Source organism: Gossypium hirsutum, chromosome D03 (genome assembly GCF_007990345.1).
Source record: "Gossypium hirsutum isolate 1008001.06 chromosome D03, Gossypium_hirsutum_v2.1, whole genome shotgun sequence".
NCBI lineage: Eukaryota > Viridiplantae > Streptophyta > Magnoliopsida > Malvales > Malvaceae > Gossypium > Gossypium hirsutum.
In genome coordinates, this window is record NC_053439.1 from 3,520,488 (window position 1) to 3,577,998 (window position 57,511).

The 57,511-nt window shown below is 33.6% G+C and overlaps 3 protein-coding genes and 1 long non-coding RNA gene across 5 annotated transcripts; 1 reads left to right on the forward strand and 3 right to left on the reverse strand.

Annotated features, from left to right (window-relative positions):
• Positions 1–2,611: 2,611 nt before the first annotated feature.
• LOC121215301 (uncharacterized) lies at positions 2,612–3,867 on the forward strand. Its single transcript, XR_005911032.1, has 3 exons — positions 2,612–2,650; positions 3,118–3,209; positions 3,807–3,867. It is a non-coding gene; the product is annotated as an uncharacterized lncRNA (long non-coding RNA).
• Positions 3,868–9,711: 5,844 nt separating this feature from the next.
• On the reverse strand, positions 9,712–10,788 carry LOC107950513 (uncharacterized). The gene has a single exon (XM_016885372.2). The coding sequence runs from the start codon at positions 10,786–10,788 to the stop codon at positions 9,712–9,714; it is 1,077 nt and encodes a 358-aa protein (XP_016740861.2).
• A 34,075-nt stretch (positions 10,789–44,863) lies between these two features.
• LOC107950512 (LRR receptor-like serine/threonine-protein kinase HSL2) lies at positions 44,864–52,394 on the reverse strand. 2 transcript variants are annotated; one of them, XM_041089454.1, is made up of 3 exons: positions 49,509–52,394; positions 48,917–49,326; positions 44,864–44,984 (listed from the first exon to the last, which is right to left on the reverse strand). In XM_041089454.1, the coding sequence occupies exons 1-2, from the start codon at positions 52,081–52,083 to the stop codon at positions 48,935–48,937; spliced, it is 2,967 nt and encodes a 988-aa protein (XP_040945388.1). In that variant the 5' UTR covers positions 52,084–52,394; the 3' UTR covers positions 44,864–44,984; positions 48,917–48,934.
• LOC121215302 (uncharacterized) lies at positions 45,964–48,720 on the reverse strand. The gene is made up of 2 exons (XM_041089629.1): positions 48,114–48,720; positions 45,964–47,925 (listed from the first exon to the last, which is right to left on the reverse strand). Exons 1-2 carry the CDS (start codon positions 48,718–48,720, stop codon positions 47,912–47,914), a joined length of 621 nt encoding a protein of 206 aa, XP_040945563.1. The 3' UTR covers positions 45,964–47,911.
• Positions 52,395–57,511: the final 5,117 nt, after the last annotated feature.

Here is a 57,511-nt window from a genome sequence, read left to right on the forward strand (position 1 = left end):
AAACAAAAGATGTGAGTTTATGAAAACTCAGTGTGTAATCCCACAGAAAACAAACAATAGCAAATCACAGTGCATAGTTAATGCAGTCCTGGACCTAAGCCCTTTTTCAGTATCAGTAACAGTTTGGGCCTTAGCCCATCTCAGTATAGTATCAAATATGCAGTAGGGCCTTAGCCCATCACAGTATCAGTAGCAGTCATGCAGTATTCAGTAACAAAGTCCTACCCAACCAGCCTCTACACACCATCTCCGTCCAACCCTACACTCCATGTGGGGATCAAATCAACCCACCCATCCCTACACTCCAGGTAGTACCGAATGCGGCACAAAACAGTAATTTCCAGCTGAGCTGCCAGTATCTTAGGCTTAAGAGTCTTTCAGTACACTTCCTCCAAATATAATCAACGCAACCCCATGCAATGCAACATACAAGTCATGACATGCTATCTCAGGACATCAGTACATATAACCAATTCAGTATACAAGCATACTATCATCATGCTTAACACATATATAAATCAAACAATCAGTTCATATAATTAAAGGTCTAAGTGATGCTTACTGACCCTACAGTAGGTTCACAGTCGACTTGGGCGACCAGTGCAACCTTAGCAATCAATTCAGTGATAATGGGCTCACATGCCCATGTGGTCTGCCCGTGTAGGCCCACACGCTCGTGTGGCCTACTCGGCCCAAATTGGCCTTGGCCGCGCGGTCCATTTTTAATATAACCCGTGCTAGCTAAATATTTATATATGTTTTCACTATTTACTTATATGTTCCTTCAAAGCTATCTACCTGAGTCACTGTTACTAAATTATTTATATCTTGAGCTACAGAATTTCAAATTAAGGTCTTCTTGATGTCTTTGAAACTAGACTCAAATACTTTCATACCATAAAATTTTTAGAATTTTTGGTTTAGCCAATAAGTACAGTAAAATCTTCAATCTTACCCTTGTTCTGCTGTCTGATAACTTCGACCTTTCTTTGCTAAAAATTAATTATCTCTTAGTAAAAGATTTGGATGATGTTACCATTTGTTTCTATTGAAAATAGACTCATTAATAATTTAAACATGTAAATTTTAACCCTTAATTATTTTTATCCAATTTTTGATGATTTTCTAAAGTCAGAACAGGGGAACCATAATTCATTCTGTTCTTATCTCAGAAAACTTATTATATCTCATGATTTACAATTCCATTACTTACACAATTTCTTCTATAAGAAACTAGACTCAATAAGATTTAATTACATATTTTTTTCATCCTCTAATTAAATTTCCACAATTTATGGTGATTTTTCAAAGTTAGCCTACTGCTGCTGTCCAAACAGCAAACAATTTTAGTTTTTTGCCGAATCCCATTTTCTGCATTTCGGGTACACACCTAGTTTTGTTTGATGCTAAAACAGTCCCCGAGCACTACAAAACCTATAATTGAAAAAATAACACTAGTTTAATCTCACATAACATGATCCCAAATTGAACTCGTATCGAGATTTTAACCCATAAGCAACTAAACCTTACCTTCAATCGATGAACAGTAATTCCCACACAAAATAAGACTTTGATTGGTGATTACAAGCCTTTGAATCCTCCCCTAATTGGCATAAATAAAACACTTTAGAAGAAATTTAACAAACAAAGAAAAATCACTTATCTAAAACTTACGGAATGATCGTAGAAAAACATGGAGTGACATGAGGCAGAGTGGGAAAAGAAAAATCAAGAAGATGAAGGGTGAAAGAGAGCAGAAATTTGGCAACAATGAAGACAAAAACGGCCAGAGGGTGGAGGGATTTTGGGGAAAGTAAAAAAAAAGTGAAAAAAAAAGATAAACAAAATATTTGATAACAACCCCAATCCCTTATTTCTCTCCATCAAACTCCCTAGTAAATCTATTACTCTTCTGGACGCACGAGCAAAAATAATGTCCATGCCAAGATTCAAACATAGGACCTCCTTCACACCAACACTCCACTTATCCACCAAACCAAGAGGCTTTCCCTGTTTATTATTTGCCAACTTTTACTTAAAAGCCTACTGACCAAAGATAGAGATTATTCATAAAAATACCAAAATTTGCCCAAGTCCTGGCTTGAACTTGAGACCTCCCAAATACACCAAGAACACATAGCCACTAAAGCAGACAAATATTTTGTCACACATTCACAATACCCAAAAATAAAATTTTGGGGCGTTAGAATGTTTAGCAATTATTTATTTTTGATTCACCTAATTGTTTGATGTGTGCTTGATAGAGGTGCTCATGGGCCGGGCGGCCCGGCCCGGCCCTACGTCGGCCCACCCGAAATATGGGAGGGTTCGGGTAAAAATATAGACCCGAAATATGAGTTTGGGTAAGAAATTAGGCCCGTTTTAAAAACGGGCCGGGCCTCGGGTAAAATTTTTTTAGCCCGGGCCCGGCCCGGCCCGGCCTGAATTTAATTAATATAATTTTTTTATTTTGTCATTAATACATTTCCCATTTCCAATTTCCCTTTCCTTTTCCATTTCCCCCCGTCCCCAGTTAAATCCCTAACCCCTTCCCTCCCTTTTTTTCCCCCAAATCGGATCCAACTCCACCTCCACCGATTCACGACTCCACGGTGCTTCACTGCTTCTAGCCTTCTTCGTCTTCTCAAAGGTGAGTTTGCTGTTAACCTTTGAATTTGTTTTTTGCTTTGTGCTTTTTTATTTTCATTTTTATTCGAATCAGTTCCCTCACTTGCTTGTGACCGTAGATGTATAATTTCATTTGATGTATCCGTTCTTTTCTTGCTTGTGACCTGTTGAGAGATTGTGTTGCTTAAATCTCCCTTGCAAATTTTAATACTGTTTACATTGTGCAAATTTCCATCTGTTCTGCTGGCACCTAGATGATTAAAAATGGGACTCTGTTTTAACGTCCTGGTTTTGTGAACAGCCTAGACATAGGTTGGGCTAAACATAGAAATCAGCTGTTTCTTTGGGTTATTGACTCTAGTACCTCCCTCATTTGTGTTGTTCGTTCTAGTTATTTGTTGGATATGTCCTGTTTAGATGAGTTACAATTCAGAGAAGTTAGGTTATCTAAATTTTAGTTCTGACAAAATTCTTTTATTTTTCTTTCAGCTCATGGTGACAATTTTGCTGTGAAAAGAATGAGAAAGCTGACCCAAAGGAGAGCTGTTGATTATACTAGTACTGTTGTGCGATATATGCAGGTATTTTTTTCATGTTTAGTTGTTTTCATAAGCATTTTTTTTTCTATATCTTTCTATAAGTTGTTGCATGGTCTTGGTGAATCTGATTAACATGGATGCTTATGTTTGTTCTTAGATGGCTTAAATGTCTCTTCATTATTGTGGTTATTGGCCTTCTCTTTATCAATATGGGCATTGATTATTCAATGTACTTGGCTGCTGTATTTTAAAGTTTGCTTTTTTCTTCTGTAGCCTTTTGCTCAAGATTATTATTCAATGTACTTGGCTGCTGTATTTTAAAGTTTATAAAGCTCTGTAGCACTATTATAGCCATAATTGTATCTTTATAATAGCTTAACTTATGGAGTTGTGTTTCAGAATGCTGCTGGAAAATCCATTAATATAGAGGCAAAATGACTTGGTCTTGCTTGCCATTGATGTATCGTGTTAAGATGTTCTTTTTTTGCTTCATGGAAAAATATTAAGTTGATGTCTTTTTATATCATATTTTTCCTAGTTGCTAAGAGTAGCTCCTCTTTATCATAGTTTGGACCAGTGTCAATTGACTTTGTGTTCATCACTATTTAGTTATTGCCTACTTTATCTTAGCTAATTCAGGTATTGCCTACTTTATCTTGGCTTAAGACTGAATTACGTTTGCCTAAGCCTTGGATTACTATGCAGACGCAAGCAACTGGTCATAAAATCAATGTTCTTTTTCTTTTATGCAAGGTTTGCCAGAATTGTTTGTAATTACTTGTGCATTATAATCATTTTTTATTTTTAAGATTTGATTGTTTGTAATTAAATTCAAATTAATTGTTTGTAATTACTTGTATATTATAATCATTTTTTATTTTTAAGATTTGATTGTTTGTAATTAAATTCAAATAAGTAATCTTTTTTTATTTTTTTTGTTCATTATATACAAAAAAATTACAATTTGATATTTGATATAAATTCAATAACAATTAATTTAAATAACAATTAGTTTTAACTTTTAAGTAAAAAAAATAAAAAAAACGGGCCGGACCGGGCCCGGGCTTCATATTTTTTTCACAGGCCGGGCCTGGGCAAAATATCAGGCCCATATTTTGGGTCGGGCCCGGGCCTAGTAAATGGGCAAAAATTTTTTATGGGCCTGGCCCGAACCCGGCCCGGCCCGGCCCATGAGCACCTCTAGTGCTTGACTAGGAAAGGGGGTTTTGATTTTGAAAGGGATTGACAAATTATTTTTAGTGGATATCATGCTTGAGGACAAGCATCGGTTAAGTAGGGGGAATTTGATAGCAAGATAAATTCGTATTTTTAATATATTTATTTTTGGCTAATTGTCAAATAAAACGCTATTAAATTTAGATTTTTCTTATCAGGAATGAAGTTGGTGTGTTGAATTCAAACTCTTACAAAAAAAAATGTTAAATTGGAACAAAAAGCAAAGAGGAGGGCTTGATTGAAAGATTGAAGATCCAAATATGATTGGATAAAGATTGAAGGGTTGAAGATTTTTTTTAAGTGGCTGGATAAAGATTGAAAGATTTTTTTGGTATTGTTATAACTCTGTAATTAGTTTAAATTCTAGTTTAAATTTGATTTTTAATTTTTGAATTATTTAGCTATAATATTTAGTGATAATATTTAGGAAAAATCTAGCTAAATTTTAGCACTAAAAGTGTGTATAAATACCTAATGACTACAACCAATTGAACACACTTTGCTTTGGTATTTAATAAATTCTCTATTTTTTTCCTCTCCTGCGTCTTTGCCATTCAATTTTGCAGTTTCAATTTTTTTTTCTTTTGATTTCAACCTTTTGGTTTAATTGCCTTCTAAAGTCTTGCCCCTTTCTACTTTTCAAAATTCCACTTAAACCATTTATTTTCAAGCATGATTTTTTCCATGATTAACTAAACCCTTTTTAGCTTTAGCCCAGAAATTGCTCCAACAAAACAATCGTGAGATACGAACCCGCTCAAAAAAATCTCTCAATTCAGTTTTCGCTATCTCTCTAGTATATGGGATAGTAAAAATTCGTCCCTCAAAGTTGATTCAATTTCAACTCAAAAAACGCGCGTTGGGTTGGAATTGTTTGGCGTACAGACGGGAAGTTGAGTCGGTGGTGTTGTATTCAAAATCCCGCAAACAAATTGGTGTGTTCAATTGGAAAAAGCTAGTTGAATTTTGTCAATGGAGATAATGATCGGATTTAAAACCACACGGTTGAGGCCGTTAATTCGAGTTGGGCTTTTTAGATTGCAAGGCTGTCGAAGTCTTAAATTACAGGTACGTGCCACGTGGTTGGAAATTTGACAAGGGTCGATTTGCAGGTGATAACTGGATCGACTACGAAAGGAAAAGTTGGTGGTTTGAGGAATCCTCGATTGCTATAACCAGTTTATCGCTTGGAAAGGAAATTTTGTTTCAATGATTGATTCAAGATTGGAGTACACTGAGGTTAAGGCTAATCTTAAAAAATATTTTATTTATCCATTTATTTTATTTTCTTAAATTTATTTTTGTATTTTTGAATATATTTTTGAATATATTTTTATTTTATTTTTTGTATTTCCTTATTTTATTATCTTAATCAATTTAAAATCCTTATTTTTATTTTCCATCGTTGGAACGCACTAGTCGTGGACACGTCCACGACTATTACCGTGACAACAATTCTGGTCACGAGAAAAGATGAAATTAGACAACCAGTTCTTGTGGATTCGACCCTACTACTCTATATTTTAATTTATTATTATTTTATCGTAAGAATTTATATTTGGTGATTTCGACGGCCATCTATATATATTAATAATTATAAAAGAAAAAAATTTAACAATGACATACTTAAATGTACAATACATTCAAGCTTGAACATGTAGTTGAGTTACCTGACAAAAATAATAACGTGTACGTATCAATGAGTTTAGATTTTCCATTCAATTAAACTAGTACAAATTTCACGCCTCATATAGGGTTGATAGTTTATTTGTGTTAAATTATGATGTCTAAATTTGAAAGCTAAAATATACTTTAATCTTACTTTTATCTTCAGAAATTTAAATTATTTACCTTTTAGATTTAAAAAAATTAGGTCCAAATGTTACCATTGTTATAATTTTTCTATTAAATTCACTAATCTAATATTTTGAAATTAAAAAAAATCACTTGGTAGTCGTGTAATAATATAAAAGTGTAACCGTTAAACTCCTTATTAGAACCCAAAAATCAAAATTTAGTCCATGTTAACAATGAAGTTGGGAGTTCAATTCTTATCCACGAGAATGAAGTACATTTCATTACCTGTTATTTACTTCATTGAAAAAACCCTATAACAAGAAGATTAATCATTGCTACAGACAATAAATACCTTAATTTCAATAAAAAAAATCCATATTATGATATTGTTGACTTGTTGTATTTAATGCACCATTAGGGTCAAGCCGTAGTAGTTGGGTCGGGTATAGAAGAAAGGCCACGGAGACCAAGCCACCACTGCCGATTCCCCCCCTGCCTTTACTCACATAGTCACACTCAAACACTAAATTATGGATTGACCTTGAAGCCTTCATGGAAGGGGCCAAGTCTATGGCACTTTGATGACAATGGTTTTTTTGTAATGGAGTTCACAAGCCATTGAAAATGAAAGGGGTTGGGTTGGGTTGTGTTTTTCTTAACGGCATTAAATTTATTAGCTTCATTCACACCAAACTCTTAGTTTACAATTTGGAATAGACTTGTACATGGGTCAGGCTACTTACCTAGGCTCAAAGGCCTACTCAATATTTAAGAGAGTTTCAACAAATATGTTAGGCTCGAAAAATGAATTTGAATAAAAAAATTAGGCTTGTTTAAAATATGAGTTTAATTCAAACTTGAACATTCAAGACCTAAATCCGACTCGACCCATGAGTACCTGGGAATATGAAGATTTTGATTTTTACTCTGAATTGTTCAAATATATTTTGTTGATAGGTTTAATAGTGCCCCTGGTCATTTTACTTTTTAAGCTTTTAAAATTTAGTCTTTTTTTTTTTACTTTTAATTGCAAAATTTCAGTCTCTCGACTTGTATAAATTAAAATCTAATTCATAACACTGGAAATGAACTTCCCTTAAAATTGAATGTGTAACAATTTAATATTAGAAAGTTTGATTTAAGAATTAAAATTATAACACCCCAAAAAAGAATGAATTAAAGTTTTAATTGATAAAATATATACAAAATTTCACAAAAAGTTAATCAATACTGTAATTTTTAAATTAAGGAAATAAAAGGACTAAATTTCAAAAGTATGAAGAATACATACCCGTAGCATAATTATACCTTTATTGATACAACATATCACAACTATATATTAACATGTAAAATACACGGAATTATGAAAGCGATGTGGCTGGCTTGGGTTTTCCAACGGCGTTGAATTTATTGGCTTCAGTCTGCATTCAGCTCAAAGCTCTTAGTTGGCAAGTAGAACTTTCTATGAATCACACTTTGATTTTATATGTGAGCTGTAATAATTATTAAAATATATATTTGACATCGTTTTAGATTTATTTATAGGTGTTCTTTTTTTACTGTATTTAAAGAGTTAACTATCACTTTTTTATTGTCAATTGAGTTTTATCTTGATTGATATAGGTATTGTTGTTAATGCAGGAAACCGTGGATTCGAGTGCGCAGAAGCGCATTATCCTCCTATTTATGAGTTGGAGATGAGCTATGGGTAGTTCTAAACATTGTGTTAAAAAAAGCAGATATGATTATAAGATTATTATATAAAAAAAAACTATCAACAAGCGTAAAATTATCGGAAACTCATTCTTTTTTTTTTGGTACAAAAAGAAGGAAACAAGAGAACTAAATTCGAATTACCTTCTCTCCACAAGCATCGCTATAGAAAGGGTTCAAGGCTCGCCGACGGCGACTCAAGATGAACCAGACCTCTCTCAAAGTTCTGAGCTAAATTTGTCAAGTGGTCTATGCAACTATTTCCTTCACGATGAATGTGTCAAACCTCAGTCACCCATCCTTCATTTATCGAGTTAAGGCAATCTTTATCCAAAGTACCTAGCAGATGATTATTCTCAAAATGTTGTCGGAGGAATTGTACCACTAGTAGCACATCTAACTCCACCACGACCTGACGAATTCCCAAGGATTTTGCAAGACAAAAATCGGCTCAAACCCCCATAACTCTACCTGTATAGGCTGTTTGTTATCCCTATATTCACCATAAATCCTCCAATCCAATGAGCCTCGCTATCTCTGATAAGACCTTCGATTGAAGCTAAGCATGAGCGAGATTTTACAGTTCCATCTGAGTTGAGTATGTAACTTCCTTAAGGTGGTTTTGTCCATTTAATCCAAAATGGTCTTCGAACTAACCTTGGCATAACAACACTCATGGCAACAAAGATGTATGTAGCAAACTTCTAAGCATATTGACACTCGCAAACCTATTGACCATCTCTTATTCTCCTTTTGCAGCCAGATTTGATAACGGGTTACGTCCTTAAAATCCCACGCCAAGTAGAAGAAGCATTCGACTTTTGTTCCACCTCCATAAAGGATGCAGCAAGCAGATATTTCTTCCAGAAAACATCGCACCACAAGGGATTCTGCTTGTTAAAGAGACTCCAAGCAGCCTTTGATAACATATGGCTAGATTATTTAGTAAATAACAAGCATTACTATCAGGATATTTCTATCATTTTATATTTAACTCTAGAAAAATACACATTATGAGATTTGAAACTAAAATACCATGGTGTTTAATATCTTAAGTTTACCATTTCAACTAAAGTCTCATTTATTTGTTTTGTTAAGTTTTTATAAATATATTTGTTATAAAAAAATTTATACCCACATTATGAGTGTGTCGTAATTAATTTTTATGACCGTAAAATATATATTAAAGATACATTAATTTCACATAAAAATTAACTATATGATGAGATAAAGTTAAAAAAAATTAATTATGATATAAAAATTAAAGAAACATGATCGAATAATCAGAACTTAATTCAAAACAAAATCTTATTTATAATGTTATTAATCGCATTGAAACCCTCTATCATAACAAAATTAGGAGGGGATTTAAAACTATTTCCTTTCCATCACTTCCTTATAAATATTATAACGTGTGACAAAAAAAAAATTTAACCTATCACATTAAAGGCAAATAAGTTAAACTTATCGCACTAAAGGCATATACGTATTTAAACGAACCTTAGCCTATTATATTTAAATACACAGCTTGAAATTAAAAAGGAACCATTGACCAAAATATTAAACTAAATTTATATTAGACCATGATTATTGACAAATTTTTTTTTTATTTACAATAAAAATGCTAGATTTTTATATATGTATCACCTGTGAAAAAAAATAATTTACAAAAATAATTAATTTTTTGTATAATGAAAGTAGTATTGCATTACACGTATTGTGAGGTGAGGTCCATTATAGTTACAGTGTCGGCACCTTAATCCACCGTTTGGTTCTGCATTTCTGATGATCATCATGCCTAATCAATGCAACAGCTATTGGGCGATTGAAGTTCCAAATACAGGCTTTCATCACCGTCGATATCGTCAATATCAAGCGAGTATACGACATCTTCCCTACTCCAACCCCCACGCAATAACACAACCGACAAAACCCGCGTATGCCACGCGGCGTCATCTCCGTCGATCAAGGGCCGGGTCCCATTTTTTGGTTTAATCTGTGATTGATCACAGCCGTCCATCATCATCAGGTCCTTCACCTCCTCTTCTCTCCACCCTCCATCTCTCAACCTCCAGAACACTTCCTCCAAACACCCGCCTAACCTGAACTCCTCCTCCTCCTTCCTCCACCACCACCCCGTCGTCACCCCACGCGCCACCACCCTCCTCCCTTTCTCCGCCACGTCCGTCCAAAACTCGATCCTCCGAGCCACTGTCGCCGCCCAAGCCGGCACTTTGTTATCAACGCCATTCCTTTTCTTCCTCTTGAAAGGCTTGAAAACCCCACCTCTCCTCAAAAACTCAACCTCTTGAAAAAACCTATTAACATCAAAGCTCAATATCCTAACCTCCTCATCGTCGACGTAAAAAACAGGGTTTCCCGCCATGTTCGGCGTCGAAGGGATATAACAATTCCGATATATAGGAATTAAAACAGGCGCTGTTATAAACAATCTTTTAACCAAACCCAAAGCTTCATTGGGATTCGAAGGTTTAGTACCCCAAGACGGAGACCAAAAGTTATGCAACGTAATGTTCTTTGATAAAGACAATAAAGGAAGATTGAGGAGAACGTTGAGTTGCTGAGGTGATGATGATCGCCAATTTGGGAACGAAGGGTCGACGGGGAGACCTTCTTGAAGTATAGAACGGAGGTCGGGTGGGAAAGTGAAGTGAAAAGCCGATTCGATGGAGGTGAATTCGTGGTCGGTTAAACCAGGCAGGATGGGGATGTCGAGGGTTTGAAGATGGTGGATAAGGGTTTTGGAATATGCAGCGAAAGAGAAACAAGCGAGCTTTGATCTTGGCGGTGGAGCTTTGAGTAAAGGGTTTGGACGGTGGGTTTGGGCTGTCGTTGCTGTTGCTGTTGCAGCCATTGGAGATTCAGCTGAAGAAATTGAGAGCTTTTTTTTTCTGCAATGGCAGCTGCCGGTAGGTTTAAAAGGAGATTCAAGATTGATAAGTGGGAACCGAAAGAAGAAGAGATTGAGGAAGAAATATGTAAGAGTAATCGATGGAGGAGAACGGGGAAGCTCACATGGAAGCCTCTTCTTACGTTGACAATGTCGTTTCTTCTGCTTATATGCATTTCTACAGGGTTAATTCCATAATACATCCTTAAACTACAACCAAAATTTTATATTGGTCCTCAAATTTTAAAAACATTTAAATTGAGTTTCAAAGCATCAATATCTTATTGATGCTTAAAATATTTAAAACAGGTAGATTAAATAATACATAAGTGTATACTTGTATAAATAACTTGGATCTGGCATGTTAAATAAAAAAGAAATAGTGTTTTTAAATTTTATTGCCATTGTCTGTTTTTTAACATGTCATTTTCAAGGTGTCTATGTGATAGATACACGCATGTTTACAATTTGATCTTTATGTTTAAAATATACTCCATATCATACCAAAACTAATATTTAACGTCTAAACTGACAAAATGACATATTTGATATAATGTTGATGCTTTAAGGATTCAATTAGAACATATGTAGACAGCTTAGACCTAACGTGTTAAGAAAAAGAAATAGTGCTCCTAAATTTATTTTTATTGGCATTGTCTTTGTTTTAGCGCGTGAAATCCAGATTATCCATATAATAAGTATCCACATATTTACAAATTGATACGTATGTTTTGAATATACTCCAAATCAAACCAAAGTTAGTATTTAACATCTAAATTGACAAAAGGTTATGCTTGTTATAATATTTGATACTTTGAAGATTCAATCAGAACATTTTCAAGTTTTAGGACCAAATTAAAATTTAGGCTATAACTTGAGGATGTTTAGTGAAATTAACCCTATATACAGAATATATGAAATCACTATCATGAGCCTGCAATGTATTTGTTTGCATCTGCTTCCTTGTTACTTACTTCAATAAAAGGGTAAAGCCAAAGAGAAAAATGGAAATCCAAGGCTGGAATTGTGAAGTTTCTCCAAATCCATTACCCTATTCCTTCATTTGGGATAATATTTTTGGCACCTCCATCAACAATAAAAACTAAAAGAAGGCATTTACACACTATTTTGCTCATCTTACTTCAACAAACCAATGAGTCCAAAACATTGCTTGTCAATGAGATGTAAATTAAATTAGAGTTTACAAGTAGAATCACAATTATAAATAATAAGTGTTGGATTAATTATAATTAAAACTAATTCAATTATTTTATAAAATAATTGAGTCTTAGTTCGATTGGTATGGATATTATTATCAATATAGGAGGACGTGAGTTTAAGTGCGCTGAAGCTTATTATCCTTCTATCTATGGGTTGGGAAGGGGTTATAGGTAGTTTTAAGCATTGAGTCAAAAAGTGTAAATACAATCAAAACTTATAATAAAATTATTAAGAAAATAGACTTGAGTTTAGTTTTTTCAACCTTGATCCAACTCCTTCCATTGTTCAAAAATAAAAATATATAATAATTTTATATTAATATTTATATATATTTTATAATTAAATTTAAATAAAAATATTTTTATTATTTTCAAACAATGGGTTATTTAGGAACCAAATTTAAATCTGACTCATGAATACCTTTAAACATACTCAAAGCATAATTGGCATAAACCACGACGTTTTAAGTCTAATAAATTTTTGTACAATTGAAATTACTTATATTAATTATTAAAAATATTAGTTCAGACAAATAAATGTTAGGTGTAATGATAAGACATGTTGCATTCTTTAAAAAAACATAAGTTTAAATCTTGAAAACGACATTATTGGAAGAATCAATCATGAATGCTAAACATAGACGATTAATATAAGAAAAAAAAAATTGATTCACACCAATCACAAATTAAGGGTCTGTTTGATTGCCAGTAAAATATTTTCCGTAAAATGATTTCGGGAAAATGTTTTACTTTTCTGTAAAATGATTTACTGGAAAATATTTTCTGGTGTTTGATTGAATCTGTGTAAAATGTTTTCGGCTGTTTGGCAGATTTCCTGGAAATATTTTTCGAAAAAATTGTTTTTACATATATTGATATATATTAATAAATTTTTATATTTTAAATTATTTTTACATATATTGCAATGATTTATTTATAATAATACTCAATTATTAAGCCACATATTAATCGTTATAAATTGAAAAAATTAATATCAAATAATTATTTGTAATTGTGTTAAAAAAACAAGTATTGAATAATTAAAAAACAAGTTACTGGAAAATCGATAAATAGAAGCAATTTTCTACCGGAAACGAAGAAAGGAATGAAGGAGGCGATAGAGAGGAGAGAACGGAAAATGTCTTACGGAAATTGAAAGGGTAAGACATTTTCCTTAAAATGTAACCCATTTTCCCTTGTTTTGGAGTTCATTTTCCAAATGGAAAATGTTTTCCACCAATCAAACGCTGGAAAAGTTGGAAATGAATTTCTGGAAAATCAATTCCTTCAATTAAACAGACCCTAACTACAAAACTACAAAAGAGGAGAGGCAATTCCTATTAGGGCAAGAAGAGGCCTTAGCTACCTTTAGTTACTTCAAATTATTTAAAAAATGATAAAATTATATTTTTATTCAAAAAATTTATAATTTAATTCTTTCCTTTCAAAATAAATTTTTTAATTTACCCCTTTGAGTGTAGGCTTAACTAATTTTCAACAATATTTGAAATCTAATGATCTAAAAAAATACCTTGTTAAAATTAATGTTGATAATGGTAATACAGAACAGTTGTAAAGCAATAAGAAAAAAATAAAACATACAGATTTTACGTGAAAATTCCTTTCGGGAAAAACCACGAGCAGAAGAGAAGAAAATTCACTAATGTTGAAAATCGAATGATATAAAATGAGTTTTGACTACATCTATTTAAATGTTGAAAAACCCTATTCTAATCAATGTTAAATATAAGAAGTATAGTTCTGTACGGATTCTACTTGTGCAACATAGTCTGTACACAGATCTTTTTATTTTACTACTATATTTTATTTCTTTAATAAGAATTCGGATCACCCAACTTTAACAAACATATTAGATTAAATTGCAATGATAAAGAGAATTTATTAAAAAAAAGATAAAGAATAGAATCAAAAGATTAATGTGAAGCATATGATTGATTTGAGACAGTGAAATGGAAACCAGCTTATTTATGATAGTTACTTAAAGCTATAAGAATTTTTAAATGATATTTTTTAATTTTCCAATCAAATTATCAAGTAAATTGACTATGTTTACCCACAAATGACACAAATTTCTTCTTCATCACCTAAAACAAAATTTTAATAGCCCACCTAGAAAGAGAGCAGAAATGGTCTCATCACAACATGACATACTTTTCCATTCATTTTCAACATCTATTAAAGTGATCCAATTAAATAATATTGTAGGCAAAATCAGTTTAAAAAGTTAAATAAAAAAAAGAGAGGAAGGCAAAGTTCATCAAAATCTTGAATCTTTTTCCTTTGCTTTGATTATTATGATTCCCAAGGACCCACAATTTTGTACTTATAATGTTTGAAGAGTGAAGACAAAATTGGCTATGGGATTCTGGAATTGAAGAAAATATTGCCACATGGCATGAAATTTTTTAGGCTAAAGATTTCAAAATGGGGATTGTTAAAGGAGGGGCTGATATTTATACATTTTGGTTGCACAACATTGGAATCCAATGATTTTTCCCTTCTTTAAACTTATGTAGGATTCGGTAAAATGTAGCATTCACTTTTGAAGGACTAATGAAAAGGAAGTGGGTTTCAGCTCCTTTTAAGCGAGTTTAAAGAATTTAGCGAAATAAGTCAATTTTAAAGAGAGAAAACGAGAATGTGTCATATAGCATGTATTTTTCGACTTTTCTTTTTTATACATTAGCTCATTTAGTCAGATGGTTAAATGTTAATAGTTTTGTTCTTAAGTCTCGAGTTTGATTCCTTTAGTTAGATGGTTAAATAATAGTGATTTTATCCTTGAGTCCCATTTCAAGTTTTTTTTAATTTTTAATTAATTTATTAAATTAATAAATATATTATTTTCAAGTTTTTTTATTTTTAATTCATCTATTTAATTAATAACTCTTTTACTTATACAATCAAATAATTATTGCAAATTATATAATAAAAATATATTTTTTTATAAAATTGATATTTATTATCATATTAAATATTTTTTATTTTTTTAAAAACATCAACTAATCTTTTTTTATATATATTTTTGATATATAATATTTATATGTCAAATATTTATTTTATCCACCTATATTATATTGTGGGTATGGTGATTTCTAATATTATAAAATCAAATAATTATTTCAAATGTCATTCTTATTTTTATATGTAAAATAATTCAAATATCATTGTTTTTTCATATGCATTGTGGGTGCGATATTTCAAATATTTTTATATGTGAAATATTTCAATTAATTATTTAAAATATAATTATTTTTATATGTGAAATATTTTAAATATACATACAAAAATATATAATACTAAAATTTACTACATTTATGAAATGGATTGAAAAATAAATATTACACATATATAAATTATATTTACTAAAAATAATGATATTTCGCAATAATTATTTGATTTTATAAATAAAAGAGTTATTAATTAAAAATGAATTAAAATTAATAGAACTTGAAAATAATATATTTATTAATTAAAAATAAAAAAGAAGAAGCTTAAAACAACATGAAATAAAAAACTACAAATGTGCTTGAAAAAGGAATTGAACCTATGACTCAAGAATAAAATCAATATTATTTAATCATTTAACCAAAGGAGTGACATATTAGGCTATTATATATACAAAGCCAGTTAAGTGGCATGTTCAAAGTTGATATGTACTTAGAATCTTTCAATTGGGGATAAATGTAATAAGTTAGGGTTTCAAATCAGAAACTTTTAAACCTCGTTGTCATGTATTGAAATTGTATTTACTTATGCATTTTGTTTGTCATGTATTGTAATTGATTGTAATTTGTATAAGTGGATTTGGTTTTGTCTGTATTAGTGATGTAATACATAAGATCCAGATCTGGTTAATCAGATCGGGTTAAGGGCATTACAAGTTAGATATTAGAGCCCCGATTTAGTCAATTCTTGGACTATGAATGTGAAGAAACCCTGTATGCATAATAGGTTGAACCTGGTAGAGTTCTTCAAGTATGTTGAAAATTTTCTTACCATGAGATGGATGTATTGGTAATAGTTTAATAAAGATAAATAATGATGAAATAAAAAAAAACAAAAGAAAGGTAAAGAATCGATTCATTAATGTAAATAAAAATAGATGTTACATGATTTAGAGGACAACAGAAAGGAAATATCGAATAAAAAGAAATTTAGTCCTCTCCCTCAGTATGATGCTCAGTAGATTCGGCAAGAACCTTATCAGCTAAGGGGACCTCCTCTGTTTGCTCTATTTCACTTTTAGATTGCTCTAAGTCATTGAGCTTCTCAAGACTCTCTTTACCCTCTATTTCGGGCGAGTTAATGATGAAAAAACTAGCTTTTTGTTTCCATTTTAACTGGAATTCTTCCCACACTTTACCCTTGGGATTGTAAACATTGAAATCAAATGAATCAGTCGAAATGTCTTTTAGGAAGTCGAAGTCTACTTGACTTAAAGCCATGGGACCAGCGGCCATTTGAGTGTGGAGAACCAAGTTAGCCTTTAACCCTGGCATTACTTCGGTCAAGTTCTTGGGTGTGTCATATTGGTATTTTCTAAAGGTTTCATCATTAGATTGGTGAAAACTATCCAATTTAACCTCATAGTGCAACTTCTAGGTATAGAGTTGCTTCTTTAATGAGGACTCGCTCTCCTCCAATGACTTAACCTTTCTCTCCAACAATTTACATTGACCATCCGGGTCTATGTTTTTGAGGTTTCAAGTCATGGTACATGAGTCAAAATGTTCAACTTCGCTTTTAAGAACTTGTTCATTATAGCGTAGCTCCTCTATCATCTTAATTTTTGACTTATTTGACTTCTCCAAGCTTGCAACCTTGCCTTTATGGTAATTGTTGAACTCCTAAAGAGTTCCACTTAATAGCCCATATTCCACAGATAGAGCCTGGACAAATTTAGCCAACTGTGAGATAGGAGAAGAATCCAAATTAGAGTCCAGGTAAAATCGGAATCCCTCTATTAACTCGAGAGGTATCAAGTTGTATTGATTCTGAAATATGGAGCTCAAAGAAATAGATGATAAACCTGAGGCATAAAAGCTTTGCCATAGAAAGAATTCGTCACTCTCAGTAGAGGAAGAAAGTTGTGATTTAAGATTTATGGGGATTATAGGTGGATTTAATGATAAATTTTCTGTTAGGATATTATCATAAGAAGAGCCCGTGTTTTGAGCAGGTGAGTTTGTAGTTTGGGCGGGCTCCACTAGGACTGATGGCACAGTAGACAATAATAAAACTGAAGGATAAAGAACCTTTGGGTCTGGAAGTCCCTTCTTAAGTCTACGCCACGTTTTCTATGGAGGCTCACTCTTCTTAGCATCTAAAATATCTTCACTTGCTCTAGGCCTCTTTTGGTACTTCTTTCTAACTGGTTTCTTAGAAAGAACAGCTAAAGCACTTTCCTTAACACAAGACTTTTCCAAGATAGCTTTGATATCCATATTCGGTGTTAAATGATTGAAGTGTGGGATTTTGGATTGGGTTTTGCACCATCAATGTAAGTGTTAGCTTCGCTTGAAGAAAAAGAAGTAAGAGGATGAATACCAGTAGTAATAATCTAATTGCAGGAACGAATCTCATAGAATTCATAAATTTAGAATGGAGGTTCTTCCGCACGCCCGATTAAGATTTGTGCAAATACAATATTGGCATTAAATGGCTAAGCTTCTAAAGCTAAGGGTGCATTATAGTTGTCTAGCCAACTGATGTGGGTAGTGCTGCCGACCATTGGGACTTTGAATTCCTAAGTAGTATTGAAAAACGTTTCTAACTGTAACTAATTCTACCAACTCAAGAATACCCCCCATGTTTAGATGTTTGAACCGCTTATTGGCACTGTTCGAGTCCAGAGGTTGACTTTGAGAACAAATAGATTTCTTGAGAAGTGACCGGCAAGTAGAAAAACCAAATCCATCCTCAAGCTTGCAAATGACCCTTATAAAATTTTCCTTTTTCCAATGTAGATTGGAGAGACTATTTTGAATGATTGGGTTAACCTTGACGAACACTGAAGTAGGTAGAACCAACACCAGCCCTTTGTTTGGTAATCTTTAGTTGATAATTTTTTAAAAAAACTCCTAAGAGGGGTGGTTCATTTCGTTGGAAACGATCGATAAAATAAGCTACTAGAGTCCACCAAGGTAACGCTGACAGTTGTCTCAATGTGATACCATACTCAGTCAAAATTGAGCAAAAGTTGGGGTGTAAGGGTAAGTAGAATCCAGCCTTTAATAGAATAAAAATAAGGATAAAACCTTGGGTGTTGTCACTTAGACTACACCCTGGTTGTATTTCAACATTGTAAGCAAAGTTTGGATGACAGAAGCCTCAGGCTACTAAGAGTCGGTCTGCTTCTTCTTTGGTGGAATATCATAGAAGAGTATTTTCAAGTTCATGGGGTCTCATAATGGTATGATTTTTAGAGGTTAGGTTTTGACTACTTTGGTCACAACTTTTATCGGGAGCATTCATTCTTGGCATCTTTAAATGAAAATAAGAAGTATGAAAAGGAAAAGGAGATAGGATTACCTTTAAGGGATCTAGAATCATAGAAGATGAAAGCAGAAAGACAAATCAGAAAAGCTAATAGGAAGTTTGAAGAGTTTAGCAAAAGCATTAAAAAAAGCTTTTGGGGGCCCTATTTTATAAATACAAATGTGCTCAAGAAGTCACTCTGTGAAAATTGCTTGAATTCTCCAATGCAGGTTTGACATCTGTCAAAAGGGTAAGAGTGTGATGTTCAAGTTCGAGTGTTTAACCGCCAAAATTTTGATTTTATCCAAAGAAGTAGTTTAATGACATCTCATTAATAAGACTTTTGAAGAGTATGCCAATAGAAAGAAACTTTGAAGTGTATGTAAGGGAATTCGTGTCGTCGCTGACATGTGTTTGTCATGTATAGAAAATGATATCTAGGTAATTGAATTCTAAAATGGATGAAAATTTCGAGAACGATATTTTTGTTAAGGGGAGGAGAGTTGTAACACACTAGTTCTATTGGGCTTGAGGTTTGGTGTAAAGTCCTAAAGTGGCAAAGTAGTTTTCGCCTAAATGCACATTTTGGCGTATAGAGTGGGAGTATATAGTTATATGTTTAAGTTAATAAAGGTTACGTGTCAGGTGGCTATGTTAGTTGGAATAAGACCAACGGCCAAGTAAAATAGTATTGTGAGTATGAGTTCACGTCAGAGGTATAGTGCACCCATAACTATAGTATTATGCAAGTTAATATGCAAGGTATGCTGGTTAGGAACCAACTGAATGTGAACCAGGAAAGTTAAAAGGTAAGGGGATATTGAATTAGGTTTATTGAAAGTTGTAGACTTTTGGGCAAGACAATTCAGTAAGGATCTGACATTTTTCAAGTTCCAATAAAGACTTAGATTATATTAATAGATATTCAAGTTTGGAAAATAGGAGTTCACTTCTTATTTTTCTAAAATATTATTATCCGAGCTTTGAGGAACATGGAGTATTTCTTTAAGTTGAGGTTGAAAATCTTAGATTTTATTAATGGTTACTCTATGCCAAGGTAAGTTTTATGATTCTGCATGTTATGTTATGAAAGAATAAGTCTGTAATAGTGCATGAACAATAAGGTGAATAGTTAGAGCTTAGTATAGGAGTTATCTTGGTTTAAGAGGACGATAAAATTTATTCGAATGAGTTTTAAATGTTGTTCTTTTGTTTTATAAGCAGTGGTTGTTGCAGTTCCTTATTGAATATTGAATCTAGAGTTCAAGTTGTTATTTATGGTTGTTAGGTGGGTCTCTATATTGACTCTTGCATGTCTACTGCTCATGCAAGATATTTCTATGGTAATTGATCGAACTATGAAATAGAAACAAAAAATGTATAGTCTAAATGTTTGTTGGGGTTTACATGTATAGTTTGTACGAATTTAACAAGTTAAGTATGTAAAGTATAATTATGGCTTTATGGCACATCTGAAATGAATACGATGAAGTGTATGATTAGTGACTTAAGTGTTGAGCCTTAAGCGATGTCAGTGCAAGAAGAGTCTGTCAAGTAAGTCTATATCTGTTCACTGCAGTAGAGTCTAAAAGGGTCTGTCAGAACTAAAAACACGATATTTGATATGAATATTGAAGAAAAAGCTAATGGCCACGACACTTTCCGAAAATAACTAAAGGACAGTGATTATCCAATGAAGTTCTTTACGTGTCCCAAAACGATGATGGGAAAACCTCACATAACGTGAGTCTAGGCAAATCCATATTGTAAACACGTGTGGAAATGAAAGCCATTGTGGCGAAGTATGAAAAGAATAGCATCTGTGGCAATCTCTAAAATGAATGCCCATGTGGTGCACACTAACAGAACAATTTTTGTGGCAAACTCTGAAAGGAAACACTCTTGGAGTGTAAAGATAAGACTCTCAATGGTTTACTGTAAAAAATGTCCTTTGTGACGGATTTTGTAACAAATTGTTTTGGCATATTTAGTATGGTTCATAATTTGTGATTAGTAAGATCAATAAGGCATAGTGTCTCTATAGACTACAGTAAAGTATTATACCAAATTGAAGAAATTTAGAAAAGTGCCTTTTGAACATGTAATGCCCCGATTCTCTCTTTTTTTTTGTTTTTGTGAAACTTGACATAAATATGTATCTGTTTTAATGGTTAAGTGATTTGAGGGTATGTTTGAGGTCTTGGGTTCAAGTCTCACTTTTGGAAATTCTGTTATTTTTTCTCCTAGCCTTATCCATGTTGGATAGGCTTATGTAATATTATTTCTAAACCCATATTAGAATGAGTTAGCTGGTTCCAGTGGTAAGGAGTTAACTTACTGGAGGTTCTGTGTTCGAATCCCTGCGTGAGCGAGGGTGATAATTTTTGTTTTCGGTTGGCTGAGAGAGTTTGGATGGACTTGAAATTATGAGTTGGTTGGGTTGTTAGTGGATGTAGTGGGATTATGTTCAAATTAATCAATTTTATTTTTATCTTATTTTTATTTTATTCTTCTCTCTCTTCCCAAATACCTTTTGACGTTTCTTCTCCAAACTCCTCTTCCAAACGTTTTCTTTTTTGATTTCTTCTTTCTTTGATTTCTGTTTGCTATACTGTCGTTCAATCACTGTGTTTTGGGTTTCGTAATCCCTACTTAGACTGTGGTAGCTAAGTATTCTTGAAGTTTTGTACAATTGGAAATCGTTTTTAGATGTGTTAATGTGGTGAATTCTTGTGTAGGTGTTAGTCAAGAGGATCGAAATTCATCTTCTATCATGTAGTATGTTTGGGATATCGTAACTATTTTGGTAAGTGATCGAGCCTTTTGATTAAGTACAATTTTCATGTCAAGTGAGGTTTTGATTCATTGGTGTTTCGGTACTTGGAATTGATTGATTGAATGGTGTTTTTTAGGTTTGAACGGCTCAGGATTGCTTACACGTCAAAATCAAACCAGATGTGTACTCCTAACGCGAGAAAATGATGTTCGACGAAAGCCAAAAACTGGGTCTGTCAAAGGTATATAGGCGTGTGGCTGGCCGTGTGTGAGACATGGCCGTGTGACTGTCGTAGGTGTGGCTGTGTGCGAGACACGATCGTGTGACTGTCGTAGGTGTGGCCGTGTGACGGAATGTAGCCGGACTGGGCGTGTAGTTTTTGGGCCAGCTTATGTGAGCCACACGGGCAAGGCCAATTTGGGCGTGTGGGCCCAAAATTTTAAATTTTTCCCTAGGGTCGCACGGGTCATTTCCATCAACTGTTTACTTACCGTAAGGTCGGTAATGGCTAACCAAACCCTATTTCATGTGATTTGATATTCTGATAACCTGATCTGAGTAGGATACTAATATGTATGTTTGACTGTACTCCTTAAGTATGTATTTATTTGTATACGAGCATATGAAGTATGCTTATTCTGATACTTCAGCATCCGTATTTTGTATTTGTGTTTAAGGTGGGATTGTTATATGTAGAGGAAGCGATCTGTACAGTGACTTTTTACCTATATTTTGGGAGCTTAACTGCATATTATCTGATAAGGGTCACATCGACACCATATGGTGTGTAGGGATGGGTGGGTGTTTTTAACCCCACATGGTGTGATGGGATAGATGGAGATGGTGTATAAAGGATGGGGTAGGATTCTATATGTCTAATATGTTTATCTGATATCTGTTTTTGTTAAGCACTGTGATTTGAATCTGTATCTGATTACTTATGACATTCGGTGTGTGTGTGTGCATGACTGTCTCTGTTGGGGTACACACTAAGTTTATGAAAACTCACATCTGTTTGTCTGATCTGTAAAAGTAACCCTCAGTCATAGGCTGGTCGATGCGACGAAGGCTCAGCAGTGACCACTCGTGGGGAAACTGTTCCTTCTATTTTCATTAGTTATCGGTATTTTAAATTCTGGATTCATTTGAAAGTTTCTAATTTTTGGAACTCTTTAGACTGTATGGCTTTAGCCGTTGTTTTGATTTTTGCTTTTGGTTGTTTCTATACTACAAAGATTAACGGAAATAATTTACAAAAACTAAGTTTTTTTTTGAAAATAAGAATTGGATTAAAAAATATAATGATGTTTGTAAGACTTTCACTGCAAATTATGTTTTGGCAAATGAATTAATTAGTGACGGTTTGGGTAATAAATTGGTAAATGAATATGTTTTGTAATTTTGAAGACTTTCTAACAAGTAACTTTATAAGGTTTTTGTCAAAATAAAAATAGTTTCAAAACCCTTCCTCATAACACTCTCAAATTTGGCCATAACGTCTAGACCGGGTTTGGGGTATTACATTTAGTTGTATCAGATCTAGGTTATAAAAATCGGGATGTGAATCTTAGGTTCTAAAATTTCATTTCAAAAAGATTGGTTTCAAATAAAAATTTGTTTTATCCTAAACGAATATGTGGTACACCGAGGCTCCAGCGTCGATCTTGTAAATATTTTTGAACTTAGATAAAACTTTCTGAAAACACTGTAGTTATTACTTTATGAAACTATACTGAGTTAGTTAGAGACTAAAATCTCTAAAATACTTCTGAACTTTGGGTAATTTAAGCATAAAATAGCTGCTAATAAACTGGAAGTAATGCCTAAAATTTTAAAATGTAGATAAACATTTCAAATTTAGATCAGCGCACGTGGATTACACAGTCGAGTTATGCGCGGGCACGGCTGGCGCCATAGAGGGACTCGAGCTGAGTCTTCCTCTCTGGGCAATATGCCAAATCTGGACACGAGTGAGACTCCGGTTATACTTTCTACTGAGACTAGGTTTTAGAGTCGATCGGCTGGGGTTGGTGCACAGTCCCAAGCCATGTTGAGAGTGTTGGAGAGGGTCACTAGACCCTATTTTGGATCTATAGGTCGTGGGTCAGTAACTAAACGAATCCGATCTAATGGAGCTGAGTTGTTTAGGTGCGTCATTGAGGTCGCCCCTATTGCGGCCGAATACTGGTTGGAAAAATTAAAGGGTACAGTTTCTTTACTTCGCGATGAGGCATATCAGTGGTGGTTATCGGTTGAGGAGGGTACTCAACCAGATCGTCTGAACTGGGATTATTTTAAGACTTTCTTCTATGGAAAATATATGGGTGCAAGCTATGTTGATGCTCGTAGGCGTGAGTTCATGATTCTGGGTTGAGTATGAGGCCGAGTTTCTGAGACTGAGCCGCTACGCTCGAGGCATGGTGACATCCGAGTATGAGAAATGTGTCTATTTTGAGGATGATTTAAATGATAGCCTGAGGGTTCTGATTGTTCTGCAGAGAAAGCGTGAGTTCGTTGTTCTGGTGGATAAAGTGAAGATCGCCGAAGAGGTTAAGCGCGTGGAGTGCCAGAATAGAGGCAATGAGAGAGGCAAGAATAAGAGGGATTCAGAGCCCTCTAGTTCTGTTCAAAGGCCTAAGAAACGGGCTAAACCTGATGAGCTTGTTAAAGTAGGAGTTCTTGTTTATCCTATTGGGATTCAGCCTTGTCGTGGCTGTGGTAGGCGCCATTCGGACGAGTGTTGGAGGAGCTTAAGAGCTTGTCTACAATGTGGGTCTTTGGAACATTGGTTAGAAAGTGTCCAATCGTTTTGATCAAATGCAAGCTTCGAGACAGAGTTTTTTTCAGCCTTAAAAAGAAGTATAGTTGCCACTTAGGGGCCGTGGACCGACTAGGGGTGGTAACAGTATGGGCTGATGACAGAGAGCATCGGGCAGAGTTGCTAATCAGACTAAGGCGAGGCAACCTGTACTGGTTTATGCTACTCGACACTGAGAGAATAAAGGCGCCCCTTATGAGATCACGGGAACGTTTTTAATTTTTGATGCTCCATATACAACATTGATAGACATAGGTTCTACCTACTACTATGTAGCTAGTACTATTTTTGAAAACTTGGGGATTTTCGTTGAGTGTACTTTTGGTGAGATTACTCTACTGAGTCCGTTAGGGTATTATGTTCGGGTTAGTAAACTATATAGGAATGTTTCATTAGAGGTACAAGGGGCTGTGCTTCTGACAAATTTGATGGAGTTACCGTTTAGGGAGCTCGACTTAATTCTAGGTATAGATTGGTTAGTTGAACACTGAGTTAGTTTGGATTGCACGATTAAGAAGGTCATTCTGAGAACCGAGGATGAGAAAGAGGTGGTTTTGATTGGTGAGCGTGGAGATTACCTGTCTAATGTAATCTCTATTCTAGTGGTCAAGAAATTGGTTCGGAAAGGGTGTGAGGCGTATGTGGCCTGCGTTAGTGTTTCAATATCTAAGGACTCTTTTATCGAGGATATCAGAATAGTGAGAGAATTTTTGAATGTTTTTCTCGAGGAGTTACTCGGGTTACCTCCAAATCGAACAGTTGAGTTCGTCATTGAGCTTCTACCAGGTACAGCTCTAGTGTCTATTGCTCCATACTGTATGACACCGAAGGAGTTTAAAGAGCTTATGGCTCAACTTCAAAAGCTCTTGGATCATGGTTTCATCCGTCTTAGTGTGTACTTGTGGGGGGCACTGGTTCTATTTGTAAAGAAAAAGGATGGTACCATGAGGATTGTATCGACTATCAGCAGTTGAATAAACTGACTGTGAAGAATAAGTGCCCATTTTCGAAACCTGTTTGATCAGTTACATGGGGCTTCATTATTTTCGAAAATAGATCTCCGTTCTAGGTATCATCTGCTTAGGGTTAAAGAAGTTGATGTTCATAAGACGACATTTAGGACTTGTTTTGGGCACTACGAGTTCCTAGTTATACCCTTTTGTTTGACGAATGTTCCGGCTGCATTCATGGATTTGATTAACCGAGTTTGTCAACCGTATCTAGATCAGTTCATCGTAGTCTTCATCAACAATATTCTCATATACTCTATGACTGAGGATGAGCATGATGAGCATCTTAAGGTAGTGCTTCAGATACTCTGAGAGAGATAGCTCTATGATAAGTTGAGCAAATATGAGTTCTAATTGCGAGAGGTAACATTTTTGGGGCACGTGGTTTCTTCTGAGGGGATCTGAGTTGACCCTAGGAAGATTGAGCTTGTAGTTGATTGGAAACAACCTAAGAATGTTTATGAGATCCGCAGTTTTCTAGGTCTTACAAGTTATTATTAGAGGTTTGTTGAGGGGTTCTCACTGATTGCAACTCCTTTAACTAAGCTTCTACGCAAGAGTGTTCCCTTCGTCTGAACTGATGTGCAACAATCGAGCTTCGAGAAGCTCAAGTCTGTTCTAACTCAGGCTCTAATTTTGACACAACCTGAATCTGGTAAGGAGTTTGTTGTGTATAATGATGCGTCACACATTGGACTGGGGTGTGTAATGATGCAAGATGGTTTTTGCGTTAAAGATCTTGAGGCACTATCTGTATGGTGAGAGGTGTATCATCTACATCGATCACAAGAGCCTCAAGTATCTCCTTAAACAAAAGGAGTTGAATCTTAGGCAGTGTTGATGGATTGAGCTGCTCAAAGATTATAACTGTACGATAGAGTATCATCCCAGTAAGGCCAATGTCGTGGCCGGTGCTCTCAGTCATAGAGCGAGAATTGATTTGAGAGCGATGTTCACTCATCTTAGTTTATTCAATTATGAGGGTCTATTAGCCGAGTTGCAAGTTAAGCCGACTTGGATTTGGCAAATTCGGGAACAACAGTTTGGGGATGAGGCTCTAGGTCTACAATTTCGTCAGGTTAAGAGTGGTAGTACTCTGATTTTAGACTAAATAAGGATGGAGTTTTGTGTTTTCGAGAACGGGTTTGTGTATTGAACGATTCTGATCTGAGGTAGTCAATTCTGAGGGAGGAGCATAATAGCCCTTATGTTATACATCTCGTGGTAATAATATGTATCGGGATCTCGAGAATTGTACTGGTGGTTGGGTTAGAAACGGGAGGTAACCAATTTTGTTGCTCATTGTTTGACATGCCAACAAGTTATGGCTGAGCATCAGTTGCCTTCGGGTTTACTCTAACCTGTTAAGATTCTCTTATGGAAATAGAAACATGTGACGATGGACTTCGTTAGTGTGTTGCCCTTAACACCCCCTAAGAAAGATTTTGTGTGGGTTATCGTGGATCGATTAACCAAGTCTGCCCATTTTATTCATATCCGGGCGGACTGTTCTCTGCAAAAGTTATTGAAGCTCTACATCTCCGAGATTGTAAGGTTGCATGGGGTACCTGTTTCGATAATCTCTGATAGGGATCATCGCTTCACTTCTCAGTTCTGGAAGAAACTGCATGAAGCCCTAGGTTCAATATTAGACCTCAGCACTGCGTTCCATCCTCAAACCGATTGTAACACCCCTAAACCATATCCGTCGCCAAATTAGGGTTACGAGGTATTACCGAGCAAGACACAACTTTCAAACATATGCACACCTATTATATTCGAATTAATAAAATAAATGACTGATTACATATTAAACATACATTATTAATCGTAAAACAAAAATAATATCTCATGCATATAATCATATATACACCTTAATAATCATGCCTCAAAGCCATACAAATTATACTTCAAAATAAATGCACGAATCATGTGCTTATCATTAAAATGGTATTTAAATACATAATAAATTTTAAAAATTTTATTTCTTAATAATAAACATGCACTTAATATACCAAACAAATCATATCACAAAGCTTATGCCCAATCTCATATGCGGCATTAACAAATGTACCAATTGATTTAATTTACTTCATTGAGTAATAAAATCCTTATGCGCATCTCTCCACATCTAATTTGAATCCTTCAAACACAAATTATGTGCACACATTTTCAGTCATACTATCCTCAATTCGACTAACCAATTAACCTATAAAAGCTGAACTCAAATCATGCACTACTCATTTAACTAACATTAGCCGAATCTGCATGTGCATAAATACTAATTTTAAACTTATTTTCAATTCAACTATACATCAATATATAAGACCAAAACATGCTTATCTTCTTATTACAAGCTTATACGCATATGCATACACCAACTGAGCCATTTCCGAACATCTATAGTATACATATCACTTTACAAATACTTTATAAATCTATTACCCGAACCTATTGGCTAAATATTTTAGTCTTTGCACTCCTATAATAAACATCAATCATATTTCATTTTCATATGCATAACCAAATTGAATAACTCTATATGTGAACATCAACTTAATACTCCAACAATTCATACCATTTCTAACATGATCTGTACCTAATGACTCACTCATTCAAGCTTATTATATAAACATAATCTTCCATTTCCAAATCTACTCAAAATTAGCCAATGCACAATCAATTAGAAATTCATCATTTTACCCATCTAAAGCCGAATTATAAACTAACCATAATTACAAATCAAACCATGCAACAAGCATACTCGATGAGCTATTTACAAGACATTCATGACATATGCAAACAAAACATATAGCCATATTACTATTCACACCCATTCTGGACATCCTTATCCCAATATAATTAAACCATAATTAAACATAAACGAACTCAAACATAAGGATCAAGCCATTTTCGCATGGCTTTAAATATATACAATTTTAAACTCAAACATAATAAGACTAGCTTATACCAATTTATTTACACTTCCAAAACCAACCAAAATAAATGCTAGCCTATACATGCCATATGTTCATAGTTCAAACTTTGTAAAATACCGAATAGTGATCGATAGTGTGACGAATTTTCTTGACGATCCCCGAGCTCGAAACTAGCTTTCACAATCTATAAAACAATAAATGAATACACACATAGTAAGCTTGAATAGCTTAGTAAGTCATAAGCAAATAATAATCAAATGAACATTAACACTAAATCAACTAACTGAATCAATTCAAACCTTAACTAAATGTACACATATCACACTCACAAATTTATATATCATCAAATATACATTAGCATATTAACATCATATGACAGAATGCACAAATACCCATGAACATATATAATTCTCACTTTTAATATCACATATACATCATTTGGCCTAATGTATATATTCACATATGCATACACATAGTTTACATTAATATATATAACATTTATATCATCAATTTAAACATCCAACTTACCATATTTGCATAACTTTGTATGAGTACATACCTGTGCCTTTTAACTCGATTTTTTACACTTGATCTTAACTTATTATTGCCCATTGAACCATTCAGAATTCAAAAGGATACTCGGATAGTCGAACATTTCGTACAATGCCAACGTCCCAGACGTGGTCTTATATGTAATTACATATCGATGCCACTGTCCTAGACAAGGTCTTACATGTAAGTCACAAGTTGATGCCAATGTCCCAGACGTGGTCTTACACGATAACACATAACGGAATCCTATGTCATAAGATATGTATCCTAACTATTCCTAAGGTTCGTACGAGACTTTCAAACGTCAAAACTCGATCATTTCAAGCTCGTGAACATTGTTCCCATGCTTAATTCATTTCAACATATTATATACACAAGTAATAATTCGATTCGGCACAATTAAAAATCAATACAATAGAATTTATTGATACTTATGTACTAATGAACTTACCTCGGATAACGACGGATGAAATCGACTACTCGACTACTTTCAACTTCTCTAGATCTAATTCTGTTTTCTTTCGTTCTTGATCTAAATAAATTCAAATTTAACTAATTTAATCACACATTCATTCAATTTAATCCACAAACACATAATTAGGCCTTTTTACACATTATCCCTTATACTTTCACACATTTACATTTTAGTCCTTATTTTACAAAACACAAAATATTCAAAATTTAACCACACTATAGCTTGGCTGAATATTCCTATAATTCATCTAAGTCCACAGATTTTTTTTATTTCACATTTTAGTCCCTCAAAATATTATTTTCACAATTTAGCGTAAAATAATCAAACTCCTCAAAAATTCAAAGACAAAATATTTTAATCTTTCACATATCTTTAATATTTCATCATCAAACAACAAAAACCACAAGCTATCATCAATGGCAAAACACAAAATAATCATCAAATTCAAAAATTAAAACATGGGCTTTATAGTACTCGAAGCAACGATCACAAAAACTTAGAAATTATTAAAAATTGAAACAAAAACATACCTTGATTGAGCTTAGCAATGATCGAATGCTTCAAAACTCTTAAACCTTTTTTATTTTCTAAGTTTTGGTGGTGGATGAACACAAATGACAATTAATTTGTCTTTATTTTAACTAATTTATCTTTTATTTGACAAATTACCACATTAGCCTTTTTATTTTCATTTAAAATCCACTATCTTAAGGCATTTTTGTCCATCCTATATTCACATGGTTAAATAACAACATAAGGACTCCATATAATAAAAGTCATAGCAACTAAATACCTTTACATATAGCATGCTAGTTTTGCATTTTACGCGATTAAATCCTTTTATCAAATTAGCATACAAACAGTAAAATTAAATCACGAAATTTTCACACATATTAATTCACAAATTATAAACACAAAAAATAATATTTAAATATGACTCGAATTTGTGGTCCCAAAATCACTGTTCCGATTAGGGTCAAAACTGGACTGTTACACCGATGGTCAATCTGAAAGGGTGATTCAGATGCTAGAATATATGCTTCGGAGCTATGTGATTGATTTCTGAGATAGTTAGGAGGATTTTTTGTCATTAGCTTAGTTCGCCTACAACAATAGTTTCTAGTCTAGCATCTAGATGGCACCTTACGAAGCTTTGTATGGTTGTAAGGGTCATACTCCGCTATGTTGGACTGAGTTGGGTGAGCGACGGGTATTGGGTCCTAAGTTGGTTTTTGAGACTAAAAATAAGGTTAGACTGATTTGGGATCGTCTGAAGGCGGCTTCTGATACACATAAGTCTTATACAAATATGAAAAGGAGAGATACCAATTACTTTGTGGGAGACTTCGTATTTTTTAAGGTATCTCCATGAAAGAAAGTTCTGCGGTTCAATCGCAACGGCAAGTTGAGCCTTAGGTTCATTAGGCCGTATCGGATTCTAAAGAGTGTGGGACCATTTGCGTATCATTTGGAGCCTCTTCCGGAGGTAGACCGTATCCATGATGTGTTTCACGTCTCGATGTTGAGGTGATATCGGTCTGATCCATCTCACATTGTCTCTGTTGAGGAGATCGAGGTTAGATCGGACTTGACATTTGAAGAGGAGCCGATTCAGACTCTGGATTGAGATATTAAGGTTCTGATAAGGAAGTTCAAACCATTGGTGAAGATTTTGTGGCGGAATAATAGCATTGAGGAAGCCAAGTGGGAACCTGAGGACTTGATGCGTCAGCCGTATCCTCATCTGTTCGGATCAGGTAAATTTCGAGGCCGAAATTACTTTTAAAGGGTTAGAGTTGCAACTCGCCAATTAACTTATTTTTTTGTTTCTGTAAATCTTAACACAAGTGAGTATTTACTTCAGTGGTTAAGTGATTTGAGGGTGTGTTTGAGGTCTTGGGTTCAAATCCCACTTTTGGCAATGTTGTTATTTTTTATCCTATTCTTATCCCTACTGGGTAGGCTTATATAATATTCTTTGTAAACTCATATTAGAATGAGCTTGTTAGTTCGAGTGGTAAGGAGTTATGTAATACCCCGAAAATTACTACAGAAAGAAACTAAAATAGTATCCTTGATATAGTAAAATAAAGAAATAAAGTAACAATAAGGGAAATTTTGAGTTATGTCAACATTTGGAAATATATTATGATATATTAATTCAAGAAAGGACTAAATTATAAAAGTGAGAAAAGTTTTGTTGCTCAAGAGTAAATACTCAAAATTTAAGGGGTTAAAATGTAAATATGAAAAAGTTGAAGGACTAATAGTGCAAATATTTTAAGGGTGGAATGATCTAGAAATTAAGGAAAATGGATGAATTAATACCAAATTGAATAGGTGAAGAATTAAGAGGGATCAAATAACAATTTTCCCAAATTAAGTGATGACTCAATGATGGAATTTTAAAAGATCATAAAGGGCAAAATGGTCAATTAGAAGAGAGAGAAATCTAGAAGATAATGATGATGTTAGAGATATTTTAGATTAATTAAATAAATATTAGTTTATTAATATTTTAATTTAATTTTTAAATGATATTTTATTATTTTTATCATTATTATAAATTAAAGAAAGACAAGTGTATGGTGATAATAGTATACAAATCTAATAATATATATGTATACATTTGTAATACAAATATTTATTTAAGTAATAGATATTTGCTAAAAAATGAATTATAATGTATAATTATAAATAGGTAAATTAAGATAAAGGAAATGAAAAAAGAAAAAAACAAAACAAAAAGAAACAGAAAGCAAACGAAAATAGGAAGGAAAGAAAAAAGAAAGAAGGATAAAGGGAACATTAGAGATTTCAATCTTGAAATTTAATTGGTAAGTTAAATTAAGTCATTTTCTTGTAATTTTTGAGGTTTTTGAAATCTTAGAGATAAATACTACTTGATTTATGTTGAAATTTTGAAAGCTAGTAGATTATTAGATGTATGATTTCAATATAATTTTTTTAAAGTTTGATATTATTGAAAAAGCATGAAAATGATGTTATAGTAGAGTTTTCTTATATAAGGTTTTATGTTCTTGATATATTAGTGAAGAGAAATAAGAGAAAGTGATGGGAAATATTATAGAAAAAGGGAATAAGGGAGTTATAAACTTTGAAAAATCACCTTAAATTGTGAAAATCGAATTAGATGATGAAAAAAATATGAAATTAAAGCTTATTGAGTCTAGTTTCTCATAGAAGAAACAATGTAAGCTATGGAATTGTAAAATTATGAGATATAATAAATTTGGTGAGACAAGGTTAGAATGATCTCGTTTTCCCCTGTTCTAACTTTGGAAAATCATTATAAATTGTATAAAAATATTTGGGGGTTTAAATTAGTATGCTTAAGTTATTAATGAGTCTATTTTCAAGAGAAATAAACGGGAACATCATCCGAATTTCGTACTAAGAGATAAATAATTTTTAGTAAGGCAATGTCGAAGTTGTCGAATAGCAGAACGAGGATAAATTTGAAGATTTTACTGTACTTATTGGCTAAATTATAAATTCTAAATTTTTTATGGTAGAAAGATATTTGAGTCTAGTTTCTAAAACATTAACCAGATATAATATATATATCTTAAGTGACTATGACTCAAGTGAACAACTTGTTATGAGTATACAAGTAAATAGTGGTATTATGTATATATCTTTAGGATGTGGAATGGAGTGGAGGAGGAGGAAAATATATGTGATTATTCAGCTAGTATGAGTTTATTTTAAAAATAGCTACTTTACATGTTTTAGGCTCAGGGACTAAATGGAATAAAAATAAAACTTTAGGGGAAATTTTGTAAAATATCAAAAACTACCAAATTGCATGAAATGAATTGTTTTATTATTTAAATTGATAAATTGAATTAAATATTAATTTAGATCAAGACTGGGTGGAAAATCGAGGGAAATAAAAAATTACCAAAATGCTCATGTATCTTGGTATTCTTGCAATTTAGCCTGGTAAGTTCGTGTAACCTGAATTATATTCTTAAATGCTTGAAATGTATGTTATTGATGTGAATATGGTTTAAATGTTCATTGTATGAAAATTGATAAGACATTGATATATTTGATAAAAAGGGGAAGAAATCTCAGTTGAATGAAAGGAAAATTCGATGGATCTTTAAAAAGGAATTGACAGTAAAAAGGATCTAGCCCAGACGGGTGATCCTATCCTGATATAGTCCTCCCGAAGAATATGTGTAAAATTGATTTAGCCCGGACAAGTAATCCGAATTAGGGTCTGAATTTAACCTGGACTGGTAATTCAGATCCAAGCTCATTAGAGTAAATTATCATTGCATGGGATTTAGCCTGGACCGGTAATCCCGACAATACTCTATGAGTTTATATTACAGAAGATTTAGCCTGGACTGAAAATCCCGCTGTAAGGATGAGGTTCGCGGGAGTGTGCTCTCTGAAATGGAAATGTGTTCACATGAATATGAATTGACGGTCCCAAAAATGGTTGCTAATAGTGTACCTCTGAAAATCTATCAAAATTCTAAAAAAATTCAATGAGATAAATATGAGAAATAATAAGGATAATAGAAAACATGGAATTGAATTATTATTGGAAATATATTATCGAATTTAATACTCAGTTTGGATTGAACGCGGAATTGAGTACAATCGTTCTGTGCCAAAGGATGAATAGATGGATAAGACCATAACTGGGTTATGGCACTATGAACGTAAGACCATGGTTGGACCATGGTAGTGTTTATATGTAAGACCATAGTTGGGCTATGGCATTCTGATGATAAGACCATAACTGGGTTATGACACTACGAATGTAAAGGATGAGTTGACGATAAATTACCCAAGTAAATCGAGGTTCAGTATTTGTTGCGGACTTTCGTGTTTACTATCTGTTTAGCTCTCATGAGCTTCTGTTTAGCCTTTGGGCTTCTGAAAACGATGTACTCATATCCATAAGTCGTTCTTCGAAAGGTAAAATATCAAGAGCTGTCTTGAATGATATATATGAATATGAAGAAATTGTAAGAGAATGATATGTATTATGATATGTATTTAAATCAATATCTTGATATGTTGATATATGGAAATTATGTAAGTGGAGAAGAGTAAATAACTCAAGTGTGACATGTCAAGAAAATAAGTTTATCAAAGTTGAAATTATATGTAATATGTGCAAGTATGCTAACTACTGTTGTTGTTTGATGCTTAGGCAAGTGTCAAGCTATTGGTTGAATTGATAAGTATTTAAGTGAAAATATGCTAGTGCTCATGAAAAAGTGGTAAGGTTTAAATTAAGCAATCTCTTATGAAATGACTTATAATGTGATCAGTTCAGTAAAGGCTTTGGTTAAATGCACTAGCTTGTGACCATGGTTGAATGATATATTTATGACTTGTGTGACATGCATATGGAATAAGCGTGGAAAGTAAAGAAATGCAAATGAAAATTGTAACACCCCTTACCCATATTCGACACTGGAATAGGGTACGAGGCATTACCGGAGTTTACTAATTAATTTTCAGACATTTCATTTTTATCTAACGTTCATATTTATAACCAATCAAAATCAAAACATTAATGAGCTAACGTTAACCAAATTAACTTATACACGCCATAATAACCAGAATTAAGTCATCCAAAATTACCGATAGAACCAATGGATAATGTGATATATCTCCCACAAGCTTCCGATAATCATTTCAAAACATCTACTAACCATAAAAATTCTATAAATTGTTAAACTTTCAAATTATTAACATGCTTTTATAATTCTTCACAATATAAATAATGTAACATTTCCTACCAACCACAATCAAGCTTCCGATAATCATCTCACTGCATCTAATAATTGTACATATTACCAATAATAATTCAATTTCAATATAAAACACATATCCATATAATATTCATCATAAAATAACATTCACTTTAATTAAAATTATACAGAATATAGTTCATACGAACTTATCAGGCTGATATGCAGAAATACCAAGATACAACGGCATTTTAGTAATTTTCCATTTTTCTCGATTTTATACCCGATCTTGATCTAAATTCATTTTTCATTTAATAAAACAACTCATTTCATGCAATTTGGTCATTTTTGACATTTTTCCAAAATTACCCCTAAAGTTTTACTTTTATTCAATTTAGTCCCAGAGCCCAAATCATGCAAATTAACCATTTATAATGCAAACCCATGCTAGCAGAATATCCATACATTTATTTTCCTCCTCCTCCTCTCCATTCCATATCCTTAATATATATATAACATGCTTATATGTAACATTATCTATAATTTCACATTTATTTGTATTCATTCAAAGCTGTCTACTTGAGTCATAGTCACTAAATTATTTATATATTGAGCTACAGAACTCCAAATTGAGATCCGTTAATTTTCTCTAAAACTAGACTCACATATATTCTTACCATAAAATTTTAAGAATTTTTAGTTTAGCCAATAAGTACAGTTTATTCTTTACAGTCATCCCTGTTCTGCTGTCTGACAGTTTCGACCCTTCTTCACTAAAAATTAATTATCTCATCGTACAGGATTCGGATGATGTTACCGTTTATTTATATTAAAAATAGACTCAGTAAGGATTTAAACATATAAATTTAAGCCACTAATTATTTTTCTCCAATTTTTGATGATTTTCAAAAATCAGTACAGGGGAACCCGAAATCATTCTGACCTTATCTCACAAAACCTATTATATCTCATAATTTACAATTCCATTGCTTACACCGTTTCTTTTATAAGAAACTAGACTCAATAAGATTTAATTTCATATTTTTTTCATCCTCTAATTCAATTTATATGATTTTTGGTAGATTTTCAAAGTTAGACTACTGCTGCTGTTTCAAAACTATTTTAGTGTAAAATGTTGATAACCTAATTTATAACACTTTCCTTTCCTTTCTCTTCAATATATTCCATCACTTTCTCTTATTTCCCTTTACTAACATAACAAGAATATAGAACCTTATATAATGAAACTTTACCTTAACATTAATTTCCTACTTTTTAAATAATATCAAACTCAAAAGTATATAAAAATCTTGATGTTCTTACCTTATGCCATTGATTTCAATCTTTAACTTGATTTTCTCCCTCCTCCAGCTTCTATTTCTTGAATCTAACTTGATATTCTAGCTCCCCATAGTCTCCTTGCCATCTTTCTCTCTTGATGGATATGGAAATTCTTTTGATTTCTAAGTGAAAATGGTGGATTTTTGGTGAAAGGACCAAATTGTAAAGAAAGCAAAGCTTTCTTTCTTCCCCTTTTCTTCTCACGTTAATGCATGCAAAAATGGTGGGAATGGATGGATACTTTTCATCCTTCTTTCCACATATATATATACTAAATAAATTAATAATAATAAAATAATATCATTAAAAAATCAAATTAAAATATTAATAAACTAATATTCATTTATTTATTAATCTAAAATATCTCCAACTTCATCATTATCTTCTAGATTTCTCTCTCTTCTAATTAACCATTTTTCCCTTTATGATCTTTTAAAATTCCATTCTTGAGTCATCACTTAATTTGGTAAAATTGTGATTTAGTCCCTCAAACTTCTTCACTTTTTCAATTTGGTCCTAATCCATCCATTTTTCTTAGTTTCTAGATTATTCCTCCCTTAAAATATTTACACTATTGGTCCTTTAAATTTTTTATATTTACACTTTAACCCCTCAAGTTTTAAGTATTTACTCTTGGGCAACAAAACTTTTCTCACTTTTGCAATTTAATCCTTTCTTGGATTAATATGTCATAAATATACTTTCCAATGTTGACATAACTCAATTACCCTTTTTATCACTATATTCTCTTATTTTACCATATCAATATTTTCATGCAACATTCCTATCATAATGCAACCCATGTCATAATTTTAAAATAAATTTTTTTCCTTATCGAATTTGTGGTCCCGAAACCACTGTTCCATCTAGCCCCAAAATCGGGCTGTTACAAAAATAAAAAAAATTATGAAGAGTTAAAGTTATATAAAATCCTACTAAGCTTGGGATAATATGTTTAAGTGATACTATGGATTTGTTCACTTTGTGAGTTGAAGACTATAGCTTCATGAGTATTATGGTATCAATGTTGGGTTATCCTTGATATGTATAGATTTCATATTTTAAAAGAACTAATATGATTAAAGACTACACGAGCTTACTAACCATTTATTGCTTACGTATTTGTTTTTATTTACCTTACAGATTATCGGAAGCTCGATTGGATTAGAAGCTTGTCGGAGATATATCACACTATCTATTGGTTCTATCGGTAATTTTGAATGATTTGATTCTAGTTATAATGGCATGTATAAGTTAATTTGGCCAACATTGGCTCATTAATGTTTTAATTTTGATTTTGTTTCAAATATGAATGCTAGATGAAATGAAATGTCATAATAAATTTGTAAACTCCGGTAATGCTCCGTAACCTTGTTCCGGCGACAGATTTGGGTTAAGAGTGTTACAAGTTAGCTTGCTGAAGGTTCTGTGTTTGAATCCCTACGTGAGCGAAGGTGATAATTTTTGTTTCGGTTGGCTGAGAGAGTTTGCATGGACTTGAAATTCTGAGTTGGTTGGGTTGTTTGTGGATGTAGTGGATTATGTTCAAATTAATCAATTTTATTTTTATCTTATTTTTATTTTATTCTTCTCTCTCTTTTTCCAAATACTTTTTGACGTTTTTTCTCCAAACTCCTCTTCTAAAATTTTTCTTTTTATTTCTTCTTTCTTTGATTTCTATTCGCTATACTATCATTCAATCACTGTGTTTTGGGTTCCGTAATCCCTGCTCGGACTGTGGTAGGTAATTCTTAAAGTTTTGTGCAATTGGAAATCGTTTTCGGGTGTGTTATTGTGGTGAATTCTTGTGTAGGTGTTAGTCAAGGGGATCGAAATTCATCTTCTATCGTGTACTGTGCTTGGGCTATCGTAACTATTTTGGTAAGTGACCGAGCCTTTTGATTGAGTAAAATTTTCAAGTATGTCAAGTGGGGTTTTGATAGATTGGTGTTTAGATACTTGGAATTGATTGATTGAATCATGTTCTTTAGCTTTGAAGGGCTCGGGATAGCTTACGCGTCAAAATCAAACGAGGTGTGTACTCCTCACGTAAGGAAACGAGGTTCGACAAAAGTCAAAAACTGAGTCTATCGATGACACACGGGCTTGTTGACCGACTCTGTGGCTGGCCGTGTGTGAGACACGGCCGTGTGACTGTCGTAAGTGTGACCGTTTGTGAGACACGATCATGTGACTGTCATAGGTATGGCCGTGCGCGAGACACGACCGTGTGACGGCAAATGTGTGGCTGTGCTGGCCACACGGGCTAGGCTGGATCATGCGTTTGGGCCTACACAGGTGTGTGGGTTTTGGGCCAGGTTGTGAGGGCCACACGAGCAAGGTCAATTTGGGTGTGTGGGAGACACGGGCATGTGGGCCTAAAATTCTAAAATTTTTCCCTAGGGTAGCATGGGTCGTTCTGATCGATTGTGGACCTACCGTAGGGTCGATAAGGGTTAACCAAACCTTATTTGATTTGATTTGATATTCTGATAACCTAATCTAAGTATGATACTGTTATGTATGTCTGACTTTACTACTTAAGTATGTATTTATCTGTATACAAGCATGTTAAGGATGCTTATTCTAATACTTTTGCATCTGTATTCTGTATCTGTGTTTAGGGTAAGATTGTCATATGTGGAGAAAGTGATCTGTATGACTACTTTTCACCTATACTTTGGCAACTTAACTGCATATTATCTTATAAGTGTTGCATCGACACCATCTGGTGTGTAGGGATGGATGGGTGTTTTTAACCCCACATAGTGTGATGGGATGGACGGAGATGGTGTGTAGTGGATTGGGTAGGATTTTGTCTGTCTGATATGTTTACCTGATATCTATTTTTGTTAATGACTTCGGCCCAAATCTGTATTTGATTACATATAAAATTCGGTGTATGTGTGCATGACTGTCTCTGTTGGGTTACGCACTGAGTTTACAAAAACTCATATATGTTTGTCGTGAGATTGCACGGTGTTCCTATGTCGATAATCTCTGATTGAGATCCGCGGTTCACTATGAGATTTTGGAAATAGTTGCACGAATCCCTTGGTACGCGACTTAATTTTAGCACAGCTTTTCACCCGCAAACTGATGGACAATCTAAGCGTGTTATTCAGGTTTTGGAAGACATGATTCGTACTTGTGTTATTGATTTTGAATTGGGATTGGAGCGTTACTTACCTTTGGCCAAATTTGTATATAATAATAGCTTTCAATCAAGTATTCAAATGGCTCCATGTGAAGCCTTATACGATCGTAGGTGTCGAACACCTATTTGTTGGATGGAATTGAGTAAAAGAAGAATGATCGAGCGGAACTTAATTCAAGAACCGGATGATATGTTATGAAAATTCAAGATATATTGAAGACAGCTTCCGATAAATGAAAATCATACTCAGATTTGAAATTTTGAGATATTGAATATTCTATTGACGGTAAAGTATTTCTTAAAGTTTCACCTTGGAAGAAAATTTTGAGGTTTGGTTGAAAAGAAAAGTTGAGTCCTCGTTTTATTGAACCGTATGAGATAATAGAAAGAGTGGGACGAGTTGCGTATCGTTTAGCTCTGCCTGCAGAACTACAAAAAATTCATGACTTTAATTTTTCACGTTTCAATGCTTGGAAGATATCGATCAGATCCATCTCACATTATTTCGATGAAAGATATTGAGATTCAACATGATTTTGGCGCATGAGGTGAAAGAGTTACGTAATAAGTGAGTTCCGTTAGTGAAAGTGCTATGGCGTAGTCATAGTGTTGAGAAAGACACTTGGGAACCAGAAGAGACAATGAGATCTCAGTACCCCCACCTCTTTTGAAGTAAATTTCGAGGACGAAATTTAATTAGGGGGAGAATTGTAACGATCTGATAGTCAGGGATGTCAAAAATTGCATTCCCAAGACTCTGTTCCTGTAAATCAGACTCGTAAATATTAATAAATATTTACGAAGCTAGTTGTGTAGTTAATTAGGTTTCGATTAAGTGAATTTACTTGAGTTAGAAGTAATTAGGTATAAGGACTAAATTGCATATAGGGTGAAAGTTGAATTATAGATTAAAGAATAATTAAAGAGACTAAATAAGTAATTTTACCATTGTTCTTTAAGTGGGACGGTTAGTGATATATATTATATGTAAATTTATTTTATATATTATACTATAATATGAAATCTTAATTGTTAAGTATATATATTAAATAATTAGAATGAAACAAATAAGTAAAAGAAAAAGTAATAAAAGACTTAAAAATTAGAAAGAAAGAAAGAGAGAAGGAAGAAACGCATAGCCAAGGGCTCTAAATTTTCAAAGTTTAATTGGTTAGTCAATTTAGTCCCTTTTTCTTGTAATTTGTATGTTTTTGGAATCCCGATACCTAAGGTTAACTGACCCATGTTGAAATTTTAACATTGATTGAGTTTTTAAAGTTTGTTAATGTTGATTAATTTTAGTCTTAGGGGTTAAATTGATAGATTCTTAAGCTAAAAATGAAAAAGGATTAAATTGTAGAATAAATTATAAATTTTGAATAATAGGGACTAAATTGTGAAAAATTAAAAATTTAAGGGTTTAAGTGAAAATAGAGAGTTAAATTTAGTTTAAAGTGGAATTTGTATGAAAATATAGAATTAAATGTGAAGAATAAAAATCAGTCTCGATTTAGGGACTAAATTGAAATTTAGGCAAATATTGAGTAAAAATTTAAATATTCAATATGAAATTGAATTGTGTTGCATTAATGAATTTTAATTGTTTTAATTTCGTAGCTAACGTTGTACCGAAATCCTCGACTAAAAAGGGGAAAGATAAAATGACATGGAATAGCTCGAAATTCACGGTTTGTATTTCTATAATCCGAACCTAGTTACTAATTGTTGTATTTTGATTTAATGCATATGGTAAGTGGTTGAGGTGAGTATTTGGCGCTTTAATATTGAATTGAATTAAAGTTGATTGAAATGGATTGAATTGGTATATATATTATGAATGTATGGATTATTTGAATTGGAATGAATATTCATGTGTATATGTGATTATATGAAATTTTTATATTGGATATTGGTTGTTTTTGAAATGTGAAATTAAACCCTATTAATTGTATCAGGCTGAGTCAAATATAGATGGCATGACATAGGATAGGAAGAGTCTAGGGAATTCTTCAACTTCGAGTTGATGAGGCACTAGATGCCAATTTACTTCGATTTAACCGATGAGACACTGGGTGTCAAATTTATATAGCGCTGGGCGCATATTACTTTAGATTATCTGATGAGGCACTGGGTGCCAAATTGGTGTGTTGGTTGGATTCGTGTATCCGTCTAAATTTGAGTCGTGTTAATAGGGGTAATTAAATAATACGATACTATGATTGATATTGGATGATATTGTATGTGAATTGAAAATGGGATAGTGATTTGAAACATGAAAATGAGATACATGAGTTATGTACTCATGAATTGGATATGGAATGGATAAAGTTATTGTTTAAATGATATGTGGATCAAATTGTGAAAAGCTATTATATAGCAAGTGATGAGAATTGAGTATGGTATGAAATGATGTATTCATGAGTTGAGTATTGAATGGCTAATGCCATTGTGATGAGAATTGAGTATGGTATGAAATGATGTATTCATGAGTTGAGTATTGAATGGCTAATGCCATTGTACAAACAAATGTGGTTTGATATGTGAATAACTATTTATATAACAATTGTGTGAATTGAGACATTGTTTAACAAATGAAATATGATAGTATATGATAGTCATGATACTAGACATTAATATGTGCTTATAATTTAATTGTGGATATGATATTATCTTGTCTTTAATATTCGGATTATAGAAATACCACTGAGTTTTACTCAGCGTATGGTTTTATTTTTCATGCGCAAGTTAGGTACTTAACTTTTGATCGCCGATTCAACATCCAACAACGATCCCGAACTCAAATGTTCTAATGTTTATCTTTTGTGTCAGCATATACGTAGGATGTCTAAATGATAATTATTTTGTGAATGGATTGTAAATAAGGTTGTAAGTGTAATGTTGGTTTGGTATATACATATAAACATGTGTTTGTGTTTGAAGCCATATTATGGCATGGTAAATTGAACCAAATCTAAATAGATGCATGTGAATTTAAGTTGATGTTTAAGTACTCATGAACTAGGCAAAATGGATTGAATTTGGTATGTTTATAATTTGGATTTGAGTGATGCTTTGATGATATGAATTGAGGATATAAATGTGGTACCAATGAAGGTACATTGGTTAGGCATCTAGGATGATTGTTTTGACATGTTTTGGCAGTATCTGATCATTTTTTGAACTAGTTAAACGGATGTTTTTTGAATTGTTTAATGTCCAAGCTTGCAGGGAATGGTAAATTATTGTTTAAGGCACCTTTTAGGTCCACGCGGCTAGACATACGGGCGTGTGACTTGGCCGTGTGAGACACACAGCTAGCACACGAGCATGTGAGGCCATTTCAAAGGGTACACGACCTGGCACACGGGCGTACAAGTCAGAGAGTTACACTGGCACAAACACAGGCTAGGACACGACCATGTGTCCCTGATTCGAATGCTCACACTGTTAGACACATGGGCGTGTGACTTGGCCGTGTGAACCTCGTAGCTAAAATTTTTTCCAACTTTTTCTAAAAATTTTCAAATGTTCCCGATTTAGTCTAAAATCGTTTCTAAACTGTTTTCAAACCCTCAAAGACTTAATATGGGATTCTATGCATGTTAATGATGAATTATTTTATGATTTTTGAAATGTCTGAAATGAATGATAGATTACGATTCGGTAATGTCCTGAAATCCTATCCTGACGACGGATACGGGTTGGGAGTGCTATAGTTCAAACCCCATAAAATAATCATTAATGGGAGTAATAAAGTGTGTAAATCCCACAATATGTATATTTTACTCTCTTTTTTTAAAATTAAAAAGATTAAAGTACCATAAAAAATATAACTTATTTTATATACAAAAAATCATTTTTATAATTTCCTAATCGAATTAATACCTGATTAACTAATAACATTAACCTGCTGCTTTTTCTTATTTCTTTGTATTTCTATAATAATAATAACAATAATAAAGTTAACAACTCACATCTTATGTTAAATATTATAAAATCATTTTATCCAAATAAAAATGGGTTAACAACTTAACATCTTTTGTGTCTGGGCTCTTTCTTAATATATACTTTTTGTTTACTTATTCTATATCTTAAACTCCTGATTTAATTTATACTACGTGTTAATTGGACATTAATTTGGGTAAAAAATTTATAAAAATATTATTTTTCTATTACGAAAAGAGTATTTTTGAGGTCTTTATACTCATTATGCCTAGCATTGAATATACCGGGTATTCACCCTATTAAAATTTCAAATCAATGATGGAGTTGATTCGGATCTTGCCTAAACGGCACCCAAATCGAACCGAACCATTTGTCAAGCTATTTTTCCTTCAAAGTTATGGAGTAAGACATCAATTTCTTAAAAAGATCAATTCTTTTGATTGTATGATAGACTTCCCTGAAAAACATTGGCGCACGTGTAAACGAGATGCTCTACCAACTCAGCTATAACCCTTGTGTTTATGATACATATTTTATCATATTATGTAGATAATTTCTTGTCAAGATGAATATTACATGATCCAACATCATAATCATACCCTTTTGGTCGGTTTGATTGGTATAAAACAAGTTATATTATTTAAAGGTACTTTAGTCTTCTTAATTAAAAAAACAATAAAAAATATTGTTATGATTGCATCAGTAAAACCTTTAAATTATCACTCAATCACAACTTTATTTTATTTTTTATACATTTTAATTTTATTATGCAAACTTTATTACCTCTATCAATTGTATATCTATACTATTATTTAAACTCACCTCTATGTTTTAAATACGTGGTTTCTGCAAGCATACATGTATGATAAAATTTTAATATATATAAAGTAACTTTTAACTTAAATTGAAAAAGAAATCATTGCTAGTTTTGACAATTTTAATAAAAATGAAAGCTTTAAATTTTTAATATTTAAATTTCATTTGTGTGTTTTCGGTCTCACTTTCTGGTTTCTCTCCCGTTTATCTGACATGTATATTTTATTATACTGTTTTTTAAGTCTCCATTGTATAAAAAAATAAAATTACTTTTACCAATTTTTTAAGGTCAATGTATTATTATTGGTAATTAATCTTATGTTTGTAAAAATGAATAAGGTCAATATATTATTATTCCCACATATATTTGTATTTTTAATAAAATTTTGAATTTTTTTTAAATCACTAACAATAAATAACAATATATGATAATTTTTATGTTATTTATTTAATTTTATACATGAAATTTTTAATCAATTCGGATGTGACCTCGTTAAATCTCAATAAGACTAGTTTCCAATTATGATTTGAGAAAACTATAATCCTTTTAACTAAGAATTATATTTATAAAGAAAAGCAACCCATTTTTGTATTTCTCCTAAATTAGGAATATACATAAAACCAAACTATCCGAAAAAAAAAAGAAAAAAGCTAAACCCCCCAATATAGTAAACTACATATAGCCAAGGGGAAAATTGTACCACTAAAATGTAGGTCCAAAATATTATGATATTCACAAAACAAGCATTGTTATTATTGAACTTATCTGAATCATACGTGCAGTACACACATTTATAGCAATAGGTTTAACCGACTAACCACCTAACTGACTACTAACAACTGATAACTAACTAACTGTTACTTAGTTATACTAATATTCTTCTGGTTCTCTTTGTTTGAAAAACATTCATCAGCAGCACAAACTTGCAGACCTTGTCGAAACTCAGCAAACTTCTTAGGTGGAATAGCCTTGGTGAGAACATCAGCAATTTGACTAGCTGATGGAACAAAACTAACTTGAAGCATACCATCCAGAACTTTTTCCCGAATGAAATGATGATCAATCTCCACATGCTTCATCCGAGCATGATGAGTTGGATTTGCAGCCATGCTTACGGTAGAAGTATTATCACACCATACAACTGGTACCTGACAGACTTCCATGCCAAACTCGTTTATCAACTGTTTAATCCAAAGTAACTCCGACACACAATTTGCCAGGCTTCGATACTCAGCTTCAGAAGTTGACCTGGAGACCACTGCTTGCTTCTTAGAGCACCAGGCAATCGGATTTTGTCCCAAGTAAACTACATAGCCAGAAGTAGACCTTCTATCATCAACAGATGCAGCCCAGTCGGCGTCAGAATAGCAAACTAATTGAAACTTCCCTGGTCTGAAGAACAACCCATAATTCATAGTACCTATAAGATATCGCAAAACTCGCTTAACAGCCTTCCAATGAGCCTCACTCGGAGCATTCATATACTGACTTAACTTATTGACCGAGAAGGCTAGATCCGGCCGTGTAACACACAAATATTGAAGCATACCAACTGTGCTACGATACAAATGAATATCTGCATACAATGAATCACCATTTGAAGCAACAAGCTTTGAAGAACTCACCATGGGAGTAGGTGTAGATAACGCACCCAACATGCCTGTTTTAGTTAGAATTTCTGCAGCATATTTCTTCTGAGTTAGACGTAAGCCTTGACTTGTGTGTTGTACCTCAATGCCCAGAAAATAATTGAGCCTGCCCATATCTTTAAGTGCGAACTTTTCATGCAAATTACACACCACCTTGTCAATTTCAGTAATTGAACTACCGGTCACCACTATATCGTCTACGTATACCATGAGTAATACTAGATTATCAGTAGACCCTTGAATGAATAAAGAAGAGTCAGCTTGTGATGCTCGAAAACCAAGTTGGTTTACAAGGTACTGTTTCAAGGTCTGAAACCATGCTCGGGGAGCTTGCTTAAGACCATACAAGGCCTTAGTCAAACGACAGACCAGCTTCTGACCATTGGCACCGACAACTTCAAATCCTGGTGGTTGATCCATATAGATTTCTTCTGTCAAATTTCCATTGAGAAATGCGTTGTTCACATCAACTTGCCTTAAGGGCCATCCCTTCATAACTGCTATGGCGAGAACTGTTCGGATAGTAGTCGCCTTAACCACCGGGCTAAAAGTGTCTCTAAAATCAAAACCTGCATGTTGAGAAAACCCCTTTGCCACTAGTCTGGCCTTATATCTCTCAATCGTCCCATCAGCTTTATGCTTCACTTTAAACAGCCGCTTGCACCCTATGATTTTCCTGTTAGCAGGCATAGGACAAAGTTCCCATGTCTTGTTGCGAATAAGTGCTTGCAGCTCATTTTGAACAGCTCCTCACCAACAATCATATTGCATAGCATCATGGATATCAGTTGGTGAGTTATTCACCAAGCCATCAACCTTGCTCACGTAGACCTTCGGTTTAAAAATTTCGGCCTTGCTGCGAGTTGTCATCGCATGAGTGTTGACTGGGAGATTCTGAAATTCCATAGAGACGGGCCTACTAGTAGAGCTGGATGAATTTGAACCAGACAAACTTGACCTAGCCTGTTCACAAGACACCTGTACGGGCTGACTTTGACTAGAAGTCGAGACACCTTGATCACGAGCCAACTGAACATCCGGATGTCGTCTAAGACCAGTTCCTTTACTTGTTGAATTCGGCTGTACCACGACAAGCTTAGAGCTTGCTTGAGTGGCATTAGGTATAGCTCCTTTCACTTTACAGTTGAGAGTTGAAAAAGGAAACTCATGCTCATGAAATGTGACATGTCTAGAGACATAAATCCTCCCATCAGCAGCCTGACAACGGTACCCTTTCTGACTTGGAGAATACCCTAAGAACGTGTACGGTGTTGACCGATATTGCAGCTTGGTCGTGTTGAATAGTCGAAGACATGGAAAACAGAGGCAACCAAACACTCTGAGGAACAAGTAGTTTGGTTTAGTCTGAAACAGCTTTTCATAAGGTGAAATGCCAAGAGAAGACGTAGGCAACCTGTTAATCAAATAAACAGCACTACTGAATGCATCATTCCAGTAAGTGACTGGCATAGCTGCATGCGCCAACATGGACAACCCAACTTCAACGATCTGGCGATGCTTACACTCAACAAGACCATTTTGTGGTGATGTATACGGGCAAGTAAACCGCTGTATAATTCCTTGTTGAGACACATACGGCTTCAAGGCGCGAAACTCACCTCCACCATCTGTCTGTAACATTTTAAGTTTACACCCCAAGACACGTTCAGCCTGACGATGAAATAGTGGGAATACAGTAAGAACCTCAGACTTTTTCTGCAAGAAATAAAGCCAGGTATGCCTGGACTAAGCATCAGTAAATGCAACATAGTATCGAAATCCATTTGACACAACTGGAGCTGGCCCCCAGACATCAGCCACAACGAGCTGTAAAGGTGCAGTATACTCAGTCAAGGATCGAGAAAAAGGCTGCTTACGCTCTTTACCCAAGTGACATGCAACACAACAAGAAACATTTTTATTAGTTTCAAACTGAATGTTACAATGATTTAAAGCCTTATTGAGAGTTACATCACATGGATGTCCTAATCTAGAATGCCACACAGTTAACGGGATCATTGTACTAGCAGTAAAACATTGAGAAGGACCATCAGCTGTCATTGATGCACCCGAACCCTTTAAATGTAACTTGTATAGCCCGTCATGCACTGAACCACTCAGGAGAACTTGCTTAGTCTTGAGATCACGAACCTGACACTGAGTAGGATAAAACTCAACCGTTACTTGATTATCCTTTGTGAATTTAGAGACAGATAGCAAATTTTTAGTAATACCAGGCACATGTAACAGTGACTTCATATATAAAGGTCGAGATGAAGTAGACAGTGTGGACTGACCCATAGAAAGAACTGGTAGAGCAGTACCATTGCCCACATACACTTTACCTGGACCGTTATAAGCCAAAGGTTCTCCTAAGGATGATGCTGAATTCGTCAGATGATGTGTAGCCCCAGAGTCGGGATACCACGTATTATCTGCTACCGTTGCAGGAGTTGCAACATAGGCTTGCGGCATTGAAGCTGTATTAAAAGATATATTGGGAGACATACCAGAGTGCAATGAAGCAGATGCATCAAATGGATTATTCCAATTAACAGTTGAGACAGATGGACCCGACCCCCGGTGATGGACTTGAACTGGGCACACATAGGCAGTAGGTACAGATGGTGGCCAAGAGGCAGTTGCAACACCATGTCCAAACATACTAATATTTGGTTGAGGAATCATAGAAGGTCTAGAACCAATATTTTTATACGATGCATCAAATCGATGATAGCACCGATCAACAAGATGGCCTGACTTACCACACAATTGACACTGTATACGGGATCCAAATGAGCGACCACGCCCTCTACTTCTACCATTTGATGAGGGACGATAGTTGGGTGTATTGACAGTAATAAATCGGCTGTCAACAGCAGCTTCAGAGACATTAGATGCCATTCCAGGCGTATCAGAATGCACAGGAGACGGACTGGTAAGAAATGCCATAAGAACACAGGCCCTCAGAGATCTACCAAAAAGGAAAGAAAAACTGATACCATATTATGATATTCACAAAACAAGCATTGTTATTATTGAACTTATCTGAATCATACGTGCGGTACACACATTTATAGCAATAGGTTTAACCGACTAACCACCTAACTGACTACTAACAACTGATAACTAACTAACTGTTACTTAGTTATACTAATACAAAACATCATTGAGCTACTAATTGGACACACCTTTGGTCCTTAAGCAATTCAACAACCTTTCTCATTGAAGGTCTATTAATAGGAAATGCTGATGTACACTTAAGTGCCACATTCAAAACCCTTTCAATTTCCTTCATTTCATATGTTGATGGCTTCATCCTTGGATCAACAATCTCAGCTACTTTTTTGCCGAAATACCCTCCGCTGTCGTTCCCGCCTTGGGCAGATGCCGATGGTGGCAGTGATGATAGAACAACCTCGGTGACCCACTTCACTAAATCCTTGTTCTCGCCGAATGAAGAGTCGTTAGGACGTTTGCCGGTGATTAGTTCTAGCAAGACAACTCCGAAACTATATACGTCACTCTTTTCCGTCACCTTTAGTGTGTAACCATATTCTGCAAAGGGATAGTAAACACGGTTAAGATAACGGTCCATCATAGAACGCGGAATCGTTATCATTATTAGTTGTTGTTGATAAAGTGATGAAATGGATTCTTTTTACTGTTACTTGATCATATTATTAACGACTACGTGGAATTCTAGACAATAATTTTTAACTAATAATAAATGTTCTAACCTGGGGCAATATATCCATGGGTTCCGGCAATGCGAGACATGGCTCCGCCGTTAGAACCGTCGTCCCCGGCTTCAATTTGCAACGTTTTAGCCAACCCAAAATCCGCCACGCGTGGCCGCATCTCCTCATCTAGCAATATGTTGTTACTCTTCACATCACGGTGAACTATAGGAGGCAGACAATCATGGTGCAAATAAGCTAGCCCCTGAGCGGCGCCGACCGCAATCGCGAACCGCTTCGGCCAATCTGCTAAACCACCCCACTTGTCGCCATGTAACACATCGCCTAAGCTACCGTTTTCCATGCACTCGTAAACTAAAACCCTGAACTCATCCCCACTACAACACATCAATAGTTTCACGATGTTGCCGTGTCGGATCCGACCTAACGTCTCGGTTTCAGACCTGAAAACCTCTTCTGCCTCACGTTTAACACCCCATAGCCTCTTAACCGCCACAGTTTGACCTGTTTTGAGTTTCACTTTATAAACCCGACCCGACCCGCCTGTTCCAATGATACAATCGTCTTTCATGAACGGGAATATCTCATCTTCGTTGAACTCAACCCGTTGAAACAAGGTGACTTTGTACGGCCGTCGGGTTTTGCTACCAAATTTGGATCGCGTTCTGAAAAACCAAATGACCGACCCGATAAGTAGTATAAGGCAGACTGTTAAAATACCCACAACGTAGAAGGTACCAGGTTTGATTCTTGGGCATGGAGGAAGCGGATTCAAATTCGGGCTACAAAGATCAGGATTACCTAATAGACCCGAAATGAAGAACTCATTATTGAAACCCAATGGTACTTTACCGTTCAACAAATTACCCGAAAGGTTAAACCGGTTCAACCTCAGCTTCGTTAAATCTTCTGGAATTTTACCGATCAGTAAATTACCGGACAATTCGAGGTAAATTAATGCCGGTAGGTTACCGAGGGTAGGTGGGATTTCGCCAGTGAATCTATTTCTGGCAAGGTTCAACTCAGTCAACTCAGTCCATGAACCCACTGAACCTGGTAGATTCCCTGTTAACTCATTATCTTCTAACTCAAGCGTTTGTAACTTCAAATCAGTGATACATAACGGCAGTCCACCGGAAAATCGATTTTGGCTCAGATTAATTTGTGTCAAATTATGTAATTTACACATACCTTCTGGAATGTCGCCAGAGAAATTATTACCGGAAATTCGAAGAATTGTCAGCTTTTGAAGTGCTGAGATTGAAGGAGAAATTGAACCCTCGAAATGATTGTTTTGTAATTCAAAAAGCTGCATTAAAGGCAGACCCCAGAATTTTTCCGGCACGTTACCGGAAAATGCGTTATCACCCATTCGAATATAATTCAAGGACTCACATTCGCCGTAGGATTCCGGTATGCTCCCCGAGAACCGATTCGTAAAAATGACTATGCGCTGAAGCTTCCTTTTGTGACAAAGAAACGGCGGTAACTCGCCGGAGAAATTATTAGTCGAAACATCGAAGTCTTCTAAAGGAGAAAACTTACCGAGGTCGGACGGTAACTTTCCGGTGAAGCTGTTGTTGAAGAGCTTTAGCTGTGAGAGATATTGATTCGAAGCTAAAACTTCAGGGATTTCACCGGTGAAAAAGTTGTCATTGAGATTCAAAGACTCGAGAGGCATTGCAGCGATTTTCTCCGGTAATTTTCCGGTGAGGCTGTTCTGTGAGACATCGAGTCGAAGTAGACTTGTCAACTCAGCTAAACTCTCAGGTAACTCACCGGTTAACTGGTTTTGATAAAGCTCGATTTGCTCCAGTTTCTTTAACTTCGATAAGCTTTCTGGGATTTTACCAATCAGGAAATTACATGTTAAATCCAGACTCTTTAACGAAATGAGATTCCCAATCGAAAACGGAATTTCGCCGACGAGATTCGCGTTCGTCAACCATAAATATTCGAGCTTCGACAAGTTTCCGATCTCGTCGGGCAATGGACTCGGTTTGAAAGGATTGTACCCGAGTGCGAAGTCAGTTAACTCAGTAAGATTACCCAGAAAAGAAGGTACCTTTCCGTTGAGTAGGTTCCCACCAAGTGAAAGAACTTTGAGAGATTTCATCCGTCCGAAACTCACTGGAATATCGCCGGTGAAATTATTGTTAGAAAGCTCAAGAACTTCCAAATGCTCCGACGAGAAATCCGGTAACTCGCCGACGAATATGTTACCCGAAAGATCAATCTTCCGTAGACGAAAACACGGAGAAATAGCCTGAGAAGACAGTGAACCGTTGAGGTTATTATCGGCGAGATAAAGAGTTCGAAGGGTCCGAATCCGACAAAACTCAAACGGAAACCCACCAGAGATTCCAAACCCAGAAAGATCAATCGAAGCAACAGTACGGTTACGAGATTCACACCAAACACCGGTCCAATTACACGGACTTTGATCAGGCGTCAAAATAACCCAATCGCGTAACCGTCCATTCGGATCATCAAGCTGAGAATCCTTGACGCGAATCAGTATTTGCGAATCTCCATTGAAAGAAACCACGAAAGTGAAAACACAAACAACCCAAAAAAGGAAACAAATCAAAGCTTTCAAATCTGGGTTTCTCATTTTCAATCCAAAAACAAGAACACCACTCGAAAAATCATGGCTTTTTTGCTTTTGGGGGGGTGGTTTTGTTTTTAAGTGAAAAAACAGTGACGGTTACTGCATGAAGACGATGAAGATTAAAGATTTAAACTTTGTTTTTTTTCAAGTTCACATGAAAAAAGCGATTCAAAAATGGAATCTTCTACTACTTTTTTCCACTGTTTATTTTATAATTATGGGGTGTGTCGCCAAATGACATCGAATTGCAGCATTGGAATCGAAGTGAATTTGTGGTTTACAGTGGTGGGGGGGGGGAGGTAACTTAGAAAACGTGATTTGGTGTTTCGTTTAGGCAGTTTATTAAGGAAAGAGGAAGTGACAAAAAGCAGATGCTTTTATTGGGTTTGCCAAAACAGAGAATTGATGCAAGATTAATGTCATTTATTATCATAATTTTCCTTTTCTTGGATTTTGAAAACTGACTTTCAAATATGAAAATTTTGTTGTATTAGATTTAATTTGAGAGCAACGGGGGTTTGAAAATGAAAGTTAAAAAGGGAAAACTAGGAGTAAGATTATGTATTAGATTTAGGGTGTGTTTGGATGGGTAATTGGGTGTGATATTGTGTGTTTAGTTTATTTTTTGTCTCACGCTACTGTATTGCTACAATATCTAATCACACCGCCACCACTGTTTTTATATTATCCACATATAAACGTGCCTCCATCTAAACTCACCCTTAATTTTCCTTTTCTTTTTGTTGATTTTTATTATTGAAAACTAGCGGAATAGTTAAATAGTTATATTTAGTGTTATGTGTATTTTTATATTGACATATAAAAAATAATTTTTAACATTAAAAAATGAGTATAAATTTTAACAAAATGATAAATTTGTTTTCTAATATATAATAATAATAATAAGAGAAAATAACAGATTAGATAAAGACCACCCATTGAAAATTATGTCAGCATTATCAGTCTACAATATTTAAACAATTGCCTCTCAAGGATAATGAAAGAATTGTAAAAATGCAATTTCATCATTTTAATAGTCCATTTCTTTATAATTTTTAAAAGATTAAATCAAATTTTTATTTTTTTAAGGGGTCAAAGTATAATTTTACCATTAGTGATTTAAATTTTAAAAAAATTTAAAGGCCTAAATGGAAACTTTTTCATTTGGGAGGATGAGAGCTCCTGTCAACCCTCTTAGTTTTGCCCCTGAAATACTAAGTCTCTTAATCTTGCTAGGTTCGTCATCACATCAGTAGCAGGAGTAAAGTCAGAAAAAAAATTTAGAGGGTCAGAATTAAGTTGTATATTTTTTCGATATTAAAAAATACAATTTTACAATTTTAATAGCATATATCTTTATAGTTTTGAAGGATTAAATTAAAATTTTATTATTTTTGGGAGGCAAAGTGTAAATTTACCATTATTAAATTAAAAATTTATAAATTACAAATTAGTTAAAACTAAAAAAAAAATCATTTTAGGGGATTAGTGCCCCTTATAACCCCCTAGCTCTACCCTTAGTTACATGGTTTACCTTCTCTACATATATACACAACTTCCACTTATCAAGGTCGTTTTGGTCTAACGTATAAATATTTATTTATTTTTTAAATAAAGTAAACAAAATATAATTCAATTCATAATACAAGTGTCACCATAATATTTTTACAAAAATGAAATTGCTTTAAAATTTGATTATTGGTTATGAATTTTTTTTAATTTTATAAACCGAATGAAAATATTATGAGGTGTGCTTTTTAAAATATTAATTAAAATTATATTTTTATTAAATTAATTAAAAAAAGGGAGTATGAAATTTCGTTTTAATTAGATAATTGGAGGTGCCAAATATCATAGGCAAATTGAAGAATAATTAAGGGAATTTGGAAGGGTTTGGTTTCAGTCAATTCATTCATGTGCATTGTAAGATAGCCTAAAATTGGTAAAAAGGAAGGGTTTTAATTAAAATAGTATAGTAGATTCTTTCCTCTAAAAAAATAAGATCATGCATTATCCATTTTATAAAATTTTATTACTTAAATAATTCTTCAATCAAAATGTTATATCAGTTTAAGGATATGTATTGAATTAATTGATTTACAAATCGATATAGACTTATTGAATCGAGTTAAAAAATGGGTTGAATCAGTTTTCTCTCTTTTTTTAATAATAATTTATTGGTTTAATATTAATCTAATTATAAATTTTTATCATATCTGTTTTTTATACAATGCTTAACTATCTGTAATCCCTCCCCAACCCTTAAATAGGAGGATAACACGTTTTAATACACTAGAACCAATGTCCTCCTACATTTACAATAATATTAATACCAATCGAACTATTTTAAAATCACGATACTACAGGGAAAAAAGCTAATATATTGGGAGGGACTAGGGAGAAGTTTTTTTTTATTTTGCAGTGTTCCAATGGAGGGGCATTAAACACGATTAGAATGTGATTTGTGGTCAAATTGGACCTTGAAATGTGAACTTTGAGGATGAAAATAAAGTAATTAAAAAGATAGAGCATCCCCCGGGCTCTTCGTCGCCGTGATGACTCGGTTGTTTCGATACCCGAGGTCGAGACCCTGTCTTAATTACCCAAATTAGGAGTGCCTTGAAACCACAACATTATTCATTCGTGCCTATATTTATTATTATTTAATTCACATTTGAGTTTGGTTTAATCCTAGAAAATAATATATTAATTATATATGAGTTAAATATTTATATTGTTATATAAAATATGTCGATTAGGTCTTAATTTAATTGATATCTATATTGTTATCAGTGTAGAATGATATGAGTGTAAGTGTTTTTATTTAAAGATTAAAGAGAGACTATAAATAATTCTAAAAATTATATAAGAAAATATATATGATAAAAATTTATAACGAGATTCATAGTAAAAAAAATTAATTTTATACTTATAATAAGTATAGATAATGTTTTTTTTTTTGAACTCTCACGTACAAAAGTCACATTTTTCTCTCGTGACTCACACACACAAATATATATTTATAGATCCGAAGGCAAAAACTTGGTTGAGCTAACACATCTGGTTCTCAATTATAACAATCTATAAAGAAAAAGAAGCAAAAGTTAATGATGTTGGTTATAAGTGCTTTAATCCATGGTAAGTAGAGATTATGTCAACATCAACTAGTGATTAACAGAGATATCTCCAGCTTTATTTAGATTTGCTTTTATTAATTAATTATTAGTTAACAAATTCAAAACTCACTTTGGGTGTCAACCTACCATAAGACTTGAGAATTCCAAAAAAAACAAAATTAGAATTAACAGCTTGGATTTTTTATATTCATGAGTTGAGTTGAACTAAATTAAAATCTAAATTTAAAAATATTTTTAAGCAAAAGCCGATTTTTAGGGTTGACGTTTTTAGGTAAGCTCGATCTGCTCAAAAATTTTATTTTACTACTTAAAAATAATAAACTATGGTTTTAATTGATATTTTATATAATTTTATAGTTAATTTTAAATTGAATTTAGGACCAGACGAAACCGATATGAGAAATTTTGTATTCAAAATTGACCTTAGTTGAATCAAATTTACCGAATTGAGTCAAGTACCCTACGTTTGAACAGGTCTATTAGCAAGAGTAAGTCAAAAAGTCTATGGGTCTAGTGGGGTATTTCTTTTATGCATCTTTTTCAACATTCCATTGGCTGTAATGGCAGCCGCTGTTGACTGCTTTAGAAGAACTGTAGGGTTACCTGAACCCCCAAAATTCTAGAACACTGGGTAGACACAATTGAAAGATTATTGGACTGGTAGATTTATTTTGGGATAAATCAAGTTTTAAGATTTTTTAATATTTTTATTTATGTAATTTGAGATTATTTTGGGTTTGATCAATTCAAGCTCGTATCATTTTAAGTAATTTATTCGAATCATTTCAAATTAAAATATTAAATTGTGAAGAACTCAAGTTTGAATAAGAATTAAGTTGAAAATCAAGTACCCAAGCCTTTAAATAAATCTATTTAGCCATTCGTCCTGGTGGGTGCTGTTCTAACTTGCTTGGGGGGATAGATAAAAGTAATGTCAACTGGGGTTTCTAAGTTTGGATTATTGATAGTTGCTTCACTTAGAAGATGATGAATGAGGAAGCCAATCCTTTCTACTAAGTAATTGGGCAAATATTAAACTTGAACTTCAAGCTAAGCTTATATATATATATATGATCTTTTCCATATTTTAAGGCAGTGCATCTTCCACTTTGATAATATGAATGCCATTTTTTAAAGTGATGAACATAAAGCCAAAACAGGTCACAATCCTTCACAGTCTAATATATTAGAGAATTTTCTTCATTTTTTTCAATACAACGAATAAAAATGCAATTTATCATACTCTTAATTTCGATGACAAGGACTCAAATTTTGGAAATTATTTCTTTTTTAAAAAATTTTAGATGTTATTTATTTTTACCATATTTAAGTTTATGATTGAAATAGTGTCGTCAGCTAACTTGTTTTTACTTTAGTTGAGAAATGATTAAAATAATAAAGATGTAATGATAAATTAACTCCTAAAGTTTATTCCTTTTATTACTTTGGTCTTAATTCTTCTTTTTTATGGGAGGGGGGACTACACTAGTATTCCTTAACGTTCAAATTTTGGTCAAATTATTTCTGTTTTTTGAATTGTTAAAATTTTAACAGCATTGATGTGTATGTGTACTCCATTCTTGATGTGGATTTTTTTAAAGAAAAAATTAAATATTTTTTATGTATTTTTTAATTTTTATAAAGTACACATAAATCACTATGTGAATTGTCATGTCAGTTCTGTTAAAATTTTAAGAGTCAAGTCAGTTTTTCCCTTAAATTACTTTAAACTTAAAGATTAAGGACTAAAATGATAATAAAAATTAACCATTAAAAATTAAATTACCAATAATAAATATTACGATAAAAATAGTTTTATTTTTTATTAAATATTTTTATATAAAATTTATAAAGATCAATTTTATCATTCCAATCAAAACTTTATTTTTCTTTTACATAAAAAAATGTCATCCAAATAAATCATAATGTAGTGTATAATACAGACATTGATGTTAGATTGTAATTATATTAGCATAGTAACTTGGTTTTCGGGGGAAATATTATAAAGTACTTCAAAAGTTTCACATGCCTAAAATTCTTTTTGGTCTTGTTTATGTGTATTTTGGAAGCAAATTAGGTTTCTAATATAATTGTTATTACTTTTTAAACAATTTTATTATAGGTTTTAATCATATTTGTTTTTTTTTAACATAATACCTAAAATTATCTATAGCCCATCCCTAACCGATAAATAGGAGGATAATGCATTTCAGCGTACTCAAACCACGTCCTTCTGTCACGGGGCTAGACCTTTCGTCTCGCAAACCGGGCGGCCTTATGCGATCCGTTTGCTC

Excerpts from the sequence above, each read along its gene's own strand:
- LOC107950513 (XM_016885372.2), bottom strand. The coding sequence starts at position 10,788 with ATGGCTGCAACAGCAACAGCAACGACAGCCCAAACCCACCGTCCAAAC.
- LOC121215302 (XM_041089629.1), bottom strand. The coding sequence starts at position 48,720 with ATGGCATTTCTTACCAGTCCGTCTCCTGTGCATTCTGATACGCCTGGA.
- LOC107950512 (XM_041089454.1), bottom strand. The coding sequence starts at position 52,083 with ATGAGAAACCCAGATTTGAAAGCTTTGATTTGTTTCCTTTTTTGGGTT. Across the intron at positions 49,327-49,508 it reads CCATGGATATATTGCCCCAG|AATATGGTTACACACTAAAG; the intron begins GTTAGAACATTT and ends ATCCCTTTGCAG.